Raw genomic sequence first — 72,089 nt, 5'->3', positions numbered from 1 at the left:
AAAGGGCAGCAGTAAGGGCGAAAATTGTAGCCACGTGATTCCAAAAAAGAGGAGGAGAACAAGGCAAAAAAACAAGAGAAAGAAAAGGAAGAAGACAAGGACAATGCAGAGAGACTATTCTCAATCAACTAGTAGTATTTTCATCTCAAGTTAGATCATATCTATAGTAGATTCTTACTATGATTACTTAGGGAGAATTTAGATATTGTGCACGATGATGTGATCCTTGTATCCCAGTTATTCTCTTGTGATTGCTGCTAGGGTTTTGTTTAAGAGATTAAGATTTGTATATTCATTATTTTCATAATGGATTCTCTCTAGTTTGCCTCATAGTTTTTACCCACATTGGAGGAGTTTTCCACGTAAATCTTGATGTTCTATTTGATTGTGATTCCATTTAATTCTGCTATGTATTATGATCTTCTAGTACTTGTTCATATATAAAAGTTATTTCTCTTTATATCCCATCAATCAAGCCCAAGAGACTCTTGTAAGTGATAGTCACCTGGTGGATGAGAATCAACAGGACATAACAGGTTAACACAATATCCATATACTTGTCTCATCTCCTTATCCTTATCGAATAAAATTGCATCAGATGTAAATGAGATGAAACATACTTAAAAAATAAAATCAAATTTGAACCATGAAGGGAAAACATGGGCCTGAACGTCACTGCACACATATGCAAATTACAAAACACATATACATATGCAAATCTGTCAATTACTTGTGCGAAAATTTTAGAAAATATAGCATCATATCTAATCCTTAATGAGTTTCAAGAAGGACATTCTGAGATTTCACCTATCCAGGTTAAGTCCAGAAGTTCATTCAAACATGTCAAGGTTATAGTGATAAAAGGCATTGTCCTTAGCTATGCATCAAGGTCAGTCAAGACATCAGATTGTTTTTAAACCAGAAGATTCTGTCTAAATTTCATATAAAACAAGGTATATATGAAACTTTGTCAACAATGAGATTGATAATTGATTGAAGCTCTTGATATGTTGTTCAAAAGATATCAAGATCAACTCAACTGTCTATAGATGCAATACAATTTCAAACTGTTGAATGTCAATATTATCAACTTGCTGGAATGTTCAGAAAGTTATGCCCAACTCTTGTTTGAAGTCTGTGAAGCTCAAGATTAATACATTTGATAGAAAGCACATGTTATGCCGCATCTCCACAAAGGAACATATGTCCACACTGATTATTTGACTTGTTACTTGATACTAGTGTGATGCAGAATGGGGGGTAAAATAGAATAGAATTCGAAAGAAAACCGATGGTACAATTTTACAGATAGAAAATATACGAACTCATAATAATACTACAATAAGATGAAAAATAGCTCACCATCAAGTTTAAAATCACAAAGGGATACAAAAAGTTTATCACCATAAGAAAATTAAACAAGGATACAAAATTGAAAATAAAAAACTCACCACTCAAGGAAGCATACAAGAGATATAGAGTTTAAGGGAGAACTCTAAGAGAGCTTCTGTCAAAATATCATCAGTTTCTAAAAAGTCCTTTCTAAACCCTAAACACCAAAATAAGTACTAGTGCATGAAACAACCCTTCAGGAATTTCGAAATTAAGTGTTTTACAACTATTAACCAACTCCTTTAATGCATTCCTTAGTTACGAAGAAAAGCAACTTGAAACAACTTTAACTTTATATAGGGAATATGTTGATGAGCTGTCATCTTTGAGTGGGCTGAGTTGAAGATTATAAGGCAACATTATTAGCTAAAAAAAAACCTTATCATCAGCAAGATTCATATGAGCAGATTGTTACAAATTAGACACTCCCGTGTCAATCTCTCCTGGTTGAAAAAGACTTGTCCTTAAGTCATTGTTTGTTTCGTCAACATGATTATGAAAAGCGTTTTTGCTAATTTTCTTAAGCACTTTAAATGGACCATCAGCCTTTGATTTTAATTTTCTAAATTTGTCTAGTGGAAACTGTTAGGATCGGAGCAGCACTAAGAGGGGGGAGGGGTGAATTAGTGCAGCGGATTAAAACTCGTAAGTTTGAAAATGATTTCATAAATACATAGAGATTTGAATTTGACAATGAATGTCTTGGAGAAAGTAGCTTGAGCAAAGCGAGAAGAAGAAAAAAAAGAGATCTTGCTGCTGTGTAAATAACGGTTCAGAAATGTAAATACTCACACATTCAAGAGACAATCCAATTTAAAGTGGTTTAGTCAAAATGACCTACATCCACTTGCGAAGCCTTCTTCGATGAGGCTTCCAACTTCCACTAGCAAATCACTTTGAAGGGGAAGGACAAATACCCCTCTTACAACCTTTTACAAGTAGTTCACACTCTTACAAATTTTCAACGAGAAAGAAGGAGGTGAACACTCAAGCAATTGAAAACAAGGCTTGCTAAAGACTTTGCTAAGGCTTTTATCTCAATCTAATGCTTCACAAAAGTTATTTTCTCTGCTGAGAATTGAGGGGTATTTATAGGCCCCAAGAGGATTCAAATTTGAGCTCCAAATTTTGAATTCCCTTGGGTTTCCGAGGTTGGCGGTGCCACTGCTTGTCGGTGGCGGTGCCATCGCCTATCATTGTCATATTGACCGGTGACTGGCGGTGCCACCGCTTGTCGGTGGCAGTGATACCGCCCCTCAATTTCAACATTGACAGAGTTTTGGCGATGCCACCGCCGGAACTCTCGGGTTCTGGGCGGTGCCACTGCCCGAACTCTCGGGTGCTGGGCGGTGCCACCGCCCGACCTTATGGGTCATTAGTTGGGCTTCAAGTCCGACCCAAACTAAGTCACATTCGGGCCCAATTGGCCCCTAACCAGGATATAGGATTATCTCTTAATCCTAACCCTAATTATATGTAAACTATGCAACTGAAAATATAGTCCTAAGCAAGTTTTAAAATGGTAAACGTCGAGTCTCGTTTCGGCGAGCATTCCGGTAATCTTCCAGCGGACTTCCGATGCACCTTCGGATTTCTTCCGACGGACTCCCAGTAGGCTCCCGATCTTGTGGCGAGTTCAGTGAGTAGCCGAGCCTTCTCGATGATCTCCACGAACCTCCGACGATCTCTTCAGCGGATTTCCAAAAACTTCGACACGTCCCCGATTTCTTCTTGGTTGGCTCCGGCAACATCTCCGATGAATCTTTGGACTCTCAAACACCCATCGAACTTGACTCTGGTTTCCTTACTTTATTTTTTCAGGCTATTGTAGTTAATCCTGCACATGCAACTCAATAATATGGATTAGATTAATTAACCCATCAATTGATTTCATCATCAAAATCCGAGATTCAACAATCTCCCCCTTTTTAATGATGACAATTAATCGATGACAGAGTTAAACATAACTCCCCCTATCTTTGTGCCATATTATGAGAAGATAAAAACACTTGAATTTAGTCTCTTGAACTCAAGCCTAAACCGATAAGTTCTATCATTTGATCTTATCGTTATTCTCTTTAAGTATGAGTAAATACGAAACTTCGTATTTCTCATCATTTTCAAGTCGAATGATAAAAGATAGTTATCCCTTCGACTAGATACACAAATTTTCAACATGAATTAAATGTGAGGCAAGATTTCATATGATCAACCAATCTAAGATCTTACGATATTCTCAAAGATTTTTGCAAAGCATATAAGACATTTGTATTACACAAGCTTTTGCAATTCATATAAGTCATGCTATCGAGATGGTACAAGTCATCACAAGTCATGTTTTGCTCATTCTTCTCCCCCTTTGTCATCAACAAAAAGGAGAAAGACTTTAAGCATATAATTTGTGATCATAAAACCATTGGAAAAGGAATTAAACATTAAGATCAATCATACAAAATTCAGCATTCATCCGGAATTCATAAAAAAAATCGGCATTCATCCAGAATTTAAAAATTCATCTTTTATTCAAAATACATCACAAAAAAAGTTCAACTTTCATTCAAAGGAAAGAAGATGACAAAATTCTAACTTTGGCATTAAGAGTAATTATACAAGGATCGCATGTCAAAGTAACAAAATAAGAAGGTATATCAACTAATTCTTAGGAGGAAATCCATAGCAATTCCTTCAAAATTTCAATTTGTTGAATTTGAATTTGCTCTTGCTGTGATTTGAGTTGGTCTTGCTATGATTTGATCTGATGTAATTCTGCTATAATGAATTCTTCAGAAGATGAAGCAGGAGCTGAAGGTGTTGCTCCAAAGAGACTTGGAGGAGGAGATTCATTTCCCCTAAAGATTGGTGTTTCGGGGTGTTCTACCAGTGGGGGAATTGGATCAGACCTTCTAAGTTGTCTAACCCATATACCATTGCTAAATATGCATCTAAGTCTTTTCAGTAGGTTTCTATTGATGGTGTTATATCGATCACTTTGAATTATTTCTTCATCGAGTGAGACACAAATGTCATAGGCAAGTATAAATCGAGTGATTAACCCCCCATATGGTAACATAGTGTCTTTAGCTATAATATCCTACATGTGTTGTCGGATTGTGTATCCAAAATAGTTATGTTGATCGGTCATAATCCAATACATGGTGCTTATCTCTATTTGACTCATTTCATCAAGATGAAATTGCTTAGGAAGTAGAATGCTTGTTATGATGTGATGAAGAATTTTAGAATTAAAGGACAGTAAGTGCTTGCAACTTTTGGGTATTATGCCTAGGTTTGGATTTGCAAAAATAGTTTCTAAGGCTTCGGAGTAAGTTGCTCCGATTACATTGACATCCCATTTTCCTCTAAAATAACAACTCCTATCTTTTTCGGTAATTCCTATTAGTTCACAAATAGTGCTATCAAAGATTTTAATTGATATTCCTAAAAGATAGGTACTTAAGCTATCATTTTCCACACATAGGTTTGCATAAAATAACCTTATTAACCTAGGATAAATTGGTTCATTAATTTGTAGGAGATGTAAGGTATCTAAATGTGCAAACTACCTAATGGGTTCTAGGTTTCCTAGTTCATTTAGATCAACGTGTTTACTCTTATGTATAGTTCTTGTTTCGAAATTTGGAAACCTAAGTGCTACTTCTTTGGATCTAAAAAGATTTTGGTCATATGAATCTCCTTCAACCCTTTTCCCTTTTGTTCTTGTTGATCTCTTGGGAAATATTATCTAGACAAGATGATGGATCACGTATATGAAACTATGAAGAGTGGGCAAAATAATGAGAAGAGAAAGGAAAGATTTTATATTTTACCTTATAGAGAATTTATTGAAAGATGGAGAGCTTGAGCCAATAAGAATCCTTCTCCTAGGCTTCTAAAAGTTAGAATGAGGGTTAGAGAAGTTTTAGAGGAGTTGTGGGAGAGCTTGAACTAGTTTCTCACGGGTTGGGGGTGGTTCCATCGCCGGCCCTAAACCCTCTTTTTATAAAGGGGATCTCAGGTGGTGCCACCGCCAATTCGAGCGGTGCCACCACTTGGCGCCCGAGGGCTCAGGCGGTGCTACCACCGGTTCTGGAGGTGCTACCGTCGGTTCTAGCGGTGCCACCGCTGGCATGCCACGGAAGAGAGAAAAAAAAATTTCTTTCCTCCCCTTTTTGTTTTTCAGCAGTGTTTGGCTCAAGATAAGATAGGATCTTGGTTGTACTTTAATATGTTATTTGGAATTGAAAGAGAACGAGGAAATCAAATCCATGAAAGAACGGAAAGAGCATAAAAAAAAACTTTTCGGAAAATACATTCAAACAAGCTTCTTCTCGGGGACAATTTAACATGCCTAGTTCCCTTCTAATAAATTCAAATTGGTCTTCATTTAATGCTTTTATAAAGATGTCTGCTATTTGATGCTTTGTGTTAATAAACTCTAGAATGATATTATTGTTAAGGATATGATCGCGTATAAAATGATGCCTAACATTGATATGCTTAGTTCTAGAGTGTGGAATTGGATTTTTGGTAAGACATATGGCACTTGTATTATCACATTTTATGGGAATGTTTTTTAAGTGAATTCCATAGTCTTCTAATATATTCTTCATCCAAACAACTTGGACATAACATGCACTTGCAGCAATGTATCCGGCTTCCATCGTAGATAGTGTAACTGAGTTTTGTTTCTTGAACTTCCAAGAAACAAGTGTATGTCCTAAAAATTGGCATGTTCCGGATGTACTTTTTCTATCTATCCTGCATCCGCCAAAATCGGCATCTGCATAAGTTATTAAATTAAATTTATCTGATTTCAGATACCACAATCCTAAATTGGGAGTTCATTTAAGATATCTAAATATTCTTTTAATACTCTTAAGATAAGATAATTTAGGATTAGATTGAAACCTAGCGTAAAGTTCTACACTAAACATGATCTCCAGTCTAGTCACAGTGAGATAAAGTAGACTACCTATCATTCCCCTATACGTTTTTTGATCAAAATTCTCACCATTTTCATCCATATCTAACTTCGTTGAAGTACTCATAGGAGTGTTTATCGCTTTTGAACTATCCATGTTAAATCGTTTTAACAATTCTAATATATATTTAGATTGATTAAGAAATATACCATCACTAAGTTGTTTAATTTACAATCATAAAAAGAAGGTTAATTCACCAATTAGACTCATTTCAAATTCATGACTCATACACTTGGCAAATGATTCACATAGTGATTCATCCGAAGAACCAAAAATAATATCGTCAACATAAATTTGCATAATAAGAAAATTATTTTCAAAATGTTTGATAAACAATATAGTATCAACCTTGCCTTTGGTAAAATTATTTAAAATAAGAAAGGTACTAAGCCTTTCATACCAAGCCCTAGGAGCTTGTTTCAAGCCATAGAGAGCCTTAGTCAATTTGAATACATGATTAGGAAGAAGAGAATTTTTAAATCCAGAAGGTTGTTCGACATATACTTCTTCGGAAATAAAACCATTCAAGAAGGCACTTTTAACATCTATTTGAAATAGTTTAAAATCATTACTACTAGCATAGGCAAAGAGCATCCTAATGGTTTCTAATCTTGCCACAGGAGCGAAAGTTTCTTCGTAGTCGATACCTTCTTCTTGGTTGAAACTTTGGCCACTAATTTAGCCTTGTTTCTAACCACGATACCGCATTCGTCTTGCTTGTTTCTAAAGACCCATTTAGTACCAATGACTAAATGGTCACTAGGTCTAGGAATAAGCTTCCATACCTCATTCTTCTCAAATTGGTTCAATTCCCCTTACATTGCAATGACCCAAGAATCATCTTTCAAGGCCTCGTCAATGCATTTAGGTTCGATTTGAGAAAGGAAGGCGGCGTTAGCACAAAAATTCTTAAAGGAAGAACGAGTTTGAACCCCTTTTGATGTATCTCATATAATTAGCTCCTTTGGATGAGCATCTACATACATAAATAGACTCTTCTATAACTAAGGTTCTTTTGTTAAAAATACGAAAAGCCTTAGAAATGGAAGAGTAACCAAGAAAGATACCTTCATCGGATTTAGCATCAAATTTTCCTAAGGCATCATTTTCATTCAAAATAAAGCATTTGCAACCGAAAACTTAAAAATAAGAAACATTTGGTTTTTTATTATTCCATAATTCATAGGAAGTTTTTGATAAAGATGGTCTTATTAGAACCCTATTCATGATGTAGTAAGCCGTATTCATGGCTTCGGCCCAAAATACTTGGGTAGACTATGTTTATTCAACGTAGTTCTTGCCATTTCTTGTAGGTTTCTATTTTTTCATTCAACTACTCCATTTTGTTGAGGATTTCTTGGAGTGGAGAAGTTGTGGTTATATCCATTAACTTCACAAAAACTTTGGAAGTCATGGTTTTGAAATTCACCACCGTGATCACTCCGAATTGATGAAATCATGAAGCCTTTTTCGTTTTGAGTAAGTTTACAAAATTTAGAGAAATATTTGAAACAATCACTTTTGTGAGCCAAGAAATAGGTCCAAGTGTATCTAGTATAGTCATCTACAATTACAAAAGCATATTTGCTTCCTCCTAGACTTGTCGTGTGAATTGGTCCAAATAAGTCCAAATGGATCGATTGTAATGGTCTAGTGGTGCTAATTTAATTTTTTGGTTTGAAACTAGTTTTTATTTGTTTACCTAGTTGACACGCATCATATACTTTGTCCTTAACAAACTTCATATTGAGAATCCCTCGTACTAATTTTCTAGATGAGATCTTAGATATTAGTTTCATACTTGCATGGCCTAATCTCCTATGCCAAAGCCAAGTATCATCATTCAAAGTGGAGAAGCATATTTCATTACTTAGTTCATCAAGGTTGATGGTGTAGACATTATTTTGTTTTAAAGCAATCATTGACAAGTTATTGTTTGGTTTTTCAAAGATGCACGCATTAGATTCAAATCTAACGATGTAACTTTTATCGCATAATTGACTAATGCTTAAGAGATTATGTTTTAATCTATCAACTAGTAATACATCATCAATTGAAAAACATGATTTGTTACCTATGGTTCCTTTGCCAATGATTTTGCCTTTGTTGTTATCTCCGAAGGTGACGTACCCTTCTTCTTTGCTAGTGAGCATAGAGAAATGAGATGGATCTCTAGTCATGTGTCTTAACCATCCACTATCAAGATACCATCTCTTGCTCCTAGCTTGTGGGTTTGCCTACAAAAGAGGATGATTTTTAGGTACCCATTTGATTTTGGGTGCCTCAAAAATTGATTTACCAATTTTGTTATTCATCATTGAAGTATTTATAGTTCCTTTAGGAACCCATATCAACTTATGTGGACTAATCTTCCTAAATAGACATTTGTAAGAAACATGTCCAGATTTATAACAAAAGTTAAATTTCAAACAAGGTGAAACGTGTAATATGGGTCCTTTAATGAAAGTGGTAGGATTTTGGTGAGATTCTCTCACAAAACCAATTCCACTTCTATTTGCGACGTGACCCTTGTTTGCAAGGATCATGTCCAATCCCTTGCTACCGACCTTAAACTTGTTTAAGGTCTCTTTTAGTAGTAAATTTTCACTTTTGATTGCTTCTAAGTGTTCGCACTTAGAGCATGGAGGAGTTTGAAGACTATCAAGCTTATTTTGTAGTAAGACATATTCTTTCTTTAAAAGATTAAACTTCTTACTAATAGTTCTACACTCATCAAATAATTCATGAAAAGCGATATAAAGTTCATCAAAAGATAAATCTTCATTAATTAAATCACATACCTCTTCTCCTAAAGCCATTAGCGTAAAGTTTGCCTCCTCTTTGTTGCTAGCTTCTTTGCTTTCTGAAGCACTTGAATCGTCCTAAGTCGTTTTTAAAGCTTTCTTCTTCTTTGGTTGCTTCTTCTTGGCTTAGGGGCATTTATTTTTAAAGTGCCCTGGCTTCTTGCATTCGTAGCATATCACTTGGTCATTTTTAGGTTCAAGTTTGTTTTTGGTGTTATTTTAAAATTTGTTCTTTCTTATAAATTTTTTAAATTTTTTAGTTAAAAGTGCAATGTCATTGTCACTGTCCTCATCACTTAATGTTTCTTTCAAGTGGTCTTCTTGTGATGTGAGTGTCATATCCTTCCTGTTCTTTGAAAGGGGGTTATCGAGCTCTTCATGAGCATGACATATCATTTCGTAGGTCATTAGAGACCCAATAAGTTCTTCAAGAGGAAATGTTTCAAGGTTCTTGGCCTCTTGAATGGTTGTAACCTTTGGATCCCAACTTTTAGGAAGGGATCTTAAAATTTTAGTTACAAGTTCAAAGTTAGAAAAATCTTTACCAAGAGCTTTGAGTCCATTGATGACATCCATGAAATGGGTGTACATGTCTCCGATGGACTCACTTGGTTTCATTCGGAAAAGTTTGTAAGAGTGCATAAGAATATTGATTTTGGATTCTTTCACTCGGCTAGTGCCTTCATGAGTGACCTCAAGAGTCCTCCAAATATCAAAAGCCGAATCATAAATTAAAATACGATTTAATTCATTTTTCTCTAATGCACAAAATAGGGCATTCATAGCCCTTGCGTTTATAGCAAAAACCTTCTTCTCTGATTCATCCCATTCGCTCATCAGAAGAGAAGATTTTTGAAATCCATTTTCGACAATAAACTAAAGCTCGAAATCCATGGAAATGAGGAAGATTCTCATACGAGTTTTCCAATACGTGTAATCCGACCCATTAAACATAGGTGGACGTGTAATAGAATGACCCTCATGCATGCAGGAGTAAGTCATCTCTCTTGGGTATTAAACCAAATATGAGAATGAGCCTATCTCTGATACAAATTGTTAGGATCGAAGCGGCACTAAGAAGGGGGGTGAATTAATGCAACGGATTAAAACTCATAAGTTTGAAAACGATTTCATAAATACGTAGAGATTTGAATTTGACAATGAATGTCTTGGAGAAAGTAGCTCGAGCAAAGCGAGAAGAAGAAAAAAAAGAGATCTTGCTGCTGTGTAAATAATGGTTCAGAAATGTAAATACTCACACATTCAAGAGACACTCCAATTTAAAGTGGTTCAGTCAAAATGATCTACATCCACTTGCGAAGCCTTCTTCGATTAGGCTCCCAACTTCCACTAGCAAATCACTTTGAAGGGGAAGGACAAATACCTATATTACTGCTAGTCATAGGTGCCCAGCAAGCCAATCACATGAGTGATGGCACGTGTGACTTGATACAGAATCTTTTTTCTTATTATATTTTAGCGTATATCACTTTATAACTATTGCATAAATGCATATATATATATTGTGATGTCCTTGGATTTGTGCAATGGGAATCGGATCGTGATGAGATCACGATAATAAGATCGATTCACCTTTAAACACATATCCTAAATAATCCCGGTCATAGTTTACTCGAGAGGGACATCGTGATAACCGGATAGACTGGTGTGCTGTATACCCGTCCATATGATGGATGCAGCTGGTCTCATAGCTGCTCGTGTAGGGACACTAGGGATACAATACAGGTGCTCATTGGAGAATGAGTTCACTGATTGATCCGCTTACGGAATGCTGGATGGTTGATAATGCCTTATTGTCAGACAGCGATTCCGTAGTCCTAGTGGTGTATCTGGTCCTTAGACTTGAGACACCAAGGATGTCCTGTATGAGTGCTCCACTCTTTGATACCAGACTTATAGGTTTGGCTGTCCCCAGATCTAGTACAGTTGGTCATTGGGAGTGGTAGTCGACCTTATGAGGGCTATTGAGTGTCAATAGAGGATCATTCACTCTCGGCGTCATGAGAGAAATATCCTATGTGTTCTTGCTCAGACAAATCCCTGGCCAGGGTCATTCGGGTTGAGAGAGAAAGAGTTCTCCGGGAGAATCCGATTAGAGCGAGACTCGAGTAGAAACCGTATGGCACCATGCTCGATATACGGTCTCTGAGATATTAGATGGATGAGGGACTATAGGTACATGGTAACTGAGGACAGACAGGTCCAATGGATTGGATTCCCCTGTATCGTCTGGGGACTACGGCGTAGTGGCCTAGTACGTCCGTAGTCGATGAGTCGAGTGAATTATTACAGAGATAATAATTCACTGAGTTAGAAGGAGTTCTGACAGGTATGACTCACGGCCAGCTTGATATTGGGCCTAGAGGGTCACACACATATGGTAGGCATTGCGATGAGTAGAGGTTCAGATATGAGATATCCGACAGAGCCCTTGTCTTATTGGATGCAGATCCAATACCCACTAGGGAAGGACCCATTAGGGTTTGACACGGGATCTCTATAAATAGGAGGGATTCACAGCCTCATAGGCTAGAGTCTTTGCTTGCCTTTCCTATTCTCCTCTCCCTCTCCACCTCAGAGTAGGTCTGGAGTTTTGAGGAGCGTCGTCGCAACCCTGCTGTGTGGATCACCGCTAGAGAGGAGGACGCTTGACCTCCTTCACCCTCTCCTAAGGATCTGCAAGGAAACAGAGATATACGATCTCCCTAGGTAACACAATCTCTATACGCAGTTTTGTGTTTTGCGGATTTTTGCGCACCAATCTTCGCACGACGACGAACATCTTTTTGGGAATCGGGGATTTTGTTTTTCTTGTTCTTCCGGTGCGCATATGATGTCGCCCCCCAATGATTTCCCAACAGTGGTATCAGAGCCAGGTTGTTCGTGTGAATGATTGGTTTTGAACTGCGTGTGTTGTGTTTAGGAAGAATATTGACGTCAAAATCGTTGACACAAAAGCGAGAAAGGGCAGCAACAGTTGCTGCCCTCGATCTACGTGCGTGCAGCGCAGCCGAAGGCAGGCAGCGCAGGGGCTGCGTCTGCAGCAGCCGGCCGGCGGCCTGCTTGCAGCAGGCTTGCTGCCGGCGGGGCTGGCAACCCACGGGCAGAGGCGCCGCAGGGCAGCGGCGCCTGCCGCCGAAAGGAAGCGGCGCTTGCCGCCACAGGGCAGCGACGCGCGACGCCTGCCGCCGCTGCTCCCGCGGGCGAAACCCCCCCACAGGGGCGGCCGCCCGGCGGTACAGCACCGCTTGCGGAGGCAGCGGCGCCCGAAGGGGGCGCCCACCCGCAGCGGCATCGCCACCAGCGGGCGTGCAGGCGAGGGCAGTGCCCTCGCCCCGCCGCACAGGCCGCCGCCGGCAGGGTGGCGGCGGCAGCAGCGAAAGGGGGAAAGGGCATTAGGGTTTTCTGGAAAAAAGACAGTTTTGCCCCTCGGAATTTGAGAAATTCCAGTTTCTGTCTTTTGTCCAAATTACGAAAATACCCTTAGGAATTGAGAAATTCCCTACATGTCAAAATATTAATTAATTAAAAGGTTTAGTTGGTTATTATTTTTATTATTATCTAGTAGTCCTACATGATGATGATTATTTATACATGTGATGTATGATGTGTGGACAGATGATCATGGACCGTGTGATATGTGTACTTGTGATTATTATTATTGAGGTCTGCGAACCTCCATTATATTTCTCGTTTATTGTTGGGCCTGCGTGCCTATGATTAAGTTGTAATCACATGAGGAGGCGCAGCGGGAGCGTGGATGCGATAGCGGGACCCACGAGACGGACGATCATGATGCATGGAGATGCATCAAGATGTCGACGGAACCGACGAGGACGAGATGGACGATCACAGGGCATGGAGATGCACCGTTGCACACATAGATCTTGATGTGAGTGATTAGGCCTACTGGCTCGGGCCTAATCATATTAGGTTGTGGTCCATGATCATCTGGTGTGATTGCTTATACATATACTAGATATGTATATATATTTGCATGCAATGTAGATATATATTAAATATGTATATGTGTGACATGTCATATTAGGAGACCAAATCATAGAAACATCTCTCGATAATATTAAGTCGGTAAACGTGAGGCAATTAGATTGACCCACGTGGCCTTCCATCGTTATGAGTAGGAACCGATTCCCGGTGTAGGTTGAGTTGGTCGAGTCCCTCGAGACTCACCTATATCGCGATTCGCTATCTTGCTTACGACATAAAGATGTCACCGGTGACCTGAGGGCATGGTATGCTTGGTCGAGTCCCTCGAGGGTATATCATCAAATCAGACTCATCTTGTAACGAAGGTGTTGACTTAACCGAGCATCATGGTTGGTCGAGTCCCTCGAGGCCATGGTGATTCGGAGGCCGAACAGGACGGGAATCATAAGGAGTTGTGATCGGCAAGAGTTGCCTACCTTTTAGGCTTAGTGTGATTGGTCGAGTCCCTCGAGGTTACACTAAGACGCTGATTGGATCCTGATCCCCACTAGAAGTCTGCCGGAGACTTCCGTTTCACGTGCTGAGGGTGTCGCGTGACTCGTTAGTAAAATAGTGGGAGCATATTAAGATAGAAGTCCATATCTTGATAGTTTATTTCTTGCAAAATCTGCATGTTATACATTTCTGCTACATCTTTATTTTCAGAAAATGTCGTTTTCAAATCCCTTACGTGGCATACTTGTTGTCAACCGCCTCACTGGTCCAAATTATACGGATTGGCTCCGTAACTTGAGAATTGTTCTCATAGTGGAGAAAATCGTGTACGTCCTTGATACAGTGATGCCTACGCCCGAAGAAGGGGCAAGCGAGGATGAGATCGCTCGCTACGTGAAGTACATTGATGACTCCACTCTTGCTCAGTGCTATATGTTGGGCTCTATGACTCCAGAGTTACAGAGACAACATGAAAAGATGGATGCCAGATCCATTCTCCTACATGTCCGCAAATTGTTTGAGGAACAGGGAAGGACTCAACGATATGAGATATCCAAGAGCCTTTTCCGCGCTAGGATGACTGAGGGGACACCGGTTCAGAACCATGTCCTAAAGATGATTGAGTGGATAGAGAAACTCACAGGTCTAGGAATGGTCCTAGAGGATAACTTGTGTGTGGACATTGTGCTTCAGTCTCTACCAGATTCCTTTTCACAGTTCATAATGAATTTTAATATGAACAAGCTTGAGGTGACTCTCCCAGAGCTCCTCAATATGTTGAGGGAGGCAGAGAGTACTATTAAGAAAGAGAAGCCAGTTCTCTACACTGGTGAAACCAGAAAGAAAAGGAAAGCAGAAAGGTCCCTTAAGAATGGAAAGGGCAAGGGCAAACAAGGTAAAGCAAAGGTTGCTAAGAAAGACCCAGCAAAGGACAAAGGCCAGTGCTTCCACTGTGGTAAAGATGGGCATTGGAAGAGAAACTACAAAGAGTACCTTGCAGAAATGGCGAAACAAAAGCTTGATGAAGCTTCAGGTACATTCATAATCAGTCTCCATTTGTCAGACTCTTATGATAACACATGGGTATTGGATACCGGCAGTGCTTATCATATATGCAATTCGTTGCAGGTTCTAGCAAGGCCTAGGAGACTAGAGAGAGGCGAGATGGACCTCAAGATGGGTAATGGAGCAAAAGTTGTTGTATTAGCTGTTGGTGAGGTCGCCTTACATCTGCCTAGTGGAGCTTTTATTGCATTAGATGCATGTTATTTTGTTCCTTCTATTATCAAAAACATTATCTCCATTTCATGTTTAACAGTTAGTGGATATAAATTTGTTTTTGAGAACAATGGTTGTTCGATATTATTAGATGATAAGATCATCACGAAAGGAACATTGCATAATGGTTTATTTATGTTAGACACCACTCCACATATCATGAATGTAAATGTGTCCAAAAGGAAACGAGATGAGTTGAACAGTGCATACCTGTGGCATTGTAGGCTAGGTCACATCCATGAAAGAAGGATTCAAAAGTTGCTAAATGATGGATATCTAGATCCATTCGACTATATGTCTTATGCAACTTGTGAGCCTTGCATTCGTGGAAAATTGACCAACTCTCCATTTAGTGGAACTGGAGAGAGAGCCACTGAGTTGTTGGAACTCATACATAGTGATGTATATGGACCCATGTCAACTCATGCCATTGGAGGTTACTCCTACTTCATTACATTTACTAATGATTTCTCAAGGTATGGATATGTGTACTTAATGAAGTACAAGTCCGAGGCCTTTGAGAAATTCGGAGAGTATAAGAATGAGGTGGAGAACCAGACTGGAAAGAGTATCAAAACTCTTCGATCAGATCGAGGAGGTGAGTACTTAAGTACAGAGTTTACTCAGTTCCTCAAGGACCATGGGATATTATCCCAATGGACACCTCCTTACACACCTCAGCTCAATGGTGTCTCTGAAAGGAGAAATCGTATGTTATTAGATATGATACGGTCCATGATGAGTTTCGCTGACCTACCCATCTCATTCTGGGGATATGCCTTAGAAACCGCAGCTTACCTTCTGAACAGAGTTCCAACTAAGTCGGTAGTGTCTACACCATATGAGATATGGAAAGGGAAGAAGCCTGATCTTAAGGTTATTAAGATTTGGGGCTGCCCAGCCCACGTTAAAAGACACAACCCCGATAAGTTAGAATCAAGGATAGAGCGATGCATATTTGTGGGATACCCCAAGGAAACTTATGGGTATTATTTCTATCATCTCGAGGACAAAAAGGTCTTTGTAGCTAAGAGAGCAATGTTCCTTGAGAAGGAACACATTCTTGGCGGAGACAGTGGGAGAATGATAGAGTTGAGCGAAGTTAAAGAACCAAGCTCAAGCACCACTCTACAGCCCGAGTCTGTTCAGGTACCTAATACACAAGTTTCAACTTTACGCAGGTCTGATAGAGTATCTCATCCTCCTGAGAGATATGTGGGACATATTAGATGAGAGGATACTGAGGATATTGATCCTCAGACCTACGAGGAGGCTATTATGAGTATAGACTCCGGGAAGTGGCAAGAAGCCATGAATTCTGAGATGGATTCTATGTACTCCAATAAGGTTTGGAACCTAGTTGATGCGCCCGAAGGTATTGTACCCATCGGTTGCAAGTGGATCTTTAAGAAAAAGATCGGAGTAGATGGAAAGGTAGAGACTTATAAAGCAAGGCTAGTGGCTAAGGGGTATCGTCAAAGGCAAGGTGTTGACTACGACGAAACCTTCTCACCTGTAGCAATGCTAAAATCCATCAGAATTCTATTGGCTATTGCAGCACACTATAATTATGAGATCTGGCAGATGGATGTGAAAACCGCATTCCTCAATGGGAACCTCGAGGAGGAAGTGTATATGATGCAACCTGAGGGATTCGTGTCCAAGAACTACCCAGATAAAGTGTGTAGGTTGCTTAGATCCATTTATGGACTAAAGCAAGCTTCCCGAAGTTGGAACATAAGATTTGATGAGTCAATCAGATCTTATGACTTCGTTAAGAACGAAGATGAGCCTTATGTGTACAGGAAGGTAAGTGGGAGCGCTATCACCTTTTTGGTGTTATATGTGGATGACATCCTCATAATTGGGAATGACATAGGAATGCTATCCACAGTAAAGACTTGGTTATCTAGACACTTCTCCATAAAGGACTTAGGGGAAGCATCCTATATCTTGGGGATTAGAATCTATAGAGATAGATCTAAGAGGATGCTTGGCTTGTCCCAGTCCAGGTACATAGAAACCATTGTCAAAAGGTTTGATATGGAAAACTACCAGAAGAAAGGGCAAACATGAATATGATACCTTATGCCTCAGCAATAGGGTCTATCATGTATGTCATGCTATGTACTAGGCCTGATATAGCGCATGCTTTGAGTGTCACAAGCAGGTATCAGGCGGATCCAGGCTTGGAGCACTGGAAAGCAGTAAAGTGTATCCTTAAGTACTTGAGAAGGACTAAGGATCTTTTACTAGTATATGGAGGTAATAGCCTTAAGGTTGAAGGCTTCACTGACTCAAGTTTTCAGTCTGATGTCGATGATAGCAAGTCGAATTCAGGGTATGTGTACACCTTGAATGGAGGAGCAGTGTGCTGGAAGAGTTCCAAGCAAGATACCACTGCTGACTCGACCACAGAGGCGGAGTATATTGCTGCATCGGATGCAGCAAAGGAGGGAGTCTGGATGAAGAAGTTCATTATAGATTTGGGAGTCGTGCTGAGTAACGAGGAGCCGACTTCCTTATATTGTGACAACTATGAGGTGATTACTCAAATAAGGGAACCCGGGTCTCATCAGAAGTGTTCTGAGGAGGTTCCAGCTTATAAGAGAGATCGTAACCCGAGGAGATGTAGTAGTGGAAAGAGTTCCATCCGAAGATAACATTGCAGATCCACTGATAAAGCCGTTCTCTCAGATTGTCTTTGAGCGTCACAGGAGTCTGATGGGGATCAGACACATAGGTGATTGGCTTTAGGTCAAGTGGGAGATTGCTAGTCATAGGTGCCCAGCAAGCCAATCACGTGAGTGATGACACGTGTGACTTGATATAGAATCTTTTTGCTTATTATATTTTGGCATATATCACTTTATAACTATTGCATAAATGCATATATATATTGTGATGTCCTTGGATTTGTGCAATGGGAATCGGATCGTGATGAGATCACGATAATGAGATCGATTCACCTTTAAACACATATCCTAAATAATCCCGGTCATAGGTTACTCGAGAGGGACATCATGATAATCGGATAGACTGGTGTGCTGTATACCCGTCCATATGATGGATGCAGCTGGTCTCATAGCTGCTCGTGTAGGGACACTAGGGATACAGTACAGGTGCTCATTGGAGAATGAGTTCACTGATTGATCCGCTTACGGAATGCTGGATGGTTGATAATGCCTTATTGTCAGACAGCGATTCCGTAGTCCTAGTGGTGTATCTGGTCCTTAGACTTGAGACACCAAGGATGTCCTGTATGAGTGCTCCACTCTTTGATACCAGACTTATAGGTTTGGCTGTCCCCAAATCTAGTACAGCTGGTCATTGGGAGTGGTAGTCGACCTTACAAGGGCTATTGAGTGTCAATAGAGGATCATCCACTCTCGGCGTCATGAGAGGAATATCCTATGTGTTCTTGCTCAGACAAATCCCTAGCTAGGGTTATTCGGGTTGAGAGAGAAAGAGTTCTCCGGGAGAATCCGATTAGAGCGAGACTCGAGTAGAAACCGTATGGGTCTGACAGCACCATGCTCGATATACGGTCTCTGGGATATTAGATGGATGAGGGACTATAGGTACATGGTAACTGAGGACAGACAGGTCCAATGGATTGGATTCCCCTGTATCGTCTGGGGACTACGGCGTAGTGGCCTAGTACGTCCGTAGTCGATGAGTCGAGTGAATTATTACAGAGATAATAATTCACTGAGTTAGAAGGAGTTCTGACAGGTATGACTCACGGCCAGCTCGATATTGGGCCTAGAGGGTCACACACATATGGTAGGCATTGCGATGAGTAGAGGTTCGGATATGAGATATCCGACGGAGCCCTTGTCTTATTGGATGCAGATCCAATACCCACTAGGGAAGGACCCATTAGGGTTTGACACGGGATCTCTATAAATAGGAGGGATTCACAGCCTCATAGGCTAGAGTCTTTGCTTGCCTTTCCTATTCTCCTCTCCCTCTCCACCTCAGAGTAGGTCTGGAGTTTTGAGGAGCGTCGTCGCAACCCTACTGTGTGGATCACCGCTAGAGAGGAGGACGCTTGACCTCCTTCACCCTCTCCTAAGGATCTGCAAGGAAACAGGGATATACGATCTCCCTAGGTAACACAATCTCTATATGCAGTTTTGTGTTTTGCGAATTTTTGCGCACCAATCTTCGCACGACGACGAACATCTTTTTGAGAATCGGAGATTTTGTTTTTCTTGTTCTTCCGCTGCGCATATGATGTCGCTCCCCAATGATTTCCCAACAATTACAACCTTTTACAAGTAGTTCGCACTCTTACAAATTTTCAACGAGAAAGAAGGAGGTGAACACTCAAGCAATTGAAAATAAGGCTTGCTAAAGACTTTGCTAAGGCTTTTATCTTAATCTAATGCTTCACAAAAGTTGTTTTCTCTGCTGAGAATTGACGGGTATTTATAGGCCCCAAGAGGATTCAAATTTGGGCTCCAAATTTTGAATTCCCTTGGGTTTCCGAGGTTGGCGGTGCCATCGCCTATCGGTGGCGGTGCCATCGCCTATCGGTGGCGGTGCCACCGCCTATCACTGTCATATTGACCGGTGATTGGCGGTGCCACCGCCTGTCGGTGGCAGTGATACCGCCCTTCAATTTCAACATTGACAGAGTTCTAGCGGTGCCACCGTCGGAACTCTCGCGTTCTGGGCGGTGCCACCGCCCGACCTTATGGGTCACTGGTTGGGCTTCAAGGTCGACCCAAACCAAGTCACATTCGGGCCCAATTGGCCCCTAACCAGGATATAGGATTATCCCTTAATCTTAACCCTAATTATATGTAAACTATGCAACTGAAAACATAGTCCTAAGCAAGTTTAAAACGGCAAACGTCGAGTCTCGTTCCGACGAGCATTCCGGCAATCTTCCGGCAGACTTCCGATGCACCTTCGGATTTCTTCTAGCGGACTCCCAACAGGCTCCCGATCTTGTGGTGAGTTCAATGAGTAGCCGAGCCTTCTCGGTGATCTCCGCGAACCTCCGATGATCTCTTCGGCGGACTTCCGAAAACTCCGACACGTCCTCGATTTCTTCTCGGTTGGCTCCGACAACATCTCCGACGAATCTTTGGACTCTCAAACACCCATCGAACTTGACTCTAGTTTCCTTGCTTTATGTTTTCAAGATATCATAGTTAATCTTGCACACTTCACTCAATAATATGGATTAGATCAATTAACCCATCAATTGATTTCATCATCAAAATTCGAGATTCAACAGAAACCTCTCCTTCCTTAGATGAATCTAGACTAAATCACCAACATTAAACTCTAAATGTTTTCTATGTTTGTTGGCAACTTTCATATACCTCTCATTTTGCTTTTCTATATTTGCTTTAACACTCTCATGTAGCTCCTTTATCTACTTTACTCTCTCATCAGCATCTCCACTAAATTTCTTAGTTATCGAATGAGGGACGAAATCCAAAGAACCAGCAAGATTAGCACCATAAACAACCTCAAAATGACTCTTACCAATACTATGATGCATAGAACGATTGTAGTCAAACTCAATTTATAGAAGAATGAGATCCCACTACTTAATATTCTTGTCAACATAGCTTCTAAGCAAATTTCCCAAGCTTCTATTTGTTACCTCAGTTTGCCCATCGGTTTGTGGATGATGCGAGCTGCTGAAATTCAAAGAAGTACCCAGCTTCCTCCAAAGAGTTCTTAAAAAATGACTAAGAAATTTTGAATCTCGATCAAACATCATAGTTCTTGGAATACCATACAATTTAACAATCTCCTTAAAATACAAATCAGCAATATGAGATGTATCATCCGATTTATTATAGGGAACAAAATAAGACATTTTTAAAATTTTGACAACAGCAACCATGATAGAATCCTTGTTCTTTTGAGTTCTTGGTAGTTCCAAAATGAAATCAAGACTCACATCCTCCCATAGAGCATTTGACACAGGCAATGGAGTGTAAAATCCATAATTTTGACTTCTTGATTTTGCTAAATGACACACTCGGCATTGCTTTACATATCTCTCTATATCTCTAACATCTTAGGCCAATATAAGTTTGATTAAACAAGAGCTAGATCTTATTTCTATCGAAATGTCCACCCAAAACACCATCGTGAGCTTTATCTAGAATTACTTGTCTCAAAGAACAAGATGGAACACATAAAGCATTAACTCGAAAAAGAAAACCATCAAAGAAAAAAACTTGTTGAAAGGAACCGAATTTGTAATTCTACCATATTGAGCCAAAATATACATCATTCTCATAGAGATCTTTATAAGTTTCAAATCCAACCACTTTGACTTTCATTGCTGATAATAAAGAATACTTTCTACTCAATGCGTCAGCAACTACATTTTAAACACTAGATTTATGCTTGATTGTAACGTTATAAGATTGTAAAAACTCCACCCAAACTGCATGTCGCTTATTTAGCTTGTGTTGGTAATTAATGAACTTTAATGCCTCATGATCAGAATATAGGACAAATGGCTTGACAAGAAGATATTGACTCCAATGAGATAAAGCTCAATAAATGACATAAAACTCCTTATCATACATAAAATATTTCTTTCTCAGCTTTTCACTAAAAAATACAATGGGCTTTCCGTCTTGACTCAAAATAGCACCAATTCCCACATTAGATGCATCACATTTAACCTCAAATGCATTGTCAAAATTTGATAGAACTAAGATAGGAGCTTCGGTCACTTTTCTTTTTAAAAGCTCAAAAGCATCATTAGCCTCACTAGTCTATTTGAATTTATCACATTTCAGACATTCGGTGATTGGAGTGACAATAGCACTGAAACCCTTGATGAATCTTCTGTAAAAGGAAGTTAAGCCATGGAAAATCCTCACATCATGCAATAAAGCAGGTGTTGGTCAATTGAGAATAGCTTCTACCTTACTTTAATCCGTTATGATTCCATATTTTGAAACAACATACCCCAAAAATACAACACTAGAAGTAAAGAAATCACACTTTTTTATATTAGCATAAAGCTTTTGCTACCTCAAAATAAGAAAGATCTCTTTCAGATGATTCATATGCTCCTCTTCGCTCTTTTTGTACACCAATATATCGTCAAAGTAAACTATAACAAATATTCCAATGCATGACTTAAGTATGTGATTCATAAATCTCATGAAAGTACTAGGTACATTAGATAGCCCAAATAATATAACCAACCATTCATATTAGCCTTCTCTAGTTTTAAATGCTGTTTTCCACTCATCTCCGGGCCTCATTCTTATTTGGTGATAGCCACTCCTCAAATCAATTTTAGAGAAAATATAAGCACCACACAATTGATCAAGTAAATCATCTAAGGAATAGGAAAATGATGGTCAACTTTAATTTTGTTGATGGTGTGACTGTCCACACACATTCTCCAAGAACCATCCTTCTTAGGCACTAACAAGGCTAGAATTGCACAAGGACTCGTGCTCTCCTGAATCAATCCATTTTCCATCAACTCGTCCACTTGTCTTTAAAGTTCTCCATGCTCATTGGGACTCATTCTATAGGCTGCTTTATTAGGTAGAATAGCTCTCGGAATAATATCAATATGATGTTGGATGTCTCTCAAAGGTGGAAGGCCATGTGGAATCTCTTCCGATATAACATCTTTAAACTCCTTCAGGATTTGTTTCATGATTGCTGGTGTCTCCTTGTGTTGTTCATTTTCCTTTACGACTACTAGAGTCATAACATGACCACCCTTGTCTAATTCACCTTTGCATTCGCCATAGGACATAAAAGTGCTAACTTCCTTCTTTGGTACACTAATTTCGGAAGGTTGTAATGGAGCTAAGATAATCTTCTTTTCATTCACCTTAAAAGAATAAGTATGTTTGTAACCATCATATAACACCCTTCTATCATAATGCCAAGGTCTTCCCAACAGCAAATGACAAGCGTCCATAGGAGCAACATCACACCATACTTCGTCTTTATAATACTTGCCAATATAAAATAAAACTAAACATCTTTTAGTTATCTTAATGTCATTTTCCTTTTACAACCAACATAATTGGTATGGATGTGGATGAGTGATTGTGTCCAACTTTAGTTTATGCATCATCTCTAAAGATACCACATTCACACATTGCCAAGAGAAGTACATTTAGTGTGAAATATATTTTTTCTCACCCAACTTTCATCCTCGACCACATAAGTCACTTGCAAGCTACGTTGCAATACAATAGACAAACCATGATCTACATAAGTAACCTCTTCCTCATCTTTATCATATTTTGGTTCGTCGTCGGCTTCATCTACTCCTCCATCACTATAATCTTCAACCAAAGTTACAATTCTCTTATTTGGATAATTTGAAGCAATATGCCCAAAACCATGATATTTGAAGCATTTTCAGCCACTTGTGGTAGAAGAATTAGATTTTTTTTTTACTGCAAACATATTCTTTACCCTTTTCTTGCACCTTCGATGTCACATTGCTTTGGATAGTAGGCTTGGAACTTTCTCCTTTTGTATAACCTTCTTTTGAATCATACCGAGAACTCTTTTCAAACTTCTATTGCTTTTCAACTTTTAATGTCAACTTACTCATATCATTTAAAGACTAATATGGCTACAATTGAACAACTTTAGTGATCTCATACTTCATATCTCCTAAGAATCTTGCAAATGGTTTGCTCTTCTGGTTCCATAAGCTCTCATTTTAACATTAGATTATCGAATTCTGCTATGTACTCTTCCACACTAATATCTCTTGTTGATAATTATTAAGTAAATATTTTCTCTTCAGCTCTCTCTTCATTTTTTCCTATGTTATGATCTTACTCTTCCCCTCATGTTCTCTTTGTTTCTTCATATTTTCCCACCAAAAAGATGCATTCCGTCTAAGTTTAAGTGACACAAGTTTCATCTTGTGGTTCATGAAAATAAAAAATTCTTTCCACTATATTAAGCCAATCAATAAAGTTATTAACATTAATTTTACCTTTAAATTCTAGAATATCCAATCTTGGGTTGTATTTGTTCTGCCACTCGTCTTAGACTCCATGTCTTGCCCAAAATCTTCTCGACTCCCTTCGATGAAGAGGTGTATCATCATCAGAAGTAAATTCATGGACATCATTTTTATGCTGGTTGTGTTTACTTTGAAGTTCTTCAATTATTTCATTTATTTCTTGTAGACTACGTAGCAATCTTCGTAGTTACAGCCTCAATGACTCCGCATCATCTTCATGACAACTACCTTCACCAACTATATCTTTTCTATTTCGCCTTATCATGATCTTTAACCTTTAGCTCTGATACCAAACTGATACCAGTGTGACGTAGAATTAGAGGCAAAGTAGAATAGAATTCGAAAGAAAACCTGATGGTACAGTTTTACGGATAGAAAATGTATAAACTCATGATAATACTTCAATAAGATCGAAAAATAGCTCACCACCAAGTTTAAAATCATAAAAGGATACAAAAAGTTCACCACCCTAAGGAAATTAAATAAGGATACAGAACTGAAAATAAAAGACTCACTACTCAAGGAAGTATCCAAGAGATATAGAGTTTAAGGGAGAACTCCAAAAGAGCTTCTACCAAAATATCATTAGTTTTTAAAAAGTCCTTTCTAAGCCCTAAACATCAAAATAAGTATTAGTACATGAAACAAACCCTTTATACATAAGAAATTTTAAAATTAAATATTTTACAATTGCACTAACCAACTCTTTTAATATATTACTTAGTCATGAAGAAAAACATATTGAAACAGTTTTAACTTAGTATAGGGAATATGTTGATAAGCTGTCATATTTGAATTGATTGAGTTGAAGATTATAAGACAATATTGTTGGCTAAAAAAAATATCTTATCATCAACCATAAGTAAGATTCATATAAGCATATTATAACAAATTAGATACTCTCATGTCATTACTAAAGTGTACAAAAAGCTATTAAGAATTCTAAAATTTGCTTGCCACAGAACATCTTAACAAGTAAAAAAGAATTAAATAGGTTATAATGACTGACGTTTTCTTTAATATCAGAACAAAAATATCATAAATAATTAAAACTGTTAATATTCCGAATTTTTTAATTGATATAACAACCATTCATTTAAGTCTACATCGTTTTGAACATTCATCAATCCATGGGCTTTGTCATCTTCAGAAATGAATCGAATTAAGACAAAATTCCACTTGTTATAACTCTTGATACCACGAAGTGATTGGAACCACATGGAGTCAAACCCCATTTTTGATACCACCTCGCACCATATAAGGTCGTCGCTAAAACAGTGAATAACCACAAAAAGATCTTGTTCGTCATCAGAGAAGACAGTGGCGGTTTCTTGGCAAGACAAATACTTAAGATGCGGCAATGGTAGATGTAAGAAGATCGTCATGCCGTAGCGACTTTGGGTAATCAATGACGCGTGCTGCGCTCCTCATCAAACACAACAGACGCATGGGGAAGCAACAGAGAAAAAGAGAGTGAGGTTACATCCATGCAAACGTTTGTGGAGATTTAATCATGTACTCCCTCGTGACCACCACCTCTTTCCTCCCTTTGCCTGCCTTCTCCACCATCTTCTTTGTCGTCGCCGCCGTTGCTCTCTGCCGAAATGAACCCTAGCCTCTGCCCACAAGTCAGCCGGACAAACATGGATGGATGAGTTCAATAGCGATTGGATGCCCAAATCCCGAGATTACCCTCCTGTCGCCATTAGATCGTACGGTTTACCAAACGATACTAATGCTCGATTTAATCTGCTGTTGCACTCTCCGTTACCAACAAAAGATCCAACTCACGGAAAAGATCTGTGGCTTGTTGGTTTTGTTACACAAATCACAATTTCTTTTTTGTTCTCTTTTTCTCAAATTTGAAAAAAAAAATCGAAATTGGTTTACTATTTGTTATCAATTGGATTAATAAGAATCGGAGAAATAATTCAAAGGTGCAGAATTTATATATGAAACCAGAGCTTATAAAAAATTAGTTTTCCGGAGTCAACACTTCAAAAACTACAACCGAGCATGACTTATTAGTTTAAGAAGAAGAGAGGAGAAGGAGGAGAAAGACAAGTAAAAAGGTCTTGGGAAGTCAACCAGCTGGAGTTCAAATTATAATGTTGAAGTAGGTCGTGTACGTTTCATCTCTAAGGCCCAGCAATGGCTGGAACAGAAAGCTTCTTCTGGTTCCCCTTGCCGTGAAGCTGATAGGGTGATACTTACTCAGACCTTCCCTGAGAGTAAAGCTTGCCAATCTCCCGAGCGCAGCACCGCGGCGACCGGCTTTCTTAGCTTGGCAAAGAAGCCTAACACCATTGCTCGAAGAGCGATCGTGATGTACAAAACAACCAGGCATGCTCGCCGACTCCAGCGAGATAGTGTTCGAATTCCCATCCAATCCTTCAACCACCAGAAACTTTGATGCCTTTCTAGTGTTAGAATTCCTCGACGTAACGGCAACGACGAGCCTCTTGCCGGGCCCTTGGTGCTGCACTACTTTTCCTGGGAGATCGAATGGTTCAAGCATGATGATTTTGCCGATGATGCTCTTCCGGGAAGGGAATCGTGATGCTTTCTGGTTCCCGAAAACAAGTCTAAATGTGGCTTGGGCAGCTGCGTTTGTTCCAAGTTGCGGTGATGCTTCCATGGTGAGCATGCGCTTCTTGTCGTAGGTGGAGGCATTTAGATTCGAAAGGAACAAAGTAGCATCGGAAGTCTCCTGGGTAAGAGATACAAGCCTTGTTCTATGGTCATGTGGAACAGGCAATATCCAATCTGAGAGCCTATGGTTGGCTTGTTGGGGTCTCAAATCCCATGTGCCACAGCTGAGCCCAACAAGAAGGTATGGTCCAAACAGCAATGCCTTGAGTGATGAGAACTGGGGACGATCATCTGCAGAAATAGAAAATTGAAGGTTGTCTCCCAATAACAAGCATTTGGGGAGGATATAACAAGCTACAGGTTGCATTCAGCAACTGACCTTGAATGGCTTCTGTTCTCAACCCAATTGGCAATGACAAGGTCAACTGGTCTTTTCTGCTCCAGCTCTTGTTGACGGATAGAACATTTCCTGCATTCATCAGCAAACAGTTGGATTAGATTCTCAAAGTTTGTCAACACTTCAAACAACAAGTTGATACCTGGAGGAGGTACTGCTACTGTGTGTCCATTTATCGTAGCTACTGCATCATGATTATAAGTCCAAACCGGTATCCGAATGTTCAGCGTGGAATTTTTAGATACCACCTGCAAAATAAAACTTGATCGAAGTTCCAGAGCTATAATGATCACCTTAAACTTGTTTCTTTCCCTCTCAATACTATATATTACTCCTGAATTATTTACATAAGTGGAAGTGGAGTTCTTTACCTTGTTTGTCGTAGAAACCGTATACTGAACTCGGAAGTAGCGATCAAGTGAAGAAACTTGCTGTGCTTTCTGCTGTAGGACCAGTTCTCCTGAAAGCCAATTAACGGTGCTGGAGATAAACTGAATGATATATAACGTTGGAGTATCACCCTCTTCCTCGAAGTAGATGGAATCACCAAGCTTCGAGAATGACTCAATAGCTGAAACAGAAGAGAATTTGAAATGTCAAGCCACGAAAGTAAACAGAAAAGCCTCAAGTTCAAATGTAGGCGAAGGCAGCAAAACCTGTTCCATAGCAACACCAGAATGATGCAGTAGGGGTTCCCCAGCCACCTTGAGCACTCACTGCTTTTGAACCTCCAGGGTTCATAGGGAGAAAATACATCATGATTCCTGGCTCCGTTCCTCGTTGAATGCTTAAGACTCCATTAGTTAGTGCACGTTCATAGTGATCTGCATATGCCATTTCCTTTGTCCATCTGAACAGGTTGCGTGAGACCTGTATTATTATTACACATGACTGCTTTTAGCTTTGATTAGATTTCGAGATTTTGGTCTCCATAGCAACTAGAAATAAAAAAATATAGTAACCCAACTCTACAACTTTCTTTATACTTTACAGGTGAAGTGCATTTATTATTTATTACATACTGTAAGGATTATATTCATCATGTGCAAGTGTGACAAACCTTTAACAGGTTATAGGTCGTGCAAGATTCTTCAGTGTTCGTCTGCAAGTAACTCGCTAAACGTTTCGGTTCTTTCCTGCACGTACAAATGAGATCAAACATCGAGATGTAATGGAGCTTCAACGTAGCACAAATATTTACTACCATTTATTTACCAATGCTCATCAACAGTCGTTCCACCCGTCGCATATCCGTGGGAGGAGTTGACGATATCCATAAATGTCATTCCAATTTCCTATCATTTAAGATTCCATGAGGTTAAGAAAGGATTTGAGAAACTCATATACAGATCCATATAACATTATAACATTATAATTAATATTATCGTTAAATATGTAACATTCCTGATTAGTTCCATATCGAAAGTGGACAAGATTAAAATTGATTTATAAGGATCTGATGAGTATATTATTATCAAATTTAACTTAAGTATTTTAATCAGTAATTTAAATCAAATAAAATTAATAAGCCAGTTAATCCATCAATCGTGACAAAATGTACCTTATAGAGTATATCTCCGGTTATTTCATATCGCCTCTGAGCCCCAATCACTATTGGAATGTGTGTATTACCATGTAGTCCGGAAAGGAGATCGGCCTGCAAAACAAGTTACCCTCAATTTCTGTAACATCATGCATGCATGCAATCCTCAAATCGAAAGGACTTCTTGTGCTGTGAAATATGATATCAGCAGCCTTATCTTTTCTCAGAAAAATATAAAAGAAGTGGACAGAGAAGTAAGATAAATAGTTTGATTGAGGACATATGTTACCTGCACTGCAAGTGGTCCGAGGAAACATGGTTTATCAAAAAGATGTGCCAGCACCAAATGTTTCTTATTTCTCTGCATCATCATCAGTTCATATTAGTAAGCCAATCGGCTCTTCTGCCAGAGGTCCAGAGAAGGAACAAGAATCCTACAACGAGATCCTCATTGACAAGTTATTGTAAGCAGACAATGAAATCTTCAGCGACATGTACCGTGATTGTGTATAGCCTGTAGAGGACATCATTCATGCCACCAGTTTCCTCGTTCATGGCTGCCCAGTGCCAGGCAATAGAACGCTTCTTGATATTGTTTGCCACACGGTTGCCAAAGTATTTAGCCATCCAGACCGCCATTTTTAGTGCTTTAACGTTGTTGGCATTCACGTACTGATCCACCAGTCCATTCATGATCTGTACATTACATTCAGCAATGAATCAGTAAAACCTGTGTGTACATGTGCATTCTTAGTGAAACCACGGTCCATGTACCTTATGGATCGTGTAGTAGGGAGCCCATACGTATCGCACTTCTTCATAGATGTCAAACTCCGACGTAGGGAAAGCTGAAAGATACCCAGTTCCTATCTTCCTTTGGCACTCATCAAGTGCCTCAACTACTGCGTTCATTCTCTCACGTATTGTCTCGTTCTTAGTTGCTGCCCACATTAACGCGGTTGCACTCATGAAATGCCCTGCAGAAAGTTATTTCAATCAGATGATAGTATAAATATGTGACTATAAAACATCATGTATACTATCATGAGATTGAAGCGACATTAACTATAATGTGGATTTATAACAAGGATGGTCTGATCGAGTGAATTAATTACCAACAAAGTGACCCCGGAGCTGCCCGGTAGGTTCCTCCCATCCTCCATAAGGTCTGCCGGGTGTCGGTAGGCCGGCCAACTTACGGAAGCTCCAAACTAGCCGGTCCACATTGAGGAGCAGCAGGTACTCCAGATTCGTCTGCTGGGCTCTGCCGTGAACGGACTTTGGATCGAGACGCACATCATGAAGAGACATCTCTTTCAAGAACTTGCTGCTGCCTACGCCGGCCGCCGAGGTCAGCCCGGGCTGCCTCACGCCTCGGCCCAGCATGGCCCAGTCGAGCTCAGTGACCTCCGGCGGCGTAGCCTTCCGCGGGAGCAACTTCATCCACGTCACCTCGTCGCTCGGATTCAGATGGTAGCGAGAGAGGAACTCCGTCTTCAAGGTGTTGTTATGGCCGAGGGTGGCCTGTTTGTAGTGTGCGGCCATGGGGACGAAGCTGTAAACCACGTTGGTACACTGGTTGGCCGCAGCTGGAGGGAAGACCACGGCGGCCAGCGCCACGAGGAGTGCAACGAAGGCGAAGAGATTTCTCATCTTGGCCTTCTTTCTCAGAGCTGTAAGGAGAAGAGGAGAAAGAAGTCTGACCAGAAAGAGGAGTGAAGACGGAGGAGGTCAGTGCCTCAGTGTTGTTTATATAGCTCCCCCCATTGACGCTCCTGTATTTACTCTAGAACCAAACGCCCAGTGACCGTTCGACGTAATGACCTACATGAGGTCCCGTGCGTCTACGAGAGCCACCACCTACCGACTCCAGAAATCACTCACATTGACCGTTTCCTGCGATTTCCTACAATTAACTTACTGCTAGTTTTCACCTGCAGTTGAGGGAAGCTACTGCTGCTCCCGTTGTTAAACGACCACTCCAAAAGCAGAGCAACCCACTTCGCTCGGCTTCTCCTCTGTTTTCTCTAACTAATCAACCAATTGCATCGTCTATCTCTCAGCCAATTTCTCCTCGCTTCTGAATCTTTCTGCCTCCCTTAAACATGCGCGCGCACGCACACACACACACAAACAATGTTGCATGGATTTGGTCTCTGCCTAATGTTACTACTATTCAAAATTAGGATCGGAGTTACAACCAACCGAGTCATAAATCGGTTCCGGGTCAAAACGGCCGGAGCCCAAATGTTTGTTGGCGAGGCAAGGCCCGATTGCTATTACCGACTCACATATGGGCTCGTGTTCTGCCCTACCACCAATTGTCTTCTCTGCTCCAAGCGGGAAATCTGTATCGGTGTGGAGCCGCAAAACCCAGAGTTCGCCCCCTTCGAAACCCATCCTGAGATCTTCAAATTCAACTGAGACAGGTGAATTTTTTCTCCAATCTACTCTTATTCTTCCATTCTTCTTCACGCGATCATGATCTGTGTCCCTTTTGATATCTCTTTATTGGATTTTGTGAATCTTTGACTTTACTGCACAAATTTACTCTTCCCCCTTTTATCTTCTTGTGATCTGCATGGTTTAGAAATATAATATGTCGTCGATTTTTCAGTATGCTTGGTCGCTAGGGTTAGGGTTTCGAGAGATCTTTTGCATGTTCTTTGTTGCTTCTTGAGCTGACTCTAGGACGCGATCTGACTCCATGTGTTTGTGTAGTTTTTGAGCGAGTGATCGTGAAGGTGAACTTGGGAGGGCAGATTGTGGTGTAAGATGGTAAGAATACTTTGTTCTAGTTGTTGATTTTTGTTCTTTTTTTTTGCAACACTGGTGTTAAACTTATAGTGACAGATTATTGTATGATGGTAGTGTTATCGTGAAAGCGATGATCTACTAAAATGATTATTATACCTTTGTCCGGATATGTAAATTGATTATCTGAAATAGTAACGTATTGGGAACCTTAAGTCTTATGGTGTTGATATGTCACCTATTTGTGAACTTAGTGAACAGCATCTTTTTCCTTCTCACACTGTGGTTAGTTTAATTTTGGTTAAATTTCTCACGAGGTAGGTAGCATAGAAAAAGTTCTTTTCCTGACAGTTTCACCATATCATGGAATACTTTTACTGAATAGAGACCGTCACATTTGATTTAGGTGGATACTATGTATGTGGTGGTTGACCTTCTACTACTATATCATGGCCATAAAACTAGCTTTTACCTACTAGTGAGAAGGTAGACATTATGAAGGCATAATTTTCTCCATAACATGGTCTTACTTCTAACCTAAGCAATTATTTCTTCTGGTGGAGCATCTGATGGTTCCACAGGACAAATTAGGCCTCCCGTACACTTTTGTTTTTACAAAATGTGGATCTCATGTATAATTGTCTTCACTAATCTTACATGTTGAGATATATCTATTTAAATTGATGATAACACTGAAAAAATAGTTTGTTTTTTCCATCCTTGAAATTGAAGTGGTTGATATGTTCATTTAATCTGATTGTTATGTATAACTAAGGAATTTACATCATCGACAATTATATATAAGTCATAGTCTCTCGTCTGTGGTTGCTTCTGGAGATGTGCGGTGTTGGTAGTATTTCTGTACCTTAGAGGCACTGCCAGTTAGTTCCTCATGCCCTGAACAAAATGAATCCACTTGCAGGAGGGAGACTCGGAAACCAAACCGAGTATTCCTATATGGTGCTTGAAGTTGACAACTTACGTTAATTTTTTGATTAAATATTCTTCTTGATCAATTTTGCCCTAAATAAAGAATGCAGTAAATTTATAATAGATTATTTCATATAAATGTACTTGCTTGAGTGACATATTATGTGCATTTGCACATTGCAAAACTAACACATGAAATTTTCATAGAAGATTCTCTGATGAATAGATGTCAGGTTCTCAATTTGTGTATCAATGCAAGTAAACTGTGTTGCTATCTTGTCCAATTATCAAAATTCTCTTTATTCCTTTAGGTAATGATCTTTGCTTTGATTTTCTTCATTTATATCCAATAATCAGTTTTTTTTTTTTTTGCTTGTTTAGTCAAGCAGGAAGGAAACAGTTTTGGATTTGGCAAAGTTCATTGACAAGGGTGTCCAGGTCAAGCTAACCGGGGGAAGACAAGGTTTGTTATCTATACTTCTTCATGTTTGCTTAATTTCAATTTGTTCAAATAATGCACTGTATTCTAGCATGTATTTGTTACTATATTGTTTAATATGTAATCCCTAAAACAAGTCATGGGAGTGGACGATATTTTCAATTTTAGTCAATCAATGTTATTTATAGGGAATTCTTAAGAATCAATAATAGATATGTATATATATATATATATATATATATATTTGTATAGATACATATATATTTGTATATATACATATATATTTGTATATATACATATATATTTGTATATATATGTACATATATATTTATACATATATGTACATATACATATACATATATGTACATGTACATATATGTACATGTACATATATATATATATGTACATATATATATATATATATATATATATATATATATATATATATATATAACAAATGCAAATGAAGTGCAATTTCTCTTGACATGTCCTTTTTCTTTGGTACTTTGGTACAGTTGAACAACAGTTTGCCTTGCAAGTTAATGCATTTGCAAAAATATTTTCTGGGATGTCTGTAATCTTAGGTAGCCATACGATTTACTATTACTTTTTTTTTACTGATAGGTATTATTTTCTTGAGTGTTCATCTGAAGATGATGAGTGCTGAGTTTATAATATACTTGCCCTTCCACAGCAGGTGTGTGTAAAGACTTGAGATGGTTCCTTGATTGTTTTTGTGGGCAAACTCAATGTGATATGAGGAGATGACTATAAGTATGAAACTATAATTAATCTATGACTATGTCACAGTGCAGATTATTGTTCCTATAGGAAGATCTACCGATTTGTTGTTGTAATGTTATATGGGTGTGTCATTAGATTGAGTCACCACTGTATATATAGTTGAATGTGTTCTACATGCTATCTGCTACAAGGGAATTTCATGATATATGTTGATGATCATGATGATGACACCAGAGGCTTGAATATGAATGATTGTAACACTCCTATAAAGGATATAGGCATGAGTTGACATTGGTTTACAAGTCACTGTCCATCTTGAAAAGGTAATTTTTGATACAATCTTTTTTTTTTTTTGGGAACAAAGGCCCATGTGGTTTCAGGCTTCATCATGGTATGGTCTACCAAAATTAAAAGCATTTTGGCAGGGAGCAGGCAAATAATAAGACTTAGTTAAGTGAGTGTTGCCTTTGCTCTTGACACAGCCAGATAATGAGAAATAAGCGATATACTGATGTTGACTTTATTGTTGATCTAGATAACAATGATAAGCACCGTTTTGCTTAACTTTTTTTTTTAAATTTCATGGTCATGTCAGTATCTAATTCTTCCATAGATAACAATGATGAGCACCTTTTTGCTTCTTTTTTTTTTTTTTTTAATTTCATGGTCATGTCAGTATCTAATTCTTCCATAAGTCTGATAATATTCTCTACATGTTCGCTTTATCAACTCCAATATTTTTGTTAAATGTGCTCTTCTGGAAAGAATGCTGCATTTCTTCTAAGATTTTAATCATTTCTTGAATAGAGAGTAGCCAGAGTAATGGAAAATGCCATTTAGGGCAGTAAGTTGCCAGAGTAATGATAGAAAATGTCACTTAGGGATGCCAATGGAGCTTGACAACCAGAAAACCAGTATGGAATTTTAGGTAGGAATCTTCAATTGGGATCCATTAACCTTATTGAGTTTCATATGGACCCTAAATCTATACCTGACGATGTGTAAAAATCTGATACCCAACCCAGAGCCCAGGGTGTCACTCCCCATCATGGGTCTATAAATTTGAATATGTCTCCTAATGATACAACCTGAATCCAACCCCAGAACATTCCTTGTGAAAATTGGTATTTGTTAGCTGCATGCAAACCTTAATGGTGGTATGAGGAGTGAACCTGGTAGATGTTTGCTAAACTGGATGTCTAAAGTTTGGAATAATGATTGTATTCTAGCACTTCTTCTTTATGATGTTATGCTTTGAGTATAATGTTATTTTGAACCCATATAATCTTGGTGATTACTTGTCTTGCTTCAGTGACAGGAACTTTAAAAGGTTATGATCAGCTGCTAAACTTGGTGCTTGATGAAGCGACAGAGTTTCTGAGAGGTAAATTCATTTCCAGTCATGTTAACAGAAAGTCATCTGAGGTTTGCACTTATAACTGTTCTGCCCAGGTTGCACTCTCTTGATCTTTTGCATCATATACTTTATCAAATTCTAGGTCATTCAAAGTGCTCCTTTACAGAAGCTACTGGATTTCTTGTGATTCTAGAATGATATTAGATTAGTTTATCATTGTTGATTTAATGACATCCATGGCCATGTTATCTTGCATGCCTAAGTAAATGAGGTTGAAGATTAAAACATTTAGAGTCCTCAGATCAGACTGTTTTGGCTCGTTGTAGTTGAATTCTAGGTCATTCAAAGTGTTTACAGAAGCTACTGGATTTCTTGCGATTCTAGAATATTAGATCAGTTTATCATTGTTTGATTTATTGACATCCATGGCCATGTTATCTTGTATGCCTACATAAATGAGGTTGAAGATTAAAACATTAAGAGTCCTCAGATCACACTGTTTTGGCTCGTTGTAGTTGATTTTATTCTACATGTTTCTACAGACAAGTCCATATGCTAGATTTGTTATGCTTTTTGGCTTGTTGTAGGTTATCAAACTTGACTATACTTGTATCACAACTTTGCATGTTTAATTTTGCTATTTCTAGGATGACAATATTTATCTTCTTTTTTTTGTTTTTATTAAGTGCCATCATTGACAGCAGCTGAATAGTTCTCTTATAGTGAAACAACTGACCAAGTGCTCCTACTGATGTGAGGTCTAACAACGATCAATTTACACAATCTTTACTCCTGTAAATAGAGAAGCTATTTTCGTAACTTAGACCCTATCACCCAGATCACAAAAGATAACTTCCATCATGTCGCAAAGACTCGCCATCATATAGTGCACATTTTAAAAGCTGATCTAATCACTTCGCAGCTCAACGATGAGAGAAGACCTTTTTTTCTTGTTGAGTGTTACCGACCACAATTAACTGGGTTATTATGGCTTATTTTTGTTGTTGTATCTAGTGAATCCACAGCAACATATATTTTCTGTATGTGCACATGATTAGCTTCTCCCGACAATTCTTGTTTAAGCATTTATTGAATGATACATCCAGGTGAGAAATCTTTTTGCTTCTGATATAGATATAAAAGAAATGATGCTATTTTGTTCTTATTCTGTTGTTGCAGATCCTGATGATCCATTGAAGACTACTGATCAAACCAGGCATCTTGGCCTAATAGTAAGTATGCTGTAGAGACCTTCATTACCACTTGTGGTTTAAGAGTACCCGACACTCTTATACTTATTGCTGTCTTCATTGAGTGTTTTTTTTGGCTATCTTCAATATTGTTGTATCGTTTTTTTGCAGATATGCAGAGGAACAGCAGTAATGCTGGTGTCACCGACAGATGGTACAGATGAAATTGCTAACCCTTTTGTCCAGCCAGATGGAGCCTAATTAGAAATGGTTGATGATAGTTGCAATCTCATCTAAATCTGGTATTACCTGACTTTAGCGTTAGAAATATTGATAAGGAGGAGGCACTTCAAAAGATTGAGTATTATTATCATGCTATGCTGACACGTCTGGATAAACACACTTAAATACTGATGGTCATCCAGTTTGTTCGGATATATATAATTTGCTTGAGAAGGAAGCATCCAATAACTTGCACGTTTATTCATATCATCTTGAAACTTTTGCTATAGGGAAGCAATTTGCGTGGATGCTTAACTGTGTTGAGAATGCTGAACAAGCTGTAATGTGTCGGGTAGATGCAGCCGAAGGAACTTTGAAATCGAAGCCCTGTTCCGTAGAAAGTTGTTTATGAAAACAATGCTTGTTGAAATGATATGTACAACAACAATTCGAAGAAGGTATGGCATGAACAATATGGTGCCGTCACACGGTTGTTGGTTCCCCTTTCTTTGTTCACGTGGACACATTCCGGTGAATGTTCGTTCCTGCCCCGAGGCACGTTCCGGAAAGGATGACAGACGAGAAGCGTGGTTGCGGCTTGCGCCTCCTTTCGATGATAAATCGGATGCAAAGAACAAGAAAGAAACATGTAGAGAAAAAGGGCAAGGAAAGGATGGTATCATGCACAAACCTCAAACAGTCTTGGGTAACGAGGGATGATACGGAATTGATTCATTAATTTCTAATCAACTTCTCATTGGCTCAATGTTAAGATCCACCTTAATGTGAATGGTAATATTAGCCCATATTTAATGTGAAAATAAATTGGAGGATTATAATTGTTAGAAAAATTTTAAAAATTCTGATATCATTTGTTGGGAGAAAGATATTAAAAAAAAAAAAATCATAGGTTGAGAAGTGAAGATAGAAAAGAAAAAAATAATTTTATTTACTCTTAAAGTTGCCCTCGCAAAATACTTTCTCAAACATCCTGCCCTAAACCAACCTTAGATCAAGAGTCTCCTACTCCTAATTAAACACAATCTTCTAACTTATCTTAAACTCCCAATCTAATTCTAATCAAATTTAAATTACAATCTCTAACATCCTTCATTAATTTTATTGTTTTTTGAAACTCTTAAGTAATCTTCACAAGTGCTAAAATGTTTTAATCTTCACTTCTATAATACTCCATCTCGATCACCTTATTCTTAGTTGATATCTTGCGGAGTGATATCAATATACTTGTTTCTAACATGATTGATTGGATTTTTGGATAATTTCAAGATTAAAGAATTATCATAAAAAATTTGGTTGCCATATCTTATTCGAATCTCAATCCTTAGGGTCAAGAAGTCGCTACATATCTTAAAAAGAAAACATAACTAGATATGCTCTTTCCACTATCAAGACACCTGCATAAGTACTATCAGTAATTCTAGTCAAATCTCGAGTTCCCATTCAGATAATAAAGGATTCTCTTTGATGCTTAGAGATGAACTTATGCTGGATTCTTTATATATTTGCTGATCAAACTGACTCCACATATAATATCTATTTGTATAAGCAAAAAGTACTATTAATCTTCTTGCCACTACTAGCATAACTAAGCTTCAAACTTATTTCAATTGGATTACTAATATACTTGTTTTTATCCATCTTAAATTATTCAAGAATCTCACTAGTGTTCTTTTTTTAGAAATAAAAATTCTTATATCTTGTTGCTCAACTGTAAGTCCAAGATAATATTTTATCAAACCTAAATTGGTCATATTAAATTTTTGTCTATACAGAAGATTGAAACTCATTAATCATGTTAACATCATTATCAATATAAATAACATCATCCACATATAATCAAACAATTAATGTCATCCCTGTCTCTCCATATTTTACAAATAAAATATGTTCATAGGTATACTTTTCAAATTCATGTGTCTCCAAATATGCAGCAATATGACTATATCAAAGTTTATGTGTTTGTTTTAGACTATATAATACCTTTTTTAATCTGTACATTTTATTTTTAAGAATGATTAATAGTTGAAGTGAAACAAGAATGATTACCATTATGAATATTAAAAGAAAATATCTTATTTTTTATCATATGAACAATAGCAATAACTCAACTTTTATCATCCTCAATTTTATAAATATTATTTTTTAGATTGATTTATAATCTTTTTTCACTAATTGTCCCATGCAAGTCTATTATCCATTGTTCTGATATGTATTTTGTGTATGCATTTAATATCAATTATAGAGTCATCACTAATCCGTTTGGGGCTCGTTTTTTATAATATGTCGACTCGATACCACCTCTTTATTGAGAAATCTAGGGTGACATCACATGTGCAACGGAAGAAAAAAAAATAAAAATCCAAGAATTCTCACAAAAAAGAAGGTTTCATCGTTATGTAAAAGTTGGTATGCAAAAAAACATGAGAAACCGAAAAACTATACATAAGAGAATTACCTAGGAAGATCGTATATTCTTGAAAACCTGCAGATCTATAGGAGAGGATAAATAAGGTCAACTTTTCTCCTCTCTAGTGGTGATCCACACGGTAGGGGCTGCGAAGATGCTCCTCAAATCGTTACCTAAAACTCTTCATCACGCGCACCACATAATCAAGAAGGGGCTGCCCCTTCTTACTGTCCACATGCCCCAAATATGAGCTATAGTATGAGGAGGAGAGGGAGAGGAGAATAGGAGGATGAAACTAAAAAGAACCTCTAACCTATGGGCATTTGGTTCCCTCATATTTATAGAGGTCTCCTATCAACTTAACCCTAATGGATCCTACCATATTAGGTATTTGATCTCCATCCAACTACTCATTTCTCTTAGATTAGTAAGTCTCTACCCAATAATCTCTTATTAGCTATTATTGGATCTTATTCATAGGATCCAATAATTTAGGGGCTTATTAGATATCCAATAAGATAGGGGCTTCGGCGGATATCTCACATTCGAATCTCTACTCGTCGCAATGTCTATCATGTATGTGTGATCCTCTAGGCATAAAATCGAGTTAGCCATGAGTCATACATGTCAAAACTCTTTTTGGTTTAGTGAATTATTATCTCTATAATAATTCACTCGACTCATCGACTACGGACGTACTAGGCTACTACGCCGTAGTCCTCAAATGATATAGGAGAATCCAATCATTTGGACCTATCTATCCTTAGTTACCGTGTACTTATAGTCCCTCATCCGTTTAATATCCCATAGATCATATACCAAGCATAGTACTGTCAGGCATATACAGTTTCTACACGAGTCTCACTCTAACCGGATTCTCCTAAAGAACTCTTTCTCTCTCAATCCGAATGACTTTGGCTAGAGATTTATTTGAGCAAGAACATATGAGATATTCCTCTCATGATGCCAAAAGCAGATGATCCTCTAACGATACTTAATGACCCTCGTAAGATTAGCTACCACTCCCCATGACCGGTGGTGCTAGATTTGGAACCTCCAAACCTATAAGTCCGGTATCAAAGAGTAGAGTACTAATATAGGATATCCTTCGTATCTCAAGTTTAAGGACTAGATACACTACTAGGACGATGGAATCACTGTCTGACAATAAGGTATCATCAACCATCCAATATTCCGTGAGCGGATCAATCAGTGAACTCATTCTCCAATGAGCACTTGCATTGTAGCCCTAGTGTCCCCACATGAGTAGCTATGAGACCAACTGTATTAATCATATGGATGGGTATACAACACACAAATCTGTTTGATTATCTCGATGTCCCTCTCGAGTAACCTATGACCGGGATTATTTAGGATCTATATTTAAAGGCAAATCGATATCATTATTATAATCTCATCATGATCCGATTCCTATTGCACAGATCCATGGACATCACAATATATTCATGCAATAGACAATATAAAGTAATAAAATATAAAATAATAATAATAAGCAAAAGATTGCATGTCAAGTCACATATGCCATCACTCATGTGATTGGATTGCAGGGCACCTATGACTAATAATCTCCCACTTGACCTAAAGTCAATCACATCTGTGTCTAATCCCCATCAGACTCCTATGACGCTCAAAGACAATCTGAGACAACAGCTTTATTAGTGGATTTACGATGTTATCTTTGGATGGAACTCTTTTTATTGCTACATTTCCTAAGGTCACGATCTCTCTGGTCAGGTGGAACCTCCTTAGAACGTGCTTAGACTTCTGATGGGACCTGAGTTTCTTCGCTTGAGCAATCGCTCCGTTGTTGTCGCAATATAAGAGAATCAACTTCTCACTACCTAACACGACTCCTAGATCTATGTTAGAACTCTTGCAGATTCTAAACTTGGGGTTGATCTCTTTAGGGGATCGGTCTTCTTGAAACTCTATAGGGGTTCCTCCCTCCAAGTTGCTGCTCAAAGGCTGCAGAAAAGATTCATCTATTGCTTATAAAAGAGAAGGAATACATGGCTATTTATAGGGCTTCTAAACCCTAACTCCTAATAGGACTCCTACTCAAGACTCCTATTCCCTTACAACTCCTAATTCTTCTCTAAGAAAAAACCTCCTAACAGAATGTCCCTCTCAATTAGGACTCTCCTAGCTAGAGTCCTAACAGAATGTCCCTCTCAATTAGGACTCTCCTAGCTAGAGTCCTAACAGACCCGCCCTCTTCAAATCAGACTTGTCCTCAAGGCTGAGATTCCATGAACTCAGGGAACCGGGTCTTCAGCTCCTCATATGGTTCCCATGTGGCGTCTTCAAGTGGTAGATTATTCCAATGCACTAGTACTTCAGTAGAGGGATGTCGGCGACGCATCACGATCCTGCGATCGAGGATGGCTTGTGGTTGGGCTTGAATAACTCCATCCTCAATTGTGTTGGGCAGTTGGATCTGGGGTGACTCGTGTTCTCCCAACTTGGGCTTTAGGCATGATACGTGGAAGACACGGTGAATTTTGGCATCCTCAGGTAATTTAAGTCTGTACGCCACGGCTCCAATACACTCTGTGATATGATAGGGCCCATAAAAACGTGGGGATAGCTTCATGGAGGCTCGAGTGTTGATAGAGAGTTGCTTATATGGTTGTAGGCAAAGATAAACCCAATCTCCTACTGAAAATTCTCTTTCACTTCGTCGTGTGTCGGCTTGTTGCTTCATTCTGGCTTGAGCGGTAGAGAGATTATCTTTTAACAGTTGTAAGAGTTTGTCCCTATCAATCAATTCTTGGTCAACCTATTCTATCTTGGCTGAGCCAATTACATACTTTGGAATCACAGGGGCTGGTCGACCATACAATGCTTCATAAGGGGCACATTTTGTAGATGAATGATATGTAGTATTATACCACCATTCGGCCCAGGGAAGCCATTTCGCCCACTCTTTTGGTTGGTTGCTAGCGAAACACCGGAGGTACGTCTCTAAGCACCTATTTACCACCTCTGTTTGGCCGTCAGTTTGTGGATGATACACTGTGCTCATCTTGAGTTTGGTGCCTTGTAACTGAAATAACTCGGTCCAAAATTTACTAGTGAAGATCCTGTCATGATCACTTATGATGGATCTTGGCATCCCATGTAGTTTAACAATATTTTCTATGAAAATCTGGGCAATACTAGCAGTAGTGTAGGGATTTCTCACAGCACAAAAATGAGCATATTTCGTAAGTCGATCAACCACCACGAGAATCGTGCTTTTACCTTTGGAAGATGGCAGCCCTTCAATGAAGTCCATGGAGATGTCAGTCCACACTGAGTCTGGTATGGGCAGTGGTTGTAGCTTCCCTGGATTTGCCATAGTTTCACCCTTGTGCTGTTGACATACATCACATTGTGCCACATATTCAGCAATAATTTTTTTCATCCCTCTCCAATAAAAATTTTGCTTCACTCTTTTGTAGGTTCTTAAGAATCTAGAGTGCCCTGCTGAAGGTATGGAGTGCATTTCATGCAAAATGATTGTGATGCAAGGGGAGTCAAGTATAAGCACAATGCGACCTTTGTAACGTAGATCCCTCGAATCCCAAGTGTAGTGGGCTATTGCACTTGGATCCTCCTCCAATTTTTTTATGATGTTGCTGATCTTTGGATCCTTCTTCCATTCTTCCCTAATATCCTCGAGGAGACCGGTGGTAGGAAGGGAGATGACTAAAACCTTAGCTTGTTCAGGTAGCCGTGAGAGTGCATATGCAACAACGTTTTCTTTCCCCTTTTTGTAAATAATTTCATAATAAAATTCAAGAAGTTTGGTTACCCATTTTTGCTGCTCAGGGGATGATATCGTTTGCTCCAAAAAGTACTTGAGGCTTTTATGGTCAGTTTTAATTTGAAATCGCCGGTCGATCAAGTAGGGTCTCCACCTCGTTACTGCGTGTACAATGACAAGCATCTCCTTATCATATACTGACATGTTTTGATGGGAGGGAGATAATGCCTTGCTAGTGTATGCGAGTGGTCGACCATTTTGCATGAGAACGGCTCCAATTCCGATTCCAGATGCGTCAGCCTCAATGATGAAGGGTCTATTGAAATCTGGTAGCGCAAGCACCGGCGTCATTGTCATGGCTGCTTTAAGTTTGTCGAAGGCAGCAGAGGCTTTGTCCGACCATTGGAAAGCATCTTTTTTCAGTAAAGAAGTGAGTGGTGCACTGATCTTCCCATAGTCCTTAACAAATTTTCGGTGGTAGAACCCTTGTAGTAATTTCACGTTTGTAGGTTTCGGCCAGCCTTGCATTGCCTCAATTTTTGTTGGGTCTACCGCCACTCCTTCTTCTGATATTATATGCCCAAGGTACTCTACGTTTTGCTGGAGAAAGCTGCACTTTGGTTGCTTTACAAAAAGAGTATTCTCCCAAAGGATCGTCAAAACAATCTGTAAATGCTGAAAGTGAGTCTCAAGAGAAGGGCTGTAAACGAGAATATCATCGAAAAATACCAGCACAAATTTACGAAGAAAGCTTCGAAAAATATCATTCATGAGACTTTGAAAGGTTGAAGGAGCATTAGTGAGTGCAAAAGGCATTACCAAGAATTCATAATGGCCATTATGTGTGCGAAATGTAGTTTTTGGAATGTCATCGTCACATACCCGAATTTGGTGGTAACCGGATCGGAGGTCCAACTTCGTGAAGACTCGAGCTCCTTTTAATTCATCAAGAAGTTCATCCACCACTGGTATTGGGTACTTGTCCTTGACGGTGATGCCATTTAAAGCTCGGAAGTCGATGCACATCCGCCAAGTTCCGTCCTTCTTGCGTACAAGTAGCACCGGTGAGGAATAGGGGCTACAACTTGGCCGAATCACCCCTGTTTCAAGCATCTCCTTTACGATCTTTTTAATTTCATCTTTCTAGAGGTGAGGATATCAGTACGATCGAGTGTTTGCTGGTGGCTTGCCCGGTAGGATTGGAATTCGATGGTCATGTTGCCGAGAAGGTGGAAGACCGAACGGTTCAGCAAATATGTCGGCAATTCAGTAAGCAATTGGGCAAGATTTTGATCTTCAATTTCTATTTTCTTCTCTTCTTGTTGTGGCTGAAGATGCATAAAAAAGCCACCATTTACCTTGTGCAAAACTTTCTCCATTCGTTGGGTCGAAACAGTGGTAACGTTGCTTCCGCGCTTCCCGCGTAGGATGATCTGTTTGCCCTTACAGTAGAATTTCATAATTAATTTAGAAAAGTTCAAAGAGACATCACATAGTGTAGTCAGCCATTCTATACCAAGCACTGCCTCATAGTCATCGATTGGTAGGAGGAAGAAATCGGTGATAATTTCTTGGTCTTGTAGTAATAGTTTCACCTGCGGGCATCTTTGGTCGCACTTTAGGATTCTGCCGTCGGTAACCTTTACATCGAACTTGCTGCAATCTTCAATATGCAGTGTCATCCGAGCAGCAACCTTACTATTTAGGAAGTTATTAGTGCTACCCGTGTCGATGAGAACAGTGATCGGCTGTTGTTTGAGAAGGCCTCTAACTTTCATCGTTTGCGGATTTGAGTAGCCAGCTAGTGAGTGTGCCGTAATGTCGGTCAGCTGTAGCTCTTCTTCCATATCTTCTTCTTCATGTTCATGGCTCTCTTTTAGATGTTCAATGACATCTTCTTCTACTAGTTCAATCATAAGAAGTCTACCTTTTTTACAGCGATGCTCGCGGCTCCACGGCTCGTCACAATGCCAACATAACCCCTTCGCAGATCGCTCCCGAAGTTCTTCTCTTGTTAACCTTTTCGGTGCAGGGACTCGGTTGATAGTAGGGGGGGCTGAGGGCTTTAGTATTGTAGGTCGTGGAGTGATCATAGTCCTTCGGGCTTCATGGTTCAATCGCTCCTCTTGTAGTCATGCGAAAGAGATGGCTGCCATAAGCGTGTAAGGTTGTCACGCCTTAACTTCTCCCCGGATCTCTAGCTTTAAGCCCTCAATAAAGGTCCCCAATAACTATTTTTTAGACCAATCACGAGTTTGATTAGATAACCTTTCAAACCTAGTCTGGTACTCTTGAATGGTGGAGGTTTGTCGGATCTTTGCTAGTTGTCCGTCAATGTTCTCGTAATAAGTTGGTCCGAAGCGGATCAGTAGTCCTTCTTTGAATTGTCACCATGAAAGGACTCCATAAGTGTGTTCAAACTAGTCAAACCATTGTATGGCATCCCCTTCAAGATGTATAGCTGCAATTTCCACCATGGATGCATTCGTAGTTTTATGGTACCGAAAATATCGCTCCGCGCACGAGATCCAACCAATTGGGTCTCCTTCTTCACATCTAGGAAAGTCCACTCTCATGCGCGAATAGTTGGGGTCAGTCATAGAGCCTCCCCTCTCTTGGAAGTCATCTCTTTGGGCATCATGTGATTGGTTAGAGCTCTCTCCTTGATGTGCGGGCTTGGTGGTCAGCCCAAACTGAATTCGGTAAGGAGAGTCCGAATCTTATCCTCCATTCGTGCCTCAAAGGCTTCAAATTTTACATTGATTGCCTCCTTAGATGCCATAGTATATGACTCCAAATCTATGATATTAAGATCTCTCTTTTGTTGACGGGTTAAAGGCATGTATAGGTTTGATAGAAATCCGTGAAAGTTTGCTACAGAATTGTGTTGTCTTGTAAGAGCAGAATTATCGTCGAAGAAACAGCGGTTTCTCGACGAAATCTCCACAAAAATTTGAGAGATTTGAGGAGAAAATTGACAGCAATATCTCAGTTTATATGACAGCAAGGATGTCTAATTTAATCAAGAAAATTTCGAGAGTAACAGCAAGAAAATTGGTGTAAGTTGTGATAGCAGAATTCTCGTAAAAAAATTTCAGCAACTTACGATGAAAATTTGCAGCAATATAGGAACGAATTTTTTTTTTTTTTAGATTTTTGAATAGGGATAACTAAATTGCAACAGCAGTAAGGTAGGAAACTAGAACCTGTTGCAATTCACGGGGAGATCAAAGGATGATCTGCGGTAGTGGAGATGACGGTGGAATTTGGTGATGATCTTTTAAGCAATTATGGGAATTACTTTGAGTGGTTGTGGAGGGTTGATGGATGGCAATGGAAGGGCAGCGAGATGCCAAGAATACTGCTCTGATACCAGGTGTTAGAACTCTTGTAGATTCTAAACTTAGGGTTGATCTCTTTAGGGGATCGGCCTCCTTGGAACTCTATAGGGGTTCCTCCCTCCAAGTTGCTGCTCAAAAGCTGTAGAAAAGATTCATCTATTGCTTATGAAAGAGAAGGAATACATGGCTATTTATAGGGCTTCTAAACCCTAACTCCTAATAGGACTCCTACTCAAGACTCCTATTCCCTTACAACTCCTAATTCTTCTCTAAGAAAAAACCTCCTAACAGAATGTCCCTCTCAATTAGGACTCTTCTAGCTAGAGTCCTAACAATCTATGATGAACTTCTTTATCCAAACTCCGTCCTTTGCTACTTCTACTGCAGTAATGTACTCTGCCTTTGCGGTCGAGTCAATAGTACTATATTTCTTGGAACTCTTCCAGCATACTACTCCTCCATTCAGGGTGTACACATACCCCGAATTCGATTTGCTATCATCGACATCGGACTAGAAACTCGAGTCCATGTAACCTTTAACCCTGAGGCTACTATTTCCATATACTAGTAAAAGATTCTTAGTCCTTCTCAAGTACTTAAGGATACACTTTACTGCTTTTTAGTGCTTCAAGCCTGGATCTGCTTGATACCTGCTCGTGACACTTAGAGTATGTGCTATATTAGGTCTAGTATATAGTATGACATACATGATAGATCCTATCACTGAGGCATAGGATATCCTATCCATGTTTGCCCTTTCTTCAAGAATCTTTAGGGATATACTCCTAGAAAGCGATATCCCATGTTTCATCCGTATAAGACATCTTTAGAAATTTTTCATGCTAAACCTTTTGATAATGATGTCTATGTACCTAGATTGGGACAAGCTAAGCATCCTCTTGGATCTGTCTCTATAGATTTGAATCTCTAAGATATAGGATACTTCCCCTAAGTCCTTCATAGAAAAGTGTTTAGATAACCAAGCCTTTACTGTAGATAACATTCCTACATCATTCCCAATGATCAGAATATCATCTACATATAGCACCAAGAAGGTGATAGCACTTCTAATTACCATCCTGTATATACAATACTCATCTTTGTTCTTAACAATGTTATAAGATCTGATTGCCTCATCAAATCTTATGCTCCAACTTTAGAAAGCCTACTTTAGACCATAAATGGACCTAAGTAACCTACACGAATCCCTCAAGCTATATCATATATACCTCCTCCTCGAGGTTGCCATTGAGGAACACAGTTTTCACGTCCATCTGCCAGATCTCATAATCATAGTGTGCTGTAATGGCTAATAGTATTCAAATGAATTTTAGCATGACTACGGGTGAGAATGTTTCGTCATAGTCAACACCTTGCCTTTGACGATACCCCTTAGCCACTGGTCTTGCTTTATAGGTCTCTACTTTTTCATCTACTCCAATCTTCTTCTTAAAGATCCACTTACAACCAATGGGTACAATGCCCTCAAGTGCATCAACTAGGTTCTAAATCTTATTGGAGTACATAGAATCCATCTCAAAATTCATGGCTTCTTACCACTTTCCGATGTCTATACTCGTAATAGCCTCCTCGTAGGTCTTAGGATCAATATCCTCAACATTATCTCTTCTAATATGTCCCATATATCTCTCAAGAGGATGGGATACTCTGCCGGACCTACGTAAAGTCAGAACTTATGTGCTAGGTACTTGAACAGGCTCGGGCTGTTGAGTGATGCTTGAGCTAGGTTCTCCAACCTCACTCAACTCTATCATTCTCTCACTATCTCCACCAGGAATGTGTTCCTTCTTAAGGAACACTGCTCTTTTGGCTATAAAGACTTTTTGGTCCACGGGATGATAGAAATAATACTTACAAGTTTCCTTGATTCAAACTTATCAAGGTTGTGTCTTTTAACATGGGCAGGGCAGTCCAAAATCTTAACAACATTAAGATCAGGCTTCTTCCCTTTTCATGTCTCATATGGTGCAAACACTACCAACTTAGTTGGAACTCTGTTTAGAAGGTAAGCTGCGATCTCTAGAGCGTATCTCAAGAATAAGATGGGTAGGTCGGCAAAGCTCATTACGGACCATACCATGTCTAGTAGTGTATGATTCCTCCTTTCAAATATACCATTGAGCTTAGGTGTATAAGGAGGTGTCTATTGGGATAGAATCCCATGGTTCTTAAGGAACTAGGTGAACTTTGTACTCAAGTACTCACCTCATCGATCTGATCAAAGAGTCTTGATACTCTTTCGAGTTTAGTTTTCTACTTCATTCTTATACTCTCTAAATTTCTCAAAGGCCTCAGACTTATACTTTATCAAGTACACATATCCATACCTTGAGAAATCATTAGTAAAAGTAATAAAGTATGAGTAACCACCTATGACACGAGTTGATATTGTTAGGATCAAGAGCACTAAGAGGGGGGGGGGGGGGGGGGGGGTGAATTAGTGTAGCGGAAATCTTTCAACGATAAAAAAAAACGTTCGAACGATAAAAACGATTTCTGTGTGAAAGCCGATTCTAAGATTACTTTAACTTAAGATCAAGTGAGATGATGTAAAAGTCAATCTATGAAGGCAGTTTGCAGTTATGATGAAAACCAGAATATAAGCGCAAACTGAAATACGACGTTCGTACGAAGAAACTGATTTACGTCTAAATGCTGATTCGTAAATCACTTGATTAGGCGAGATGCAGTTTAAGCAAGGATATAAAGGCAGTTTGCAGTTATGATAGAAATCAAAACGTAAACGCAAACTGAAATATGATGATCGTACGAAAAAATAGATTTACGTCTAAACGCTGATTCGGAAAGTACAAAGCTTGAAACCCGATCGTATATGCGCAAAAAGCAGTAAGCTTTAGAGGAGGTTTGCAGTAAAGATAATATGCTCAAAGTAAATGCAAACCGAGATTTAGAGTGGTTCGATCAATCTTGACCTACTCCACTTTTGGCTTCGTCCACCGACGAGGTCACCAACGTCAACTAGAGGCCTTCCTTCAATAGGCGAAGGCCAACCACCCTTTTACAGTTTCACTCCTTTTGACAGGCTTAGGAGACAACCCTTACAGAATTTTCTCTCCTCTCTTTATAGCTCAGAACTTGGAAGAAAAGAGGGAGAAGAACTTTTGGCCTTTACAACAATTTTGAGCTCTAAAAATCACAGAACAAGATCAAGATTTCGGTGTGTGTTCAGTGCTCTTTTAGTGCTGAATGAGTGGGGTATTTATAGGCCCCAACCCAGTTCAAATTTGGAGCTCAAAACTGTCAATTCATGGAATTCTTGGATCAGGCGGTTGCACCTTCTGACTGGAGCGGTTGCACCGCTTGGCAGAGCTCGAAGACTGAGCCTCTGGGCGGTGCTACCTCCTATCAGGGGCGGTTGCACCTCTTGCCAGAGCTCAAAGACTGAGCTCAGGTGGTGCAACCTCCTGACTGAGGCGGTTGCACCGCTCAGCCAATGCTCGGAGACCGAGCCCAAGCGGTGCCACCTCTTGTCAAGGGAGGTTGCACCGCCCAGTCTTGCTCGGAGACTGAGCCCAAGCGGTGCCACCGCCTGGCTGGAGCGGTTGCACTACCCAGTCTCGCTCGGAGACTGAGCCCAGGCGGTGCAACCTCCTGCCTTGGGCGGTTCAATCGCCTGGCAGAAATCAGGGTCCGAATGGGTTGATCCATTCGGCCCAATTTGGGTTTTTCAGGGGCCCAATTGCCCCAAGATTAAGTTAATGGGATCACCTCCCATTTCCAACTTAATCATTATGCTAACTACGATATTCCCGAAGACATTTACTGCAACTTGCTCTGGTGCGTCAATTGCTTCTTCCGGCGAGCTTCCGGCGAACTTTCGTCGATCATCCGATGAACCCTCGGTGATGCTCCTGCGGACTTCCGACAAACTCCTGGACTTGCGACGATCCACTTGGCGAGTTCCGACGAGCTTCTTTGGCAAGCTCATGGACTTCTTGGATTTGTTTCCGCAGAACCTCCGACGACTGTCCGAACTTCCATCGAACTCTCGAACTCCCAACGTGATCATTGTCTTGACTCCGGTGCAACTCCTGCTGCATGTCTTACTTTCATCGTAGTTAATCCTGCACACTTATCTCAACATATAGATTAGATAACAAATGACAATTGACTTCATCATCAAAATCCGAGATTCAACAATCTCCCACTTTTTGATGATGACAATCAATTGATAATGGAGTTAACCTTAACTCCCCCTGTCTATATGCCATACTTGAGATAAGTCATTTTAGAATTCAAAACCTTTGAATTCAAGAGACATATTGATAAGTTAAAATCATTTAAACTTATCAATACTCCCATCATGATTCCCATCATGATGTATCTCTCTGAAGATGATGTCAAGGCTTGACATTCATTTTCAAATTTTACATAACAGGTTTGAATGATGGTAATAGTAGAAATTCATCAGATTGTAAGATATCAACATGTAAAACTGCGAAGTAAGATTTTGATATCATTACAAGATACAAACAAGGCATTATGCAAATTATAGCAATCATAGCATCAATTCATATATCTCTTGGTGATGCAAGCATGGCATTAATACTTATATATTTCTCGGTGATGCAAACATGGCATTAATACTTATATATTTCTCCCCCTTTGTCATCAACAAAAAGCATGGTAATTGTGATAGCAGAAGAACAATAAGCGAATTTTGAGTATAAGTATGATAGTCGTTCATGCCTTTACTAGGTTCAAGTTATTTTCCAATAGTAAGTGATAGGAAATCAATTGTACAAGCATGATATGTAGATCACTTTGAATACTTCTTCCTTTTTATTTATTATAATCTTTTTGCATGAAGGAGGAAGGCCATTTGTGATACTAGTTATTTGTGAGTTTGCTTTGAGTGAAGTTAAAACCGATGAGAGATTAAATCATGCTTCAGGTATCAAGATATGTATGTGAAGCAAATCTTTGCGAGTAAAAGCATTATCATCTATATTTCAAGATGGAATTCATAAACAGGAATCATTTCATCAAATCCATTTCAGAAAAATATTTTTCATATATAAGTGTATGAGAAAATCCGATTTTTAGGATACCAATTGTTAAGCGAGTCCAAACATGAAATGAACACTTTCATGCATTCGGATAAGACTATGCTACAGATTTTCAAATACAATCAAAACATGCTTATTGTTATGAAATTTTTTGTATTCAGCACATAATTTCCAACATGTTATTTTGGCATGTAGTGGCAGTCAAGTGATTCAATAAAGTCTGAAAAATAATTTTAACTAGTTTATGTACTCGGACACATCAACATTCCTAACTCTCTTCTTATGTAATCAAATTGTTCTTTACTTAGAGGTTTTGTAAAAATATCAGCTAGTTGATGTTTAGTATCAATGAACTCTATGATTACATTATGATTAGTAACATGATCTCGTATAAAGTGAGGTCTAATATCAATATGTTTTGTTCTTGAGTGTTGTATAGGATTTTTCGTTAAGCATATTGCACTTGTGTTATCACATTTAATAGGAATATTTTTAAGATGAATTTTATAATCTTCTAAGGTGTTTTTCATCCATACAACTTGTGCACAGCATGCACTTGCTGCAATATATTCAACTTCGGTTATTGATAGTGCAACCGAGTTTTGTTTCTTAAATGACCAGGAAACAAGGACATGTCCTAAAAATTGACATGTTCCTGATGTGCATTTTCTATCTAGTCTACAGCCAGCAAAGTCTGCATCAGCATAAGCAATTAACTCAAGATTCTCTGATTTTGGGTACCATAATCCTAGATTTGTGGTACCATTAAGATATCTAAGTATTCTTTTAACTGCTTTGAGATGAGATATCTTAGGGTTTGATTGAAATCTAGCACAAAGTCCTACACTGAACATGATATCTAGTCTAGTTGCAGTGAGGTAAAGTAAACTTCCTATCATACCCCTATAAGTTTTTTGATCGAAGCTTTCTCCACTTTCATCAATTTCTAACTTAGTGGAGGTGTTCATAGGAGTGTTAATAGCTTTTGAGTTATTCATATTAAACTTTTTCAGCAAATTCATAGCATATTTAGTTTGACTAATAAAGATGTCATTGCTTAGTTGTTTGATTTGTAAGCCTAAGAAGAATGTTAATTCTCCCATTAAACTCATTTCGAATTCAAGACTCATAGTTTTAGCAAAAGATCCACAAAGAGATTCATTCGTAGAACTAAAGATAATATCATCAACATAAATATGAACAATGAGAAAATCATTTCCAAAATTCTTGATGAACAATGTACTATCAACCTTGCCTTTTGTGAAATTATTTTCGATAAGAAAAGAACTAAGTCTCTCATACCAAGTCCTCGGAGCTTGTTTTAAACCATAGAGAGCTTTAGTTAATCTAAATACATGATTAGGGAGGCTATTATTTTCAAATCCAGGAGGTTGTTCGACATAGACTTCTTCGGAAATAAAACCATTAAGAAAAGCGCTTTTAACATCCATTTGAAACAACTTAAAATTATTACTACTAATGTAGGCAAGGAGCATCCTTATGGCTTCTAATCGAGCCACAGGAGCGAAGGTTTCTTCGTAATCGATACCTTCTTCTTGGTTGAAACCTTTGGCCACTAATCTAGCCTTGTTTCTAACCACGATACCATATTCATCTTGCTTGTTTCTAAAAACTCATTTAGTACCAATAACTAAATGGTCATTTGGCTTAGGAACAAGCTTCCACACTTCATTTCTCTCAAATTGATTTAATTTATCTTGCATTGCGATAATCCATGAATCATCTTTCATGGCTTCGTCAACACATTTGGGTTCAATTTGGGAGAGAAAAGCGACGTTGGAACAAAAAATTTTTAGAGAAGAACGTGTTTGAACCCCTTTTGATGTGTCTTCTAAGATTAGCTCCTTAGGATGAGCATCTACATACTTCCAATCCTTGGGTAAGGATGTTTTGGAAGTGGATGCATTCAAGTTGCTAGTTGGAGACGGGGTTTCATTTAAATTCAAGGAATCAAAATTAACATCATCATCAAAATCGTTTTTCCTGATTTCGGAAATCTCATTAAAGACAACATGAATGGATTCTTCAATAATTAAAGTTCTTTTGTTGAAGATACGAAAAGCTTTAGAAACTGAAGAATAACCAAGAAAGATTCCTTCATCGGATTTAGCATCAAATTTTCCTAAGTTATCTTTTTCATTCAAGATAAAACACTTACACCCAAAGACTTTAAAATATGAAACATTGGGTTTTTTGTTGTTCCATAACTCATAGGGAGTTTTGGTGAGTAAGGGTCTTACTAGAACTCTATTCAAAATATAGCATATAGTATTTACGGCTTCGGCCCAAAAATATTTGGGTAGGCTATGTTCATTCAACATGGTTCTTGCCATTTCTTGTAAATTTCGATTTTTTCTTTCTACTACTCCATTTTGTTGAGGATTTCTTGGAGTAGAGAAATTATGGTTGTATCCATTGAGTTCACAAAATTCTTAGAAATCATGGTTTTGAAATTCACCACCGTGATCACTTCTAATTGACAAAATCATAGAACCCTTCTCATTTTGAACAAGTTTACAAAACTTGGTAAAATATCTAAAGCATTCATTTTTCTGTTTTAAGAAGTAAGTCCATGTGTATCTGCTATAGTCATCCACAATGACGAAGGCGTATTTGCTACCTCCTAGGCTTGATGTAGAGATTGGTCCGAACAAGTCCATATGGATCAATTGTAAGGGCCTAGAGGTGCTTATTTGATTCTTAGATTTGAAACTGCCCTTAATTTGTTTACCTAATTGGTAAGCATCACATACATTATCTTTGATGAACTTGATATGAGGAATACCTCTTACAAGTTCTTTAGATGATATTTGAGTGATTAGTTTCATGCTAGTATGACCTAATCTTCTATGCCATAGCCAAGCATCTTCATTCAAAACTGAAAAACACATTTCATTACACAAATCATTGATGTCAATAGTGTATACGTTATTTTGTTTTAATGCAATCATAGATGTGTTCTTGTGTGGTTTTTCAATGATGCAAGCATTCTATTCAAATCTAACAATATATCCTTTATCACATAATTGACTAATGCTTAAGAGGTTATGCTTTAAACCATCAACTAACAAAACATCTTCAATAAAGAAGTTGGATTTGTTACCTATGGTTCCTTTGCCAATGATTTTACCTTTGTAGTTGTCTCCGAAGGTGACATAGCCTTCGTCTATGCTAGTGAGCTTAGAGAATTGAGATGGATCTCCGGTCATATGCCTTGAGCATCCACTATCAAGGTACCATCTCTTGCTCCTAGCTTGCGATGGTATAGGTTTCTACAAGAGAGGATGATTTTTAGGTACCCATTTGCTTTTGGGTGCCTCAAAAATAGATCTACATTGTTTATCATGTTGCATAAAGTTTATCATGGTTCCTTTAGGAACCCAAATTAATTTGATCGGACTAATTTTCTTGAATGGACAATAATGTGTTTTGTGTCCAAGTTTGCAACAAAAGTTGCATTTGCTTTGATGTCAAACATGTAAGATGGGGCCTTTTATGAAGGTGGTTGGATTTTGGTGAGGACTTCTCACAAATCCGATTCCACTTCTTTTGGGAATGTGACCCTTGTTTGCAAGGATCATGTTCAATGACTTGCTACCAACCTCGAATTTCTTCAAGGTATCTTTAAGTAGCAAGTTTTCCTTTTGGAGAGTTTCTAGATCATGGCATTTTATGGATAAACTTAAACTATCATGATATTCAGTTTTTAGCTTATCAAAATTACAAGTAAGACTATCATGCTCCTTTTTTAGCAATTTATATTTTCTACTAATAATCTTGCATTCATCAAATAAGTCATGGAAGGCATTTAATAATTCATCAAATGATAAATCTGTATTTATTAAATTCGTTACCTCCTCTCCGATGGCCATTAAGGCGTAATGAGCAACTTGCTCGGTGTTGGACTCCTCTTCTTCGGACGCGCTTGAGTCATCCAATGTTGCTTTGAGCGCCTTCTTCTTTGATGTTCTCTTTTTGACTTGGGGACAATCACTCTTGTAGTGTCCCGACTTTTTGCACTCATAGCAAATAACTTGGTCCTTCTTGGGTTCAAGTTTATTTTTTGTGTCATTCTTAAACTTGTTTCTTTTAATAAATTTTTTAAATTTTCTTGTTAGAAGTGCCAAGTTATCGTCACAGTCCTCATCACTTAGTTTTCTCTCAAGTGGTCTTTTGAAGTTCTAAGTGCCATATCCTTCCTGTTCTTTGGAAGGATTACTTTTTGCTCTTCATGAGCTTTGCAAGTCATCTCGTAGGTCATTAATGACCCGATTAGTTTTTCAAGAGGGAAGTTGTTTAGATCTTTCGCCTCTTGAATAGCAGTGACTTTAGGATCCCAACTCTTAGGAAGGGATCTTAGAATCTTATTTACGAGCTCAAAATCCGAAAAGCTTTTTCCGAGTCCTTTTAGACCATTGATGACATCCGTGAAACGGGTAAACATGTCGCCAATAGTCTCACTCGATTTCATCCGGAAAAGTTCGAAAGAGTGTAACAAAAGATTGATTTTTGACTCTTTCACTCTACTTGTGCCTTCGTGAGTCACTTCGAGTGTGTGCCAAATATCAAATGCGGTTTCACAAACCGAAACACGGTTGAACTCATTTTTATAAAGCGCACAAAATAAGGCATTCATAGCCTTTGCATTAAGAGCGAAAGCCTTCTTCTCCAATTCATTCCAATCGATCATTGGAAGAGAAGACTTTGAAAATCCATTTTCGACAATATTCCAAAGTTCAAAATCCATAGAAATAAGAAAGATCCTCATTCGGGTCTTCCAATAGGTGTAGTCCGTCCCATTGAACATGGGTGGACGTGTAATAGAGTGGCCCTCTTGGTTTCCGACGTATGCCATCTCTCTTGGGTTTTAATCCGTTTGAGAGTTAACCCTGCTCTGATACCAATTGTTAGGATCAAGAGCACTAAGAGGGGGGGGGGGGGGGGGGGGTGTGAATTAGTGCAGCGGAAATCTTTTAACGATAAAAAAAAAACGTTCGAACGATAAAAACGATTTCGGTGTGAAAGCCGATTCTAAGATTACTTTAACTTAAGATTAAGCGAGATGATGTTAAAGTCAATCTATGAAGGCAGTTTGCAGTTATGATGAAAACTAGAATATAAATGCAAACTGAAATAGGACGTTCGTACGAAGAAACTGATTTACATCTAAATGCTGATTCGTAAATCACTTGATTAGGCGAGATGCAGTTTAAGCAAGGATATAAAGGCAGTTTGCAGTTATGATAGAAATCAAAACGTAAACGCAAATTGAAATATGATGATCGTACGAAAAAATAGATTTACGTCTAAACGCTGATTCGGAAAGTGCAAAGCTTGAAACCCGATCGTATATACGCAGAAAGCAGTAAGCTTTAGAGGAGGTTTGCAGTAAAGATAATATGCTCAAAGTAAATGCAAACCGAGATTTAGAGTGGTTCGGTCAATCTTGACCTACTCCACTTTTGGCTTCCTCCACCGACGAGGTCACCGACGTCAACTAGAGGCCTTCCTTCAATAGGCGAAGGCCAACCACCCTTTTACAGTTTCACTCCTTTTGACGGGCTTAGGAGACAACCCTTACAAAATTTTCTCTCCTCTCTTTACAGCTCAGAACTTGGAAGAAAAGAGGGAGAAGAACTTTTGGCCTTTACAACAATTTTGAGCTTTAAAAATCACAGAACAAGATCAAGATTTCGGTGTGTGTTCAGTTCTCTTTCAGTGCTGAATGGGTGGGGTATTTATAGGCCCCAACTCAGTTTAAATTTGGAGCTCAGAACTATCAATTCCTGGAATTCCGGGATCAGGCGGTTGCACCTCCTGACTGGAGCGGTTGCACCGCTTGGCAGAGCTCGAAGACTGAGCCTCTGGGTGGTGCTACCTCCTGTTAGGGGCGGTTGCACCTCCTGCCAGAGCTCGAAGACCGAGCTCAGGCGGTGCAACCTCCTGACTGAGGCGGTTGCACCGCTCAGCTAGTGCTCGGAGATCAAGCCCAAGCGGTGCCACCTCCTGTCGGGGAGGTTGCACCTCCCAGTCTCGCTTGGAGACTGAGCCCAGGCGGTGCAACCTCCTGCCTTGGGTGGTTCAACCGCCTGGCAGAAATCAGGGTCCGAATGGGTTGATCCATTCGGCCCAATTTGGGTTTTTCAGGGGCCCAATTGCCCCAAGATTAAGTTAATGGGATCACCTCCCATTTTCAACTTAATCATTGTGCTAACTACGATATTCCCTAAGACATTTACTGCAACTTGCTCCGGTGCGTCAATCGCTTCTTCCAGCGAGCTTCCGGCGAACTTCCGTCGATCATCCGATGAACCCTCGGTGATGCTCCTGCGGACTTCCGGCAAACTCCTGGACTTGCGACGATCCACTTGGCGAGTTCCGATGAGCTTCTTTGGCAAGCTCATGGACTTCTTGGATTTGTTCTCACAGAACCTCCGACGACTATCCGAACTTCCGTCGAACTCTCGAACACCCAACGTGATCATTGTCTTGACTCCGGCGCAACTCCTGCTGCATGTCTTACTTTCATCGTAGTTAATCCTGCACACTTATCTCAACATATAGATTAGATAACAAATGACAATTGACTTCATCATCAAAATCCGAGACTCAACAGATATAGTCCACATGCATCACTATGTATGAGTTCCAACACCTTAGTGGCTCTCTCTCTAGTTCCACTAAAATAAGAGTTGGTTATTTTTCCACGAAGGCAAGGCTCACAAGTTGCTTATGACTCATAGTTGAATGAATCTAGATATCCACCCTTTAGCAATTTTTGAATTCTTCCCTCATGGATATGACTTAGGCTACAATGTCACAGGTATGCATTGTTCACCTTATCTCGTTTCCTCTTGGATACACTTACATTCATGATATATGGAGCAATGTTTAGTATAAACAAACCATTATGCAATGTTCCTCTCATGATGATCTCATTATCTAATATTATTAAACAACTATTGTTCTCAAAAACTAATTTATATCTACTAACTATCAAATATGAAATTAAAATAATATTTTTGATAATAGAAGGAACAAAATAACATACGTCCAATGCAATAATAGCTCCACCAAGCAGATGTAGGTTGACCTCGCTAATAGCTATTGTAGCAACTTTTGCTCTATTGCTCATCTTGAGGTCTATCTCGCCTCTCGCCAATCTCCTAGGTCTTGCCAGAACCTGCAATGAACTACAAATATGATAAGCACTACCGATATCCAATACCCATGTGTTATCATAAGAGTTTGAGAAATGGAGACTAATCATGAATGTATCTGAAGCTTCTCCAAGCTTCTGTTTCGCCCTCTCTACAACGTACTCTCTGTAGTTCCTCTTCCAGTACCCATCTTTGCCGCAGTGGAAGTATTGGCCTTTGTTCTTTACCGGGTCTTTCTTAGCAACCTTTACTTTACCCGGTCTACCCTTGCCCTTGCCCTTGCCCTTCTTAAGGGACTTTTCTATTTTCCTTTTCTTTCTAGTCTCACTAGAATAGAGAATTGACTTCTCTTTCTTGATAGTTCTCTATACCTCCCTCAACATATCGAGGAGCTCAGGGAGAGTCACCTCAAGCTTGTTCATATTAAAATTCATTACAAATTATGAAAAGGAATCTGGTAGGGACTAAACCACAAGATCCACATATAGGTTATCCTCTAGGACCATTCCTAGACCTGTGAGTTTCTCTATCCATTCAATCATCTTTAGGAGATGGTTCAGAATCGGTGTCCTCTTAGTCATCCTAGTGCAGAAGAGGTTCTTGGATATTTTATATCGTTGAGTCCTTTCTTGTTACTCAAACAGTTTACGAACATGTAGGAGAATGAATCTGACATCCATCTTTTCATGATATTTCTATAACTCAAGAGTCATGAAGCCCAACATATAACACTAAGCAAGAGTGGAGTCATCTATGTACTTCACGTAGTGAGTGATCTTTGTTGGGAAATCTTGGGGGCGACATCATATGCGCAGCGGAAGAATAAGAAAACAAAATCCCCGATTCCCAAAAAGATATTCGTCGTCGTGTGAAGATTAGTGCGCAAAATCCATGAAACTTAAAACTGCGTATAGAGTAGATTATGTTACCTAGGGAGATCGTATATCCCTATTTCCTTACAGATCCTTAGGAGAGGGTGAAGGAGGTCAAGCGTCCTTCTCTCTAGCGGTGATCCACACAGCAGGGTTGCGACAACGCTCCTCAAAACTCTAGGCCTGCTCTGAGGTGGAGAGGGAGAGGAGAATAGGAAAGACAAACAAAGGCTCTAGCCTATGAGGCTCTGAATCCCTCCTATTTATAGAGGTCCCCTGTCAAACCCTAATGGGTCCTCCCCTAGTGGGTATTGGATCTGCATCCAATAAGACAAGGGCTCCATCGGATATCTCATATCCGAACCTCTACTCATCGCAATGCCTACCATATGTGTGTGACCCTCTAGGCTCAATATCGAGCTGGCCGTGAGTCATACCTCTCAGAACTCCTAACTCAGTGAATTATTATCTCTGTAATAATTCACTCGACTCATCGACTACGGACGTACTAGGCCACTACGCCGTAGTCCCAAGACGATACAGGGGAATCCAATCCATTGGACCTGTCTGTCCTTAGTTACCGTGTACCTATAGTCCCTCATCCATCTAATATCCCAAAGACCGTATATCGAGCATGGTGTTGTCAGACCCATATGGTTTCTACTCGAGTCTCGCTCTAATCGGATTCTCCTGGAGAACTCTTTCTCTCTCAACCCGAATGACCCTGGCCAGGGATTTGTCTAAGCAAGAACACATGGGATATTCCTGTCATGACACCGAGAGTGGATGATCCTCTATCGATACTCAATAGCCCTCGTAAGGTCGACTACCACTCCCAATGACCATCTGTACTAGATCTGGGATAGCCAAACCTATAAGTCTGGTATCAAAGAGTGGAGCACTCATACAGGACATCCTTGGTGTCTCAAGTCTAAGGACCAGATATACCACTAGGATTACGGAATCGCTGTCTGACAATAAGGCATCATCAACCATCAACATTCCGTAAGCGGATCAATCAGTGAACTCATTCTCCAATGAGCACCTGTACTGTATCCCTAGTGTCCCTACACGAGCAGCTATGAGACCAGCTGCATCCATCATATGGACGGGTATACAGCACACCAGTCTGTCCGGTTATCACGATGTCCCTCTCGAGTAACCTATGACCGGGATTATTTAGGATATGTATTTAAAGGTGAATCGATCTCATTATCATGATCTCATCACGATCCGATTCCCATTGCACAAATCCAAGGACATCACAATATATACATGCATATATGCAATAGTTATAAAGTGATATAAGCCAAAATATAATAAGCAAAAAGATTATGTATCAAGTCACACGTGCCATCACTCACGTGATTAGCTTGCTGGGCACCTATGACTAGCAATCTCCCACTTGACCTAAAGCCAATCACCTATATGTCTGATCCCCATCAGACCCTTGTGACGCTCAAAGATAATATGAGACAACGGCTTTGTCAGTGGATCTACAATGTTATCTTCAGATGGAACTCTTTCGACTGCTATATCTCCTCGGGTACGATCTCTCTGATCAGTTGGAACCTCCTCAGAACACTTCTGATGAGACCCGGGTTCCCTTATTTGTGTAATCGCCCTATAGTTGTCGCAATATAAAGAAATCGGCTCCTCGCTACTCGGCACGACTCCCAAATCTGTGATGAACATCTTCAACCAGATTCCCTCCTTTGCTGCATCTGATGCAGCAATGTACTCCGCCTCTGTGGTCGAGTCAGCAGTGGTATCTTGCTTGGAACTCTTCCAGCACACTACTCCTCCATTTAAGGTGTACATATACCCTGAATTTGCCTTGCTATCATCGACATCAGACTGAAAACTTGAGTCTGTGTAGCCTTCAACCTTAAGGCTACTACCTCCATATACTAGTAAAAGATCCTTAGTCCTTCTCAAGTACTTAAGGATACACTTTACTACTTTCCAATGCTCCAAGCCTGGATCCGCTTGATACCTGCTCGTGACACTCAGAGCATGTGCTATATTAGGCCTAGTACATAGCATGGCATACATGATAGACCCTATTGCTGAGGCATAAGGTATCATATTCATGTTCGCCCTTTCTTCTGGAGTCTTTGGGGACATACTCGTAGAAAGCAATATCCCATGTCTCATCGGTATGAGACCTCTCTTGGAATTTTCCATGCCAAACCTTTTGACAATGGTTTCTATGTACCTGGACTGGGACAAGCCAAGCACCCTCTTGGATCTATCTCTATAGATTCTAATCCCCAAGATATGGGATGCTTCCCCTAAGTCCTTCATGGAGAAGTATCTAGATAACCAAGCCTTTACTATGGATAGCATTCCTACGTCGTTCCCAATGATCAGGATGTCATCCACATATAACACCAAAAAGGTGATAGCACTCCCACTTACCTTCCTGTACACACAAGGCTCATCTTCGTTCTTAACGAAGTCATAAGATCTGATTGCCTCATCAAATCTTATATTCCAACTTCGGGAAGCTTGCTTTAGTCCATAAATGGATCTAAGCAACCTACACACCTTATCTGGGCAGTTCTTGGACACGAATCCCTCAGGTTGCATCATATACACCTCTTCCTCGAGATTCCCATTGAGGAATGCAGTTTTCACATCCATCTGCCAGATCTCATAATCATAGTGTGCTGCAATAGCCAATAGAATTCTGATGGATTTCAGCATTGCTACGGGTGAGAAAGTTTCGTCGTAGTCAACACATTGCCTTTGACGATACCCCTTAGCCACTAGCCTTGCTTTATAGGTCTCTACCTTTCCATCTACTCTGATCTTTTTCTTAAAGATCCACTTGCAACCGATGGGTACAATACCTTCGGGCGCATCAACTAGGTTCCAAACCTTATTGGAGTACACAGAATCCATCTCAAAATTCATGGCTTCTTACCACTTCCCGAAGTCTATACTCATAATAGCCTCCTCATAGGTCTGAGGATCAATATTCTCAACATCCTCTCCTCTAATATGTCCCACATATCTCTCAAGAGGATGGGATACTCTATCAGACCTGCGTAAAGTTGAAACTTGTGTATTAGGTACCTGAACAGACTCGGGCTATAGAGTGGTGCTTGAGCTTGGTTCTCCAACCTCGCTCAACTCTATCATTCTCCCACTATCTCTGCCAAGAATGTGTTCCTTCTCAAGGAACACTACTCTCTTAGCTACAAAGACCTTTTGATCCTCGAGATGATAAAAATAATACCCACAAGTTTCCTTGGGGTATCCCACAAATTTGCATCGCTCTGTCCTTGATTCTAACTTATCGGGGTTGTGTCTTTTAACATGGGTAGGGCAGCCCCAAATCTTAACAACCTTAAGATCAGGCTTCTTCCCTTTCCATATCTCATATAGTGTAGACACTACCGACTTAGTTGGAACTCTGTTCAGAAGGTAAGCTGCGGTTTCTAGGGCATATCCCCAGAATGAGATGGGTAGGTCAGCGAAACTCATCATGGACCATACCATATCTAATAACGTACGATTTCTCCCTTCAGAGACACCATTAAGCTGAGGTGTATAAGGAGATGACCATTGGGATAATATCCCATGGTCCTTGAGGAACTGAGTAAACTCTGTACTGAAGTACTCACCTCGATCTGATCGAAGAGTTTTGATACTCTTTCTAGTCTGGTTCTCCACCTCATTCTTATACTCTCTGAATTTCTCAAAGGCCTCGGACTTGTACTTCATTAAGTACACATATCCATACCTTGAGAAATCATCAGTAAATGTAATGAAGTAGGAGTAACCACCAATGGCATGAGTTAACATGGGTCCACATATATCATTATGTATGAGTTCCAACAGCTCAGTGGCTCTCTCTCAAATTCCACTAAATGGAGAGTTGGTCAATTTTTCACGAATGCAAGGCTCACAAGTTACATATGACACATAGTCGAATGGATCTAGATATCCATTATTTAGCAACTTTTGAATACTTCTTTCATGGATGTGACCTAACCTACAATGTCATAGGTATGCACTGTTCATCTCATCTCGTTTCCTCTTAGACACTTACATTCATGATATGTGGAGTAGTGTCTTGCATAAACAAACCTTTATGCAATATTCCTCTCGTCAATCTCCCCTCGGCTTTGCTAGAATTTACAATAAATTGTAGATGTGATAAGTAATATTGGTATCTAATACCAATGCACTATCACAAAAATCTGACAATTGGAGATTGATCATGAATGTACCTGAAGCTTCTCCAAGCTTCTATTTCGCCCTTTCTGCAAGGTACTCTTTGTAGTTTCTCTTCCAGTGCCCATCTTTACCATAGTGGAAGCACTGGCCTTTGTCCTTTGCTGGGTCTTTCTTAGCAACCTTTGCTTTACCTGGTTTGCTCTTGCCCTTTCCCTTCTTAAGGGACCTTTCTGCTTTCCTTTTCTTTTTGGTCTCACCAGTGTAGAGAACTAGCTTCTCTTTCTTAATAGTACTCTCTGCCTCCCTCAACATATTGAGGAGCTCTGGGAGAGTCACCTCAAGCTTGTTCATATTAAAATTCATTATGAATTGTGAAAAGGAATCTAGTAGGGACTGAAGCACAATGTCCACACACAAGTTATCCTCTAGGACCATTCCTAGACCTGTGAGTTTCTCTATCCACTCAATCATCTTTAGGACATGGTTTTGAACCGGTGTCTCCTCAGTCATCCTAGCGCGGAAGAGGCTCTTGGATATCTCATATCGCTGAGTCCTTCCCTGTTCCTCAAACAATTTGCGAATATGAAGGAGAATGGATCTGGCATCCATATTTTCATGTTGTCTCTGTAACTCAGGAGTCATAGAGCCCAACATATAGCACTGAGCAAGAGTGGAGTCATCAATGTACTTCACATAGCGAGCGATCTCATCCTCGTTTGCCCCTTCTTCGGGCGTAGGCATCACTGTATCAAGGACGTACACGATTTTCTCCGCTGTGAGAACAATTCTCAAGTTACGGAGCCAATCCGTATAATTTGGACCAGTGAGGCGGTTGACATTAAGTATGCCACGTAAGGGATTTGAAAGCGACATTTTCTGAAAATAAAGATGCAGCAGAAATGAATAACATGCAGATTTTGCAAGAAATAAACTATCAAGATATGGACTTCTATCTTAATATGCTCCCACTATTTTACTAACGAGTCACGCGACACCCTCAGCACGTGAAACGGAAGTCTCCGGCAGACTTCTAGTGGGGATCAGGATCCAATCAGCGTCTTAGTGTAACCTCGAGGGACTCGACCAATCACACTAAGCCTAAAAGGTAGGCAACTCTTGCCGATCATAACTCCTTGTGATTCCCGTCCTGTTCGGCCTCCGAATCACCATGGCCTCGAGGGACTCGACCAACCATGATGCTCGGTTAAGTCAACACCTTCGTTACAAGATGAGTCTGATTTGATGATATACCCTCGAGGGACTCGACCAAGCATACCATGCCCTCAGGTCACCGGTGACATCTCTATGTCGTAAGCAAGATAGCGAATCGCGATATAGGTGAGTCTCGAGGGACTCGACCAACTCAACCTACACCGGGAATCGGTTCCTACTCATAACGATGGAAGGCCACGTGGGTCAATCTAATTGCCTCACGTTTACCGACTTAATATTATCGAGAGATGTTTTTATGATTTGGTCTCCTAATATGACATGTCACACATATATATATTTAATATATATCTACATCGCATGCAAATATATATACATATCTAGTATGTGTATAAGCAATCACACTAGATGATCATGGACCACAACCTAATATGATTAGGCCCGAGCCAGTAGGCCTAATCACTCACATCAAGATCTATATGTGCAACGGTGCATCTCCATGCCCTGTGATTATTCATCTTGTCCTCGTCGGTTCCGTCGACATTTTGATGCATCTTGATGCATCGCGATCGTCCGTCTCGTGGGTCCCGCTATCGCATCCACGCTCCCGCTGTGCCTTCTCATGTGATTACAACTTAATCATAGGAACGCAGGCCCGATAATAAACGAGAAATATAATGGAGGCTCGCAGACCTCAATAAAAATAATCACAAGTACACACATCACACGGTCCATGATCATCTGTCCACACATCATACATCACATGTATAAATAATCATCTTCATGTAGGACTACTAGATAATAATAAAAATAATAATCAAATAAACTTTTTAATTAATTAGTATTTTATGAAATCAGGGACATATAGGGAATTTCAGAATTCATAGGGGTATTTTCATAATTTGGACAAAAGACAGAAATTAGAATTTTTCAAATTTCGAGGGGTAAAACTGTCTTTTGCCCAGAAAACCCTAATGCCCTACTCCCCTTTGCTGCTGCCGCCGCCGCCACCCTGCTGGCAGCGGCCTGTGCGGCGGGGCGGGGCATCGCCCTTGTAGGTGGGCGCCAACGTGGGTTGGCGCCCCTGCGGGTGGCGCTGCCCCCGCAGCTGGGCGCCCCCGCGGGCGCTGTCGCCTCCGCGGGCGGTTCTGCCCACGAGGCAGCGCCCGCAGGCCGTGCTGCCTCGCCAGGCGGCCGCCCCGACGGGAGCAGCGGCGGCATGCGCCGCTGCCCTGCGGCGCCTCACCCCGCGGGAGAAGCGGCCGCATGCGCCTCTACCCGTGGGCTGCCAGCCCGTCGGACGCAAGCCCACATGCGCCTCTGCCCCTGTGCTGCCCGCCTTCGGTTGCGCTGTACTCACGCAGATCGAGGGCAGCAACTGTTGCTACCCTTCCTTGTTTTTGCGTCAACGATTTTGACGTCAAAATTCTTCCTAAACACAACACACGCAATTCAAAACCAATCATTCGCACGAACAACCTGGCTCTGATACCACTGTTGGGAAATCTTGGGGGCGACATCATATGCGCAGCGGAAGAACAAGAAAACAAAATCCCCGATTCCCAAAAAGATGTTCGTCGTTGTGTGAAGATTGGTGCGCAAAATCCGCGAAACTTAAAACTGCGTATAGAGTAGATTGTGTTACCTAGGGAGATCGTATATCCCTATTTCCTTACAGATCCTTAGGAGAGGGTGAAGGAGGTCAAGCATCCTCCTCTCTAGCGGTGATCCACACAGTAGGGTTACGACGACGCTCCTCAAAACTCCAGGCCTGTTCTGAGGTGGAGAGGGGAGGAGAATAGGAAAGGCAAACAAAGGCTCTAGCCTATGAGGCTCTGAATCCCTCCTATTTATAGAGGTCCCCTGTCAAACCCTAATGGGTCCTCCCCTAGTGGGTATTGCATCTGCATCCAATAAGACAAGGGCTCCATCGGATATCTCATATCCGAACCTCTACTCATCGCAATGCCTACCATATGTGTGTGACCCTCTAGGCCCAATATCGAGCTGGCAGTGAGTCATACCTCTCAGAACTCCTAACTCAGTGAATTATTATCTCTGTAATAATTCACTCGACTCATCGACTGCGGATGTACTAGGCCACTACGCCGTAGTCCCTAGACGATACAGGGGAATCCAATCCATTGGACCTGTCTGTCCTTAGTTACCGTGTACCTATAGTCCCTCATCCATCTAATATCCCAGAGACCGTATATCGAGCATGGTGTTGTCAGACCCATACGGTTTCTACTCGAGTCTCGCTCTAATCGGATTCTCCCGGAGAACTCTTTCTCTCTCAACCCGAATGACCCTGGCCAGGGATTTGTCTAAGCAAGAACACATGGGATATTCCTCTCATGACGCCGAGAGTGGATGATCCTCTATCGACACTCAATAGCCCTCGTAAGGTCGACTACCACTCCCAATAACCAGCTGTACTTGATCTGGGATAGCCAAACCTATAAGTCTGGTATCAAAGAGTGGAGCACTCATACAGGACATCCTTTGTGTCTCAAGTCTAAGGACCAGATATACCACTAGGATTACGGAATCGCTGTCTGACAATAAGGCATCATCATCCATCCAACATTCCGTGAGCGGATCAATAGGTGAACTCATTCTCCAATGAGCACCTGTACTGTATCCCTAGTGTCCCTACACGAGCAGTTATGAGACTAGTTGCATCCATCATATGGACGAGTATACAGCACACCAGTCTGTCCGGTTATCACGATGTCCCTCTCAAGTAACCTATGACCGGGATTATTTAGGATATGTGTTTAAAGGTGAATCGATCTCATTATCATGATCTCATCACGATCCGATTCCCATTGCACAAATCCAAGGACATCACAATATATACATGCATATATGCAATAGTTATAAAGTGATATAAGCCAAAATATAATAAGCAAAAAGATTATGTATCAAGTCACACGTGCCATCACTCACGTGATTGGCTTGCTGGGCACTTATGACTAGCAATCTCATCCTCGCTTGCCCCTTCCTTGGGCGTAGGCATCACTGTATCAAGAACGTACGTGATTTTCTCTACCGTGAGAACAATTCTCAAGTTACGTAGCCAATCCATATAATTTGGATCAGTGAGGCGGTTGACATCAAGTATACCACATAAGGGATTTAAAAGCAATATTTTCTGAAAATAAAGATGCAGCGTAAGATTTTATAGAAAAATAAATAAATAAGATATGGACTTCTATCTTAATTTACTTCTACTATTTTTTTGGCGAGTTACATGACACTCTCAGCACATTAAACAAAAGTCTCCAACATATTTCTAGTGGGGATCAGGATTCAATCAGCGTCTTAATGTAACCTCAAGGGACTCGACCAATCACACTAAGCCCAGAAGGTAGGCAATTTTTGTCGATCACAACTCCTTGTGATTCCCATCCTATACGGCCTCTGAACCATCATAGCATCGAGGGACTCGACCAACTATGATGTTTGGTTAAGTCAACACTTTTGTTATAAGATGAGTTTGATTCGATGATATGCCCTCAAGAGACTCGACCAAGTATACTATGTTGATAGAATCCTTGTAGATTCTAAGCTTGGGGTTGATCTCTTTAGGGGATCGACCTCCTTGGAACTCTATAGAGGTTCCTCCCTCCAATTTGCTACTCAAAGGCTACAGAAAAGATTCATCTATTGCTTATAAAAAGATAAGGAATATATGGCTATTTATAGGGCTTCTAAACCCTAACTCCTAATAGGACTCTTACTCAAGACTCCTACTTCTAACCAACTCCTAATAGGACTCCTACTCAAGACTCCTATTCCTTTACAACTCCTAATTATTCTCTAAGAAACAACCTCCTAACCCTAGCCGGTCTCTTCACCTTTTTAATAGGGGTTAGCTTAGGTAGGTTTTATATGAATGTCCCTCTCAATTAGGACTCTCCTAGCTAGAGTCCTAATAGACCTGCTCTCTTTAAATCAGCCTTGTCCTCGAGGTTAACGATTCATGAATTCTGGGAATTTGATCTTCAAGTTGTCATAGTTCTCCCAAGTAATATCTTATGTTGGTAGGTTCACCCACTATATTAGCACTTCAGTAGTGGGTCATCATCATCAAGTCATGATCCGTCGATCAATAATGACACTTGGCTAGGTTTGGAGTTCTCCTTGGGTAGTCATATTTGATGGGTGGCTTTGGGCTATCTCCAAGCACCTATTTATAACTTATGTCTGGCCATCGGTTTGTGGGTGATATGCTGTACTCATTTTCAAATTAGTATCCTACATATGGAATAACTTTGTCCAAAATCTACTCATGAAAATGCAAGTAGAATTTGTCACAAGCACAATGCATCTCTTATAGTGTAATTCTTTTGAGTCCCAATTGTAATGAGCCATGGAGCTTGGTGCTTCCTCCAATTTTTTTATGATCTTACTAGTCTCTGAATCTTCTTGCCATTTCATCTTAATATCCTTAAAGAAGTCATTGATCGAAAGTGAAATGGTCAAAAATTCAGCTTGCTCGGGTAGCTACGAAAGCGCATCTGCAACAACATTCTCTTTCCCCTTTTTGTAAGTTATTTCATAATCAAATCCAAGAAGTTTTATTACCCATTTTTACTGCTCAGGGGATGATATCTTTTGCTCCAAAAAGTACTTGAGGCTTTTATGGTTGGTTTTAATTTGAAATCGTCGATCGATTAAGTAAGGTCTTCACCTCGTTGCTGTGTGCACAATGGCGAGCATCTCTTTATCATATGTTGACATATTTTGATGGGAGGGAGACAATGCCTTACTAGTGTATGCGAGTGGTTGAACATCTTGCATGAGAATGGCTCCAATTCTGACTCCAGATACGTCGACCTCAATAATGAAGGGTCGATTGAAATCTGGTAGTGCTAGCACCAGCGTCGTCATCATGATTGCCTTAAGTTTGTCGAAGGTAGTGGAGGCTTTGTCTGACCATTGGAAGACATATTTTTTCAGTAAGGAAGTAAGTGGTGCATTGATTTTTCCATAGTTTTCATGAACTTACGGTAGTAGCCTATTAAACCCAGAAAGCCATGTAGCAATTTTATGTTCCTCGGGGTTGGCTAGTTCTGCATTGCTTCTATTTTGGAGGGATTCATCATCATACCTTCCTCTGATATGATATGCCCAAGATATTCCACCTTTTGTTGAAGAAAGTAAAAATTTGTAGTGGCTGTTGTGTGTTCGAAAGGCGGTTTTCGATATGTCTTTTTCGCACACTCATATTTGATGATACTTAGATTGAAGGTCCAGCTTTGTGAAGATTTATGCTCCCTTTCATCTAGCAATTCATCTACTACTGGAATAGGGTATTTATCCTTGATTGTTATGCCATTGAGAGCTCAATAATCAACGTATATTCGTCATGTTCTGTCCTTCTTGCATATAAGTAGCATCGGTGAAGAGTAGAGGTTGCAACTTGGCCGAATAACTCCTGTTTCGAGCATCTCTTTTATAATCCTTTCTATTTCATCCTTCTGGAGATGTGGATACTGATATGGCTGAGCATTTGCTGAAGATTTGCCTGGAAGAATCATTATACAATGATCATGCCGACAGGTAAGAGGTAGGTTGCGCGGTTCGTCAAATATATTTAAAAATTCAGCAAGCAAAGGAAGTAGATTTGGATCTTCAAATTCTGTTGGCTCTCCCTTAGTTTGCTGCTCAAGTTGTACTAAAAAGCCGCTGCATGCTTTATGCAAAACATTCTCCATTTGTTGTGTGCAAATCATTGTTATATCGCCCCCACGTTTCCCGTGCAATGTCACCTGTTTCTCCTTACTGTAAAATTTCATAATTAGTTTCATAAAATTCCAAGAAATATCACCTAATATCGTCAATCATTTAATTCTGAGCATGGCCTCATGATTGTTAAGAGGGAGAAGGAAGAAATATGCAATTATCTCTTGGTCCTGCAGTAATAGTTTCTCCTGCAAGCGCCTATGATCACAATTCAAAATCCGTCCGTCGGTGACCTTAACATCAAACCTGCAGCGATTCTCGATAGGTAATGATATCCAAACAGCAAGCTTACTATTTAGGAAGTTAGTAGTATTGCCCGTGTCGATGAGAATAGTGATTGGTTGTTGTTTGAGAAGGCCTCCAATTTTCATCGTTTGCGGGTTTGAGTAGCTAGCTAGTGTATGTACCGTAACTTCGGTCGGTTGTGGCTCTTCTTCTGTATCTTCTTCTTCATGTTCAAGGCTCTCTTTTGGATGTTCAATGACCTCTTCTTCTATCGGTTCAATCATAAGAAGTCCCCCTTTACTACAGCGATGCTCACGGCTCCACGGCTCGTCACAATGCCAACATAACCCCTTCGCATATCGCTCCCGAAGCTCTTCTCTTGTTAACCTCTTTAGTGTAGGGACTTGGTCGACAGTAGGGGGGGCTAAGGGCTTCAATATTACTGGTTGAGGAGAGACCCTAGTCCTCCGAGCTTCATGGTTCAATTGCTCCTCTTGATGTCATGCGAAAGAGATGGCTGCCATAAGCGTATACGGTTGTCGTGCTTTAACTTCTCCTCGGATCTCCGGCTTCAAGCCCTCAATGAAGGTCCACAATAGCTGTTTTTGAGACCAATCATGAGTTTGATTAGATAACCTTTCAAACCTGGTTTGGTACTCCTGAATGGTGGAGGTTTGTTGGATCTTTGCTAGTTGTTCATCAATATTCTCGTAATCGGTTGGTCTGAAGCGAATCAGCAGTCCTTCTTTGAATTGTCGCCATGAAAGGACTCCATAAGTATGTTCAAACCAGTCAAACCACTGTATAGCATCCCCTTCAAGATGTATAGCTGCAATTTTCACCATAGATACATCCGCGGTTTTGTGGTACCGAAAATATCGCTCCGCGCGCGAGATCCAACCAATCGGGTCTCCTTCTTCCCATCTAGGGAAGTCCACTCTCATGCATGGATAGTTGGGGTTGGTCATAGAACTTCCCCTCTCTTGGAAGTCATATCTTTGGGGTTGGTGTGATTGGGCAAAGCTCTCTCCTTGATGTGATTTCTTCGGGCTTGGTGGTCGGCCCAATCTGAGTTCGGTAAAGAGCATCCGAATCTTATCCTCCATTCGTGCCTCCAAGGCTTCGAATTTAGCATTGATTACCTCCTTAGATGCCATAATATATGCCTCCAAATCTATGATGTTAAGATCTCTCTTTTGTTGTTAGGTTAAAGGCATGTATAGGTTGAGAGAAGTGATGGTCAAAAGGGTTGGTGGATTGGTGGATGTAGGCTACGATTTAGGCTTGTTTTGTGGCAGTTTTGGGTGCAGTTTGAGGGTGTGGTTTAGTAGAGTTTTAGGGCTATGGTTGAAAGTTTTGGATCTGTGATAGATGGTAGCAAAGGTTTGACAGAAATCCGTGGAAGTTGCAGCAAGTATGTGCTGTCTTGTAAGAGTAGAATTGTCGTCGAAGAAACAACGGTTTCTCGACGTAATTTCCACCAAAAACTTGAGAGAATTGAGGAGGGAATTGATATCAAAATCACAGTTTATATGACAGCAAGGATATCTAATTTAATCAAGAAAATTTCGGCAGTATAACAGCAAGGAAATTGGTGCAAGTTGCAATTGCAGAATTATCGTCGAAAAATTTCAGCGGGCTACGATGAAAATTTGCAGCAACATAAAATCGTTTTTAGAGATGAATTTCTTAATAGATCAATCTTAGATGGAAGCCAAGATGATCTATGAAGTGTATAAGAAATTTCATTCAAAAAAGATTGCAAATAGATGGGTTAAGGCAATGATATGCAGCTGAAATTTTCTGCAGCATAGATTTTTAAGTGCAGCAGATTGGACATAAAAGATCAGTAGTTTATATTGAGAATTTTTCGATGAAACCAAAGGGAAATCAACTGTTAGGAAGTGTCAAAGATGTCATAAAAATTTCATAGAAATTTGGATAGAAAAAGCACAGTAGCAAGATAAAAAAGATGGTGCTATGCAGCTTGAATTTTGCAATTCAAGTGCAGCAGA

General features: G+C 39.8%; 2 protein-coding genes across 2 annotated transcripts; one reads left to right on the top strand and one right to left on the bottom strand.

Moving 5' to 3' along the window:
- Positions 1-26,024: 26,024 nt before the first annotated feature.
- Positions 26,025-30,093, bottom strand: LOC135651066 (uncharacterized). The gene is made up of 12 exons (XM_065170855.1): positions 29,575-30,093; positions 29,234-29,436; positions 28,958-29,155; positions 28,749-28,820; positions 28,478-28,573; positions 28,132-28,211; positions 27,977-28,052; positions 27,573-27,786; positions 27,288-27,487; positions 27,059-27,164; positions 26,899-26,988; positions 26,025-26,810 (listed from the first exon to the last, which is right to left on the bottom strand). Exons 1-12 carry the CDS (start codon positions 30,002-30,004, stop codon positions 26,026-26,028), a joined length of 2,550 nt encoding a protein of 849 aa, XP_065026927.1. The 5' UTR covers positions 30,005-30,093; the 3' UTR covers position 26,025.
- Positions 30,094-30,749: 656 nt separating this feature from the next.
- Positions 30,750-36,360, top strand: LOC135651041 (sm-like protein LSM7). Its single transcript, XM_065170824.1, has 6 exons — positions 30,750-30,888; positions 31,181-31,237; positions 32,525-32,606; positions 34,639-34,710; positions 35,863-35,915; positions 36,045-36,360. The coding sequence occupies exons 2-6, from the start codon at positions 31,235-31,237 to the stop codon at positions 36,132-36,134; spliced, it is 300 nt and encodes a 99-aa protein (XP_065026896.1). The 5' UTR covers positions 30,750-30,888; positions 31,181-31,234; the 3' UTR covers positions 36,135-36,360.
- Positions 36,361-72,089: the final 35,729 nt, after the last annotated feature.

Source organism: Musa acuminata, chromosome BXJ3-10, assembly GCF_036884655.1.
Source record: "Musa acuminata AAA Group cultivar baxijiao chromosome BXJ3-10, Cavendish_Baxijiao_AAA, whole genome shotgun sequence".
Lineage (NCBI taxonomy): Eukaryota > Viridiplantae > Streptophyta > Magnoliopsida > Zingiberales > Musaceae > Musa > Musa acuminata.
Note: the sequence above shows the minus strand (reverse complement) of the source record. Positions and strands in the feature narration are given on the sequence as shown.

Excerpts from the sequence above, each read along its gene's own strand:
- LOC135651041 (XM_065170824.1), top strand. Across the intron at positions 32,607-34,638 it reads GCTAACCGGGGGAAGACAAG|TGACAGGAACTTTAAAAGGT; the intron begins GTTTGTTATCTA and ends GTCTTGCTTCAG. Across the intron at positions 34,711-35,862 it reads AGCGACAGAGTTTCTGAGAG|ATCCTGATGATCCATTGAAG; the intron begins GTAAATTCATTT and ends CTGTTGTTGCAG.
- LOC135651066 (XM_065170855.1), bottom strand. The coding sequence starts at position 30,004 with ATGGCCGCACACTACAAACAGGCCACCCTCGGCCATAACAACACCTTG. Across the intron at positions 28,821-28,957 it reads ACAGGCTATACACAATCACG|AGAAATAAGAAACATTTGGT; the intron begins GTACATGTCGCT and ends ATGATGATGCAG. Across the intron at positions 27,488-27,572 it reads CTGGTGTTGCTATGGAACAG|CTATTGAGTCATTCTCGAAG; the intron begins GTTTTGCTGCCT and ends CTTCTGTTTCAG.